The sequence below is a fragment of the Podarcis erhardii genome, assembly GCF_964252035.2.
Source record: "Podarcis erhardii genome assembly, chromosome: 1".
Lineage (NCBI taxonomy): Eukaryota > Metazoa > Chordata > Lepidosauria > Squamata > Lacertidae > Podarcis > Podarcis erhardii.
In genome coordinates, this window is record NC_138497.1 from 127,365,903 (window position 1) to 127,437,991 (window position 72,089).

Below are 72,089 nucleotides of genomic sequence, written 5' to 3' on the forward strand. Positions count from 1 at the left end.
GCGGTTAGGCATTGGTAGGGGTATTGTTATGCAGATGAGAGGGGGGAGGAAGCGCCATCACTTTCCCCCATATCGAAGGGTAGTCCAGTAAAGGATTCCGGGGGGCGTCGCCCTGTCCGAAGCCTATGGAGGTGTGGGCCTAAGGCACGCCCCCGAGCGGTGACCCCGGGGGGAGCTCCTAGTTGATGTGCATCAGCAGGACTCCCCCTACTGGTGGTTAACCCTTGCCGGTCTTCAAGCAATCAGGCTGAAGCCGGTTAGACGATAGGACCAATGCCTAAGCCAATACTGCTCAGTTCCTGTAATCAATAAAGTTGTGGCCTATTTTCGCCCATTAACTAAAATATTGGTGTCTTGTGTATTTCTAATGGGGAGGTGGGAACTCGCCACGCAATCTTTGCTTGTTCCAGTGAACTGGCATTAGTTCACCTGTCTTCCCATCAGTTTCTAGCTCACGAGACTGACTGGCAGTGACTATCTGAGATTTCAGGCTGTGTATTTCCCAGTCCTACCTGAAGATGCCAGGGGAATGAACCTAGGCCCTTCTGCCACTGAGCTACTGGCCTTCCATAGATAGACTTTGCATTAGAGATATATTTTTATTTGTCGGCAAGGAGTGGGGAGTTAGAATCTGTTCAACGTATATTTGAGCTCCACGGGTTTGAGAGTCTCACGGAAGTGGAAGAGCTATCGCAATGCACACGACTCTTTGAGCATTTGGGGATGTGTGTCATTTTAATATAGGGGTTTTTGTGCTTAATAGAAAAGGGGTTTGTGGTTAATTCTTTATTATCCCAGACAGCAGTTCTCGCTTCATCTCCTCTTTCTTTAAATGCCAAGCTAGCATTTATTTTTATTTTTTATTTTACTGTTTTATTGCTCAATTCTTGGTGGTTTGCTTTGGAGGATTGCCATTTATCGTTTTCCATTCGGGCAAATATTGCAACAGAACTCATACTGTTAGGTATTAGGGAACTGTAGGCTTGGGAACATTAAACTTTCATAGGAATATTGTCCAATGTTTAAATATTTCCTAACATTTGTCTTTCATTTCCTAAGGTTTTATGCACAAAGAAATGCATATGATAGATGGAGGAGACAGATAAAAAGATATTTACTAGGCAAGGGGAGGGGGGGAAGAACACTATTCTTGAATAAGATTTGAATGAACGAGCAGCAATAAAAGAAAGAACTATAACAGGGGGATATGTTTGTGAATAATATTTAGATTGATGATGAAACCAGAAAGCGAACTCAACGTTTCATTGAGTTTTAGGACATACTACACAGTGCATCTCAGGGAACCATGTAGGATTTTAAAGAGGTATACAGTAGCAGAATTTAGTAGATAAATGTGTTTTTAGATTGTTGGAAAGGGAGACAACATTTTCTAGATAAATATTCTCTACTTGAATAAATGCCTTATTTCATTTGTGCCCACTAGACGGCTTCAGTCTGTGGAAGTGGCACTTTTTCAAGCGACACACACAGAGCTTTTTGCAGCCGGAACTCACCGGAACAAGAGAGGTGTTCATGGTGAGTTATGGCACTTCTTTTTCCAGAAAAAATAACACTGCTTCTAACATTTGCGAAGTGTTTACGGGAGCCTCCGGAAGTCACCTATTCAGCACCTATATGTTAAATAAATAAATATTTCAGGAAAAAGAGGGGAGGCACCCTGTGGTATTGCAGAAAGGGAAACGGCAGAGACTGGTGACATCACTTGCTGCAGTGCCAGAATAAATACGCAAGCAGAAGAGTCATAATGGGCCCTTAATAAAAAGCCTAGTGGCCAACATCATAGTTTAAGGGGGAAATATGTTTTGAAAAAGCACCAAAAACCTTTATTACAAAAAACAATCATATTGACAAACAGTACGAGCACAATTCAAAGCGTTGGTGCTGACCTTTAAAGCCCTAAACAGCCTCGGCCCAGTATACCTGAAGGAGCGTCTCCACCCCCATAGTTCAGCCTGGACACTGAGGTCCAGTGCCAAGGGTCTTCTGGCAGTTCCCTCCCTGCGAGAAGTGAGGTTACAGGGAACCAGGCAGAGGGCCTTCTCGGTAGTGGCGCCCACCCTGTGGAATGCCCTCCCATGAGATTTCAAGGAAATAAACAACTATCTGACTTTTACAAGACATCTGAAAGCAGCCCTGTTTAGGGAAGCTTTTAATATATGATGCTTTAGAGTGGCTGGGGAAACCCAGCCAGATGGACGGGGTATAAATAATAAATTATTGTTGTTGTTGTTGTTATTATTATTATTATTATTTAATAAACACTCCAATAATAAATCTTCAACAGGCCGAATCCTACATGGTACATTTCAACATATGCCAAGTGTATGTTGACCGAAAGGCATTCATCAGTGTTCCGATATTACGCCAAAGAAACTAAGCCTGACAAATCTGCAAAAATAATAATATTTTTTTTAAAGGCATGCCATGAAGAGGTTGACTCTTTCACAATAAAAAGCAACCATATATAAAAGCAACAACTAGCTGAGGTTCTCACTGACTGGCTTTGGATGTTTGCATATGGAATTTCAGAATAGGAGAGCAAAACGAGTCACTTGAACCTCCGCCGTCAACCATCTTGGACAAACAGACACATTTCCAAGTATCACTAATTTAATATCATATAAATGCCAACTTCACAGATCCCAGATTTGAATGAATTAATATATAGTCCGTTCGACTTCCAAAACATTCAGAAACCAAGGCGTGGCTTCCGATTGGCTGCAGGAAGCTCCTGCAGCCAATCGGAAGCCACGGAAGCCCTATTGGACGTTTGGGTTCCAAAAGAATGTTCAGAAACTGGAACAATCACTTTCAAGGTTGCGGCGTTCGGGAGCCAAAACGCTCCGAGTTCCAGGGCATTCGGGATCCAAGGTACGACTGTGTAGCATAACTGGGACTTTGGACTCAGCTACATTAGTAAGGAAACACTGTTTTGAATGCTTTATAAACATGCAGTACCAGATGGCACCAGAGAGTAAATAAGAATTCTATGCGATTTTTCATAGTGTCCCTCCCTTTGTTATAACGATTTAATTTCTTACTTATTTATAGCGGGTTTTTTCCTGTGTGTAGATCCACCCAATGTCTTGCTTGGGACTAAGTCTTATATCGGAAGTAGGAAAGCAGCCAGGGAGACTATTTGGGCAATTAATTGCAGAGGAGAGAAAGGATTTGGGGAGGAAAAGAGGGAGTTTGCAAAGCATTCATTGCTTCCGTCTTCACTGTGGTGGAGGTGGGGCAGATACTTGTACCCTCAGTTACCGTTTCCCCCCAGGAACGGTGCCTGAAGAACCAAGTCAAATAGGGCCTTCGAGATGTTGCTGGGCTACAACTTCCATCATCCCTGAGGCAGGCAGGAATGGATGAGAGTTGGAATCCAACAACGTTTGGAGAGCACTCTGGCGATCACACAGGGTCCCCGGACGTTTCACCGTCTATTGATCCCTGTGCCACCACTTTATTTCTCGCTGCCACCACCCAGGCACTACCTGGTAAAATACTGAGTCCAGTCAGGGTTAAGTTGGAACATAAACTTCTGTTTATTTATTGCAGTTTAACAAGCGTGTGGTTTCATAAACTGTCTCAGTCAATCACAATCATGGGGTGCCTATCCAGAACTTTAACTTCCGCTACCTGCTCTCACTCACTAAACCACCTCTCAGATATTTACAGTGGTACCTCAGGTTACATACGCTTCAGATTACATACGCTTCAGGTTACAGACTCCGCTAACCCAGAAATAGTGCTTCAGGTTAAGAACTTTGCTTCAGGATGAGAACAGAAATCGTGCTCCGGCAGCGCGGCAGCAGCAGGAGGCCCCATTAGCTAAAGTGGTGTTTCAGGTTAAGAACAGTTTCAGGTTAAGTACAGACCTCCAGAATAAATTAAGTACTTAACCTGAGGTAACACTGTACTTGTCTTCCTAGCTCCTAACTGTTCCTGACTCAGCTTATTTCGCTACACTAACTCAACCTACCCACAGACTCTCTCCCAATTCACTCCCACTGCAACCAACCACCCAACTCCCAACGAACTCCTCCCTTTGCCCCTCCCAGAGTTGGTTTTATAGTCCCTCTGACTCCACCCCGGGTTCTGATTGGGTAACCCGTTTAACTATTTCACCTCCAGCACTCTCATATGTTAACGTCACAAGCATCATGTTGGCTGTTATGTATTCAGTGGTCTGTGTTTGCCTGGGCTTGAGTCTGGACTAAGGATTCTGAGCCCCTGTGTTCTGATTCGATACATGATATCCAATCACAGAACATTTCAGGATTTGGGCCTCTGCCATTAGCCCTTCAACTCTGAGTCATGATTCGCAGCTTGGGAGTTTAGACAGCCAATCACGTTAGGAGTGGGAGTGGCTCAGGCCTTTAGAAATGTATATAAGCAGTTGCTTTGCCCCTGTTGTCCAGTTCTGTTAGTTCAATACAGTGGTGCCTCGCAAGACGAAATTAATTCGTTGCGCGATTTGCTTCGCCTTGCGATTTTTTCGTCTTGCGGAGCACGGATTCCCTGGGTATTAATGGCTTTAAGAAAAAGGAAGCAAACCCGCAAGACGTTTTGTCTTGCGAAGCAAGCCAATTGGGAAATTCATCTTGCGAAGCAACTCAAGAAACGGAAAACCCTTTCGTCTTGCTTTTTTTCGTCTAGCGAGGCATTCGTCTTGCGGGGCACCACTGTAAAGGTTCTTGCTGTTATCACTGTGTCTTGCCTTGTGGGAACCTGCCAAGGTTTCATTGGCTACCTGATTTACACACACAGATAAATCTTTCTGAGTTTACCTTCAGAAGCAAGGATGAACAATTGGCTGCCATCTTCTCTGAAACAGATTTTTATTTTTTTAAATGCCTTTTATATATGCTTATCTCCTGTTGCTTCATTGCTGTTCTTTTGGAACTATAACAGGTCCTTAGACCTGAACAGATGCCTGGCACACAAGAGATCAAATGACTGTTTTGTTATTTCCCTTCCCTGATTGACAGTTTAAATCTTGAATGTAATGGGGCATGATCTCTGAGATTAATTAGTTCTGCCTGAGCTGTGCGAAGTCTCACATGTCGGAACGCATTGCCAAACTCCAGATTTTGGCTGATTTTCAAAAAGAAATGGAATATGTATTCCTGGTGGTGCCATGTTATCTTCGGTTCAGCATGGGCACCCTTCTTCTACTTAGATTCGGGTTCAATAAAGGTAGGAACCAGCAGAGTGACTATAAACAGTGTTTACTCCTTTTGCATAGGTATTGATTTACACCGTTTTTGGCCCCAGGGCCACATTGCCTTCTGGGGGCCATAGACAAGCATTGGGTGTGGCCAGAGGCAAATGTGGATGATATAAGGGATCATCCTTTGTACAGTAGGCTACATCCCAAGCACACAAAAGCCAGAGGTTTCTGCACACATAGACATGCTGCCATTCTTCATCTCGAATGCCAAGAGGCATAGCTTGAGGACACTTTCTTGTTGTGTGGAATTGGCAAAGTTAACAGCTAAAGTAAGAGAACTCGATGGTGGTCATTTTGTTGAAGAAAGAATGGAAGCCTTTTGCGAACTATTTAAAGAAATAATGTAGTATGAGGAATTCGCGATCAGGATTCGAACCATGAGCAACAGAAGGAGTTATAGATTATTGAATTGTTATTATGGTTTAAGACAGAGAAGATAGGGTGCCGCAAGGGGGAGAAATAAAAAAACAACACCATGGGAAGTCGGGAAAAAATGAAAGAAAAAAGTATTATGCATTGGAGTGTACGTGTGAATTCCCTTGAGAATTTAATACAATATCACTGGGGGTATGGTGGGGGGAGTTTGAAGACACTTTCCAGCCAGGTTAAGGCACCTGAGAAGATGGAGTAGGAATGGGTAAGTGTGTGGCTTGGAGAGGGGTCATTGTTAGAATTCCTTCTCCATGATTGCAGTCATGGGATTTTTGTCTATCACATGACGGTACAGTGGTACCTCAGGTTACATATGCTTCAGGTTACATACGCTTCAGGTTACAGACTCCGCTAACCCAGAAATAGTGCTTCAGGTTAAGGACTTTCCTTCAGGATGAGAACAGAAATTGTGCTCCGGCGGCGCGGCAGCAGCAGGAGGCCCCATTAGCTAAAGTGGTGCTTCAGGTTAAGAATAGTTTCAGGTTAAGAACGGACGAATTAAGTTCTTAACCTCCAGAACGAATTAAGTTCTTAACCTAAGGTACCACTGTACTATGTTGTGCATTTGGAAGTTCTTCTCTATCCCGTTGGTAATTTGCTTAATTGTGTGTGGCTGAGATGTTCAGAAACTTTATGGTCTTGAGGAGACTTCCTTCATGGGTTCCATTTTTTTATTTTTTATTTTTAAAAATGCATACCATGTTGATGTGGTCGCAATACCAGATGCTGCAGAAGTGGTCTCCAGATTTCAGAAAATCCACTCCTATGCAAATTCCTAGCCGCTGACGGCATCTCTCCAGCTTCACAGGAATCTGAGCATATGCGCTCTCGCGGCAGCTGCGTTTTCTTTTACCGAGGGAGGCTTCTTGCTCATGCAGAATGGGGCTATTCTTCTCCTTCGCCAAGAACAGAAGCCGCCATGTTGCCAAGCCTCCACACAAGCATGCTCAAAGTGGTTTGAGTGGTGGTATCTGCAATGGAAGGTTCTGGTCCACCTGGACCAATCGGATGACCCAGAAAGAAGCAGTTGTAAAAAAAAGAAATATAAAGGATGTAGATTCATCAATAAACAAAGTAGGCAACCTGGACAAACATTCCCCTGGGGGGAAGTTAGGTTCGGGGACAAAAAACAATTAAATATTGACTCAGACCTTTGACCAGAGTGGCTGTTTTGGACAAACAAACCATGTCACTCCCAGGGGACGAGCAGTATATTAAATAGCTCAAGAAAGTATTTGACAAGGTAACAGCATGTTGCTTTGGGTTTCACTAACAGACACAGATCCTTGACAGGTTCTTAAAAATATGTATATATGTCAAAGCAGTCAATTTATCTGCCTCAGAAGAAAAAAAAAATGTTATCAAAATCTCGTTCCTTTTTTTGCCAAATGAAAACATGTCATTTATGGCGAAGTTAACACTGACAGGGAGCAGTGCTTTCGTGAGAGAAAGCCCCTTAGCGAGCCTTTCACTTGACTGAGGAGATGGTGGCTCTTTTTCCCCCCCTCATGAAAATGTAGGTAGTCAAATGAACACGTTCAGTGACTTTGTCTGAGGTGAGTTTATGGGCAAGGGAGTCCTGTTGTCCCACCTCGCGGAAGTCCCCAAAAGGATAAATTGGAGAGTAATGTATAGTGACATGATTTGTTTTTCTTTTTTTAAAAAAAACAAAAATACAAAGAAGACAATATTCCTAAACATGCAAAATGCTCATGGTTGTGGCCCTGAAAAAAATGGAGAATCATGATGGATGTGCTAAAAATGTGAGTGAAAACTGTCTTAGCGTCTGGCAGCACTTTTGGAACACTGAACTTTTTAATCATTTTTTGCTTTGGGTGGCATTCTGCAACATCTTTGCACCCAACTTTATGTGCGAAATTTGTAATGCTTCATCTAAGCCACATGCGAGGAACCTGCAGATATTGCTGGACCAGAATTCCCACGATCCCTGACCACTGGCCATCCTGACTGGGACTCATGGGAGCTGAATTCCAGCAACTGAGAGAGGACTCCAAGTAGTGAAGTGTTAACCCTGCTCTGCTTCCATCAATCACCAGGAACGGCAATGGCCATTAATATAGCTGGTTGTTGTTTTTTTAAAAAAGAATTAAACAAATGGATAGATCTATTGGCCATGATATCTGAATGAAACCTCCATTTCACAAGCTGTATATATTTTAATATGTGTGCTTCTATCCCCCCCCCCCGCATGATCCACCATGGAAACAACAGGAAAAGCTTGTATGCCAGTAAAAGGTAAACATAAAGGGACCCCTGACCATTAGGTCCAGTCGTGCCTGACTCTGGGGTTGCGGCGCTCATCTCGCTTTACTGGCCGAGGGAGCCGACATACAGCTTCCAGGTCATGTGGCCAGCATGACTAAGCCGCTTCTGGAGAACCAGAGCAGCTCACAGAAATGCCGTTTACGTTCCCGCCAGAGCGGTATCTATTTATCTACTTGTACTTTGACGTGCTTTTGAACTGCTAGGTTGGCAGGAGCAGGGACCGAGCGACGGGAGCTCACCCCGTCGCGGGGATTTGAACTGCCGCCCTTCTGAACGGCAAGCCCTAGGCTCTGTGGTTTAACCCACAGCACCACCCGCGTCCCTGTGTGCCAGTATGTCACCCCAAATTTCATCACTTTACTCCTGAGATTTTGTGGATTAATAGGGTTGCAAGTGGGTTTTTCTTTTTCTGGAAGCAAGTAACACAGAAATGAGTGTGGAACTTCCACCAGATTCCACTAGGCTTCCTTAAGTGCCTTTCACATCACGTAAAAGCTGAAATATTTTGGGAAATAATGGGGAAATCAGAATATACTGCCGTGTGAATGCAGCCTACGTGGTTCATTAGTCTGGGCATTTTGATCAGTTATTCTCTGCCTCAGTAAATGCCTGCCTTCTTGCCCTCTGGAGCCCACCAGGCACTTAAGGTTGTGTGAATTAGCACAGGAAAAGACTAGTGTTTAAGGAGGTAAAGGTAAAGGTACCCCTGCCCGTACGGGCCAGTCGTGACCGACTCTGGGGTTGCGTGCTCATCTCACTCTATAGGCCGGGAGCCAGCGCTGTCTGAAGACACTTCCGGGTCATGTGGCCAGAGTGACGAAGCTGCATCTGGCGAGCCAGCACCAGCGCAGCACACGGAAACGCCATTTACCTTCCTGCTATAAAGCGGTCCCTATTTATCTACTTGCACTTAGGGGTGCTTTCAAACTGCTAGGTGGGCAGGAGCTGGGACCGACCGACGGGAGCTCACCTCGTCGTGGGGATTCGACCCGCCGACCTTACGATCAGCAAGTCCTAGGCACTGACGTTTTACCCACAGCTCCACCCGCGTCCCAGTGTTTAAGGAGATCTATCTTTAAATCTGAGGATTTTAGTTTAACTGTATTGTGAATTGGACTGTTCGATTCCTCCCCACCCCCACTCCCAGCCTCTGAACGGAAGTGTAATAGCATTTTATTAGCTGAGCAGCTGAGTTGAATTTTAGCTTCATTTTATACTCTGCCTTTACTGTATAGTAGCATTTATTTCTTCTACCAACTCTCTTGGACGTTTTATCTGTTTTATATCCCATTGAATTCTCCGTGAAACTGCACTAGTTTACAATAATTTTATTACTTTATTAATTAAACGTTTTCCAACAAGCTAGCTATGGCATTTCTTATCATCAAGGGTTCCATTAGTTTTTAATGGTGTGAGACAAAATTACCATTTACCCACATGCAATTTAAGAAGCATCATTAACACGGAAAAAGCACCAGGTGGGATTTCCTAATAGTTACTGTTTCTCATTTTTGTTTTTATTTAAAAAGGAATTACTGGTTTTGGGGATTGTCATTTTTTTTATATATAGAAAAAAAGAGAGATGAGTTTATTGTTTGCTGCCCAGTTGACAAAGGTTCACTTTGTTATATTTCTTTTTTAGAGGGGGGGAAATATCCCCCCTTTCAGGCGATATTGAACAATATTCATACTCCGCATGCATGTAACCTGGTTTAGACACAGTGACTTCAACAGCTGCTTTTTTTGTTTTTTGTTTTTTATAGATATTTATTCGAGTTTCCAAATTAATACAAAAAAAAACCAAAAAGCAAAAATACACAAAAAGTAACAAAAATACAAAAATACAAAATTAAAAAACAATTAAAACAAATATCATATTCCTTTACCTATTTCCATTACCTTGTTTCCCAGACCTCCTCTCACCTCCCCCTTTTGTATTCCAATTCGAATTCTTAACTCAACAAATCCTTATTATAACATATTTATAACTTATTATAACTTATTGCTCAACCTTTACATTACAGCTGGTAACCACTTAATTTCTGTCCAACATCATTCTAACATTCATTAATTTTGTAATATTTCTGCAGATAGTCTTTAAATTTCTTCCAGTCTTTTTCCGCCGACTCTTTCCCCTGGTCTCGGATTCTGCCAGTCATTTCTGCTAGTCCCATATAGTCTATCACCTTCATCTGCCATTCTTCCAGAGTGGGTAAATCTTTTCAACAGCCGTTTGAATGTGCTGCCTTAACTGGCAAGAACAAAAGAGTAATCTCCACGGCCAGTGAAACAGGGTGTGCATAGGTGGAAGTGAGGGTTTATTTGCTCGGTGGAAAAGCAGTGATTGACAAGGAAAAAGGGAGAAGCAGGAGAAGTTGTCGCAATGAAGCAAAGGCAGCAGGGTGTCCTTGTGTTCTACTTGACTTAGAACAGTCCTCTGTATGCAGGAATCCTCAACAGGAAGGGCTATCAGAGAGTAATCCTCTATTAAATGTCTGCTTTAATTTAAGGTAAAGAAACCAACGACAAACCTAGACAGCATCTTAAAAAGCAGAGACATCACCTTGCCGACAAAGGTCCATATAGTTAAAGCTATGGTTTTCCCAGTAGTGATGTATGGAAGTGAGAGCTGGACCATATAGAAGGCTGATCGCCGAAGAATTGATGCTTTTGAATTATGGTGCTGGAGGAGACGCTTGAGAGTCCCATGGACTGCAAGAAGATCAAACCTCTCCATTCTGAAGGAAATCAGCCCTGAGTGCTCACTGGAAGGACAGATCCTGAAGCTGAGGCTCCAATACTTTGGTCACCTCATGAGAAGAGAAGACTCCCTGGAAAACAGCCTGATGTTGGGAAAGATGGAGGGCACAAGGAGAAGGGGATGACAGGACAAGATGGTGGGACAGTGTTCTCGAAGCTACCAGCATGAGGTTGACCAACTGCGGGAGGCAGTGGAAGACAGGAGTGCCTGGCATGCTCTGGTCCATGGGGTCACGAAGAGTCGGACATGACTAAAAAAGAAATCAAAGATGGGAGAGCCTTGAATTTGTCCATTAGCAGTACTGGGCAGCAGAGTGAAATGCCTCACAGGCCATGGCCTTCTCAACCATGGGGATTGTATTTCAATTCAAATGACAGACACCATCTCTAAATCGTCGCCCACAGGGTTCCCAGATTGAAAGTTTGCATAAAACAAGTTGTTCTGGAGACTTAGTAGTGCTGTGGTCTAAACCACGGAGCCTCTTGGGCAGGCTTCCTCAACCTTGGCCCTCCAGATGTTTTTGGCCTACAACTCCCATGATCCCTAGCTAGCAGGACCACTGGTCAGGGATGATGGGAATTGTAGTCTCAAAACATCTGGAGGGCTGAGGTTGAGGAAGCCTGCTCTTGGGCTTGCCGATCAGAAGGTCGACGGTCAAATCCCCATGATGGGGTGAGCTCCCGTTGCTCTGTCCCAGCTCCTGCCAACCCAACAGTTTGAAAGCACACCAGTGCGAGTAGATAAATAGGTACCACTGCGGCGGGAAGGTGAATGGTGTTTCCGTGCGCTCTGCTTTCCGTCACAGTGTCCTGTTGCACCAGAAGCGGTTTCGTCATGCTAGCCACATGATCTGGAAAGCTGTCTGTGGACAAACGCCGGTTCCCTCGGCCTGAAAGCGAGATGAGTGCCACAACCCCATAGTCGCCTTTGACTGGACTTAACCGTCCAGAGGTCCTTTACCTACCTTTTTCTAGTACTAGGGCTACAATGCCTAAATGCAGCACCCTTGAGAAGTGGCATGCAATGGCATTTTTCATAGGGGAACAGTTATGTCCAGGGGTGCCAAACTTGCGAAGGTGACTGGGGGCCACATTGCATGCCTGAGCATCTCACCTCCTTCTGTAATGTGGGCATAAGCTTCCCATGCTTTGGGAAGGAGGCACCAGGATTTAATATATTAATACTCCAATTTACCAGGAGCATTTAGGAGACTAGCCTAGTCCCCCAAGTCCACTGACTGCACACCACTGCCCTTGGGCTATTCCACTTGCAGCAGGTAGATTAAACAAGGCCTCAGTTGTGGTTTCCTCTTTGGCCCATCTGGATTTCCCTTCCTTCCTTCACAAATGGAGCCGAAGGATTAAAAAAGCATTTGGTTCTCCCTTCTCCTGCTCATTCTTGTCTCCTAGTAATGGAGCGAAGGCCTGAGGTGTTTCTTCTTCAGCTTCCCACTTCCACCTGTTGTATATGGTTCCTCAATGGGCAAAATCTCATGAGAATCCCCTCAATGTCCCGGCCTTCTCCTAGGCAGGGTTGCATCCCTGCTACTGTGGCGACAGAGTGGTTCTGCCATTAGGCAGACTGAGGCAGCCGAAGCCTTCAAGATGGCAGCTGCGTGGGCCTCTTGTCACCTCTGCAGCCAGTGCAGAAGCGGCATTGCTATTGGTGTGGTTGATTAGTTTCTCAAGATGGCAGGTGGGCAGGAAGGGGAGGTGTGAAATGCCCATATTGGGCTCAACATGGGTGGTAAGGATACAATTTTGGACACTGAACTTTATTTCTAAAAAAAGTGTATTTGTGTGTTTGTGTGTGTGCACGTGATGTTTGGCCCTGAAAAGGACTCCCAAGGTAGTTTACACAACAATTAAAACAACATTATGATGGTGGAGGGGATGACGCACACCAAACCCAAGTACAGTGGTACCTCGGTTTTCGAACAAAGTTGGACATTTTGGTTTTTGAACGCCGTAAACCCGGAAGTAAATGCTTTGGTTTTTGAACACACCTCAGAAGTCGAACATGCCACCGGGCTTCTGCTGAGTGCACAATTCAGAGGCCTAGCTGTCAGCTGTTGAGTCCTCGGTTTTTGAACGTTTCAGAGCTCAAACGGACTTCCGGAACAGATTACGTTCCAAAACCGAGGTACCACTGTAACCATACTTAGGCGTGGGCTAGAAAGGCCTTTTTATAACAAATCAGAATGTATGACGGGCACAGAACCACATCTGTCCCTTTGTCTCTCCGCTACATATAATATGACATTTAAATGCAAAATATATAGAGAGATATCCCTCAATACAGTAGCTTGTATCTATAGAACCATGGCTATAATTCCATTTGGACAATGGGTGTCACTGTCCCTTCCCCTTTGCCAGTGGAGGGAGAACAGGGGCAGTTGCCCCGGGCGCAAAATTGTTAGGGGTGCAAAATTTCAACACCCAGTGTTGCCTCAGTATGGTTGTGCAATTTGGCCCCACCACAGAGCCTGCCAATGTGACATCAAACATGGCGGTTGAGAGGCTCTTCATGCCATGGTCAGCCTCCTCACGGATGTTCATTTTACCTCGTGAACAGGCCTCACGAGGCGTTCGATGAAATTTGTGGGTGTTGTTTTTTTTTTTAAAAAAGGGGTGGTGGTAGAGGAATGAAACTGAATCTTGAGTATGTGAAAGGACTTTTAATGAGCCTCCATTTGGAGTCAAACATGCCTTTCTGATTTGCATAGTTTCAAAAGATCTGTCAGCTTGAGATCCCTGCCTTGGCTGAGCTGCTTCTGCAGTTAAGACACACACTCTGGAATGACAGTTGGTTGGAACGCACATTCCCTAAAAGCTGCGAGGGAAGTTTGATCCCAAGCCCTGTATCAATATATTTCCGTTCCATGCAGAAGTCAAGAAGAAACCGTGGTTATAGTAAATATTTACCTTAAATTAAATGGGAACAATTAAATCGATGGCAGCTTAATTACTATAGTCTCTTCAATTATAATGAGTCTTGACTAATTGCTGACTCAGTCTATTTACATGTTAATAAATGCCTGTGTTTGGGCGCTCCTTTTGTTAATGTTCTGTGTTTTACCATTCTAAGTGGTTTTTCTCAAGTCCTTTGTTTCCCCTGATGCGGCGTGACGTGTTGTCATTGAAAGATGCTGAATTGTTATTATGGATTCCCGGTCTATGTTTTCCTTATTATACATTTTGGCTCATTTTCGTAATAAATGGATGTGGGTGAGTTCTTGAGAGTGGCCTTCCTTCCACTGTCACGAGAAAAACACTAGTGAAACAATGGGAAATCTACCCCTGCCCGCTTCAACCTTAGTAATTGACGTTCCATTATACTAATTTATAATATTCTTATTGTTACCCTGATACATTACTTGAAGGGCAGAGCATAAATTCGGATAATAAACATTGGAACAAATGATCAAGAGCATTCTTAGTGCATCAGACTTGCACACCATTAACAACAAGCACAGTTTGACTGAGAGGGAGATATAACAGGGATTTTACAAATATAGGGCAGTATCCAGTTCTCCTGTTCTGCTAGTGCAAGAGATGAGCCCCTGTGCGCCCTCAAATTCAGCTATGGGGGTGGGGTGCCCCCAATAAGATTTGGGGGGAGCATGGGGGAAAGAGACGCAATAGAAATGTTGCTTTGCCAGCACAAGTCCATTGTTGCTGCTTTTGATAGAAGTTGTAGCTGTCTTGAAATATGCGTAATTTTTTTTAAAAAAATAGTCATTATTAAGAAAAAGAGTTCTCTGCTCACTCTCTTTCCAAAAGGCACAACGGAACAAAAACGCATTAATCTGGTGATGAAAGGCTAACAACAGGAGAAACTATGACATTTCTAATGGAAGGGATGCCCCGTCCCAGTTTACTGCATAATGAACTGCAGACATGGGTAGGACTATGAATAGAGCCTCCTCTGAAGGTATTTTTTATTTTAAAATATTTTTTATTGGTTTTCAAAAATATAAACATGAACAGAACAATTGGTTTTCCCCATTCCCATCAAGTCCCAGAACAGAAGACTAAGGCATCAGATTTTTCCATAAGTCCATGTGCGTAGTCAGTGGGTGCCTGTCATCATTTGAACACCATATTTCAGCAAAAATGTCTATATCAGATGCATTGTTCAGGGCTTGTACACCAGTGTGGTGTAGTGGTTAAGAGCGGTAGACTCGTAATCTGGTGAACCAGGTTCGCTTCCCCGCTCCTCCACATGCAGCTGCTGGGTGACCTTGGGCTAGTCACACTTCTCTGAAGTCTCTCAGCCCCACTCACCTCACAGAGTGTTTGTTGTGGGGGAGGAGGGGAAAAGGAGATTGTTAGCCGCTTTGAGTCTCCTTAAAAGTAAAGGTAAAGAGACCCCTGACCATTAGGTCCAGTCACGGACGACTCTGGGGTTGCGGCGCTCATCTCGCTTTGCTGGCCGAGGGAGCCAGCGTACAGCTTCCAGGTCATGTGGCCAGCATGACTAAGCCACTTCTGGCGAACCAGAGCAGCACATGGAAACACCGTTTACCTTCCCACTGGAGCGGTACCTTTTTATCTACTTGCACTTTGACGTGCTTCTTAGGGTAGTGATAAAGCGGGCGTTTGTTTCTCAGATAAAGCATACTCCATGTGCTCTGTTTCCATTGTGTGATGTGATGTAATCATGACCTCTCCAGTTCTTTCCTATGAGTAATCGTGACACCACCAGAAGAAAAGCAATAAGTTCCTTGTGTAACAACAACAACAGTTTTAATATTTGTATGCCACCCTTTTGGCTGGGTTTCCCCATCCACACTGCGTGGCTCCCAATAGAATATTAAAAACACGATAAAACATCAAACATTAAAAACTTCCCTAAACGGTGCTGCCTTCAGGTGTCTTCTAAAAGTCAAATAGTCATTTATTTCCTTGACATCTGATGGGAGGGTGATCAACTTAATAAATTAAGTTGAATATTTTTGAATATTGTTAATAAACCAAGGCTTCAATTACATTGTTTCTTCTGATTCATGATTTTGCTTATTTCTGTAAATACTCTTTCCCAGAATGGTCTCCTCTGAACATCTTAAGGCTCTTTATGGGTTATGGGAGAAAGGAGGACCAAATAGAGTCTTTGGTGATGCCAAAATTCCTCCAGGTTTTGCCACAAAAGTCTGTTTATTGTGGAGGTTGGTGCATGCCAATTTGTGGTGGCAGCCTCACCATGAAGTGATTTCCCCTTTATTTATTTTTAACACTTTAAAAGTTAATATTTCTCAAAAAGCACATTAACTAAGCCTACAATAAAACAGTAGTTTCCCAATGACTTGTCATTGCTTATCATACTACAGACCGTAAAATAATAATTAATAGCATGAAATGAATGGCAAAGGTAAGAACGATAATAAAAATGATACAAAAGAGGTACGGCTGATTTAATATTTAGATCTCTTCTGATAATGAATAAGGATCTGCTGTGGCTTGTATTCCAATACGAAACAACAAACTTTCCTTTGATTCCCCCACCTTGCCACTGGATAAATTTTCCCATGTTAAAAATCTCTTGACCCAATCAACCTTGTGGCATTTTGTCTGAGGGGCATAGGCATGCTGAAGAGTCCTCCTTTCACTTCTTACAATCTATAGTAAAACCGTTCTAGTACAGTGGTACCTCGGGTTAAGAACTTAATTTGTTCTGGAGGTCCGTTCTTAACCTGAAACTTTTCTTAACCTGAGGTAGCACTTTAGCTAATGGGGCCTCCCGCTGCCACCGCACCATTTCTGTTCTCATCCTGAAGCAAACTTCTTAACCCGAGGTACTATTTCTGGGTTAGCGGAGTATGTAACCTGAAGCGTCTGTAACCCGAGGTACCACTGTAGTAGACTAGACAAGAGCTCTAAATGCCGTGTGGAATGCCCTTCCATCAGATGTTAAGGAGACGATTAATTCAGTAACATTTAGGAAACATCTGAAGGCAGCCCTGTATAGGGAAGCTTTCTAAGGTTTAATGTTTGGCTGTGTTTTTATATATGCTGGAAGCCGCCCAAAGTGGCTGGATGCGGTACAAATATTATTATTATTATTATTATTATTATTATTATTATTATTATTATTATTATTATTAATATTTTAGGAAAAGAGGTGTCAGATCTCACCATGAACGCCGCCCTTGTTCTCTTATAACGGCAATGGCGCCCACCTGAGAAGTGCTAGAACTCAATTCCAGTGAATTCCAGATGAAAAGAAACTTCTAAACATCAGATAGTTGTTTATTTCTTTGACATCTGATGGGAGGGCGTTCCACAGGGAGGGCGCCACTACCAAGAAGGCCCTCTGCCTGGTTTCCTGTAACTTTGTTTCTCGCAGTGAGGGAACCACCAGAAGGCCCTCGGCGCTGGACCTCAGTGTGTGGGCTGAACAATGGGGGTGGAGACGTTCCTTCAGGTATACTGGGCTGAGGCTGTTTAGGGCTACTGGGGGCCAAGGCACTATAGTCCCCTCCCCTGTTTTTTTAGGGGGCCGGGTCCCCTTAATATTCAGAGGGCCTTCAGTGCCAACCCCTTGCTCTTCAGAATGTCACATGTGTGACATCAGGATATCGCAGCGGACCCCCTCAGTTATTTTGAGAAGCTGGCATCTCAGTTCTAGGACAGATCTAGGTGGTGGAACATAGCTATTGCACAGGTATCACATAACTGCTTCTAAGTGCATGGTAAAGTCAACAGAAAGAGTGCAGGATCCAAATGTGCTTTCATGGGTTCAATCCCACGCTCAGCCAAGAGGCCTTGGGTAATGCCTTTAAGGGGAGGCTTTTGGGAAGAATGGAATATTTCAGCCTCAGTTCTCCATCTGTAAAATGGGGGTGCCGACGCCGTATAACACAGGACTGTGGAAAGCACAAACAAGACACAGACCCTGAGGCACATTGTGATGTCGCAAGTCATTACAGACATTAATGTTGACACAATGTTCCCTCACAACCTGCTCTCTCTCTCTCTCTCTCTCTCTCTCTCTCTCTCTCTCTCTCTCCTTGCTTTCCTCTCGTTGAAACAATAGGCACAACCATATTGTATATGGAAGCTTATTCAGAGGATAACTGATTTTTTTGATTTTTTTGACACTCTGGAGCGAAGAGCAACAGAGACATTTTTTTTTTTAAGTGGTGGGATCAGGCCCAAAATGAGCAATCCAAAATAATATTTCTACTGTGTATTGCTGTGAGACAAATTTGGCAGAAATATACCCTGCCAGATTTCCCTTTCAGTCACTTTGGTGGTAATTGCTTGGAAGGAACTCTGACAGAAGGTTAACAGAAGAAGAAAGCTGTGATGTTGGTTTCCTACAAGTTTCCCGTACAGGGTGGGGTGCTGGCTTCTTGTCATTTTGGATATGTCAAATTTTATTTGCATTCCGCTACGTTTTTTTTAAAAGCTCTTTGCCACATGCTAGAGGGTTTCAGGAGATAGGGGCTGCAACCCACTTACCTGTGAGTAAAGTGCCACTGAATAGGATTTACATTTGAGTAGACAGGGTGAGGACCGCAGCCTTAGATGCTGATACCCAAGGAAATCAAGACCGAATCCACCTTTCTTCATGAGAACTTCCCTGTTCAGTAAGTTCTTCATCAAATTGGAAAGTGATATTCAAATTCTTATTATTTGTCAACATGCCCAGTAGTTCATATCCGCAAATGGAAGCAATGCTCCACAATCCTATGTGAGCTTATGGTGGCACTGTGGTCTAAACCACTGAGCCTCTTGGGTTTGCTGATCAGAAGGTCGGCAGTTCGAATCCCCGCGATGGGGTGAGCTCCCGTTGCTCGGTCCCAGCTCCTGTCAAACCTAGCAGTTTGAAAGCAAGCCAAAAAGTGCAAGTAGATAAATAGGTACCACTCCAGCGGGAAGGTAAACGGCGTTTCCGTGCACTGCTCTGGTTTCGGTTTTCCATTGCACCAGAAGCGGCTTAGTTGTGCTGGCCACATGACCCAGAAAAACTGTCTGCGGACAAACACCGGCTCCCTTGACCTGTAAAGCAAGATGAGCGCTGCAACCCCAGAGTTGTCCACGACTGGACATAACTGTCAGGGCTCCTTTACCTTTAAGGCCTGTTGAATTCACACATGGCTTGATCCCTGATATATGTGAAGAGAATTGCAATCTTAGAACAACAAATGTGGCCCTTTTGTGAATTTTGCTACTCGTCCATCTCCTGCAAAACTTCTGCAAAACTTGGGGGGGGGGGGTGTTTCTTCAGCACTTAATAGACATTTTCTCTTGCCCTGAGCTGGACTTCCCTGGATTAGAGACAAACAGAGTTTGTATTATGAACTTCACACGAATGAACAAAGCCCACCAGTGCATAGTTTCATCTCAATTGCCCCCAAATCTTCATGGTATTATAAACATGGCTTTGTCCTAATTATTGTATGGCAGGCCACTCAAGAGAGTCGTGTGAATGCAATATTGCCAGTAGCATGTAAGCTTTGCTCAGGATAGCATTATTTACTTGTTTATTTTCTCGTAAAGTCAAAGCGAACGAAAGTTCGGTGCATCCGTTGGCTAGCAAGTGTGACTGACAGACCTAAGAGGGTTCGATTCAAATCTTTTCTTAGCAATACATTTCCTGGATGCTTTTGGGTGATCCTCTCAGCACCTCATCAGCACACAAGGAAAGAAGGGCACTCTAATTTACAAGTTGCCATGATGTTGGAATAAAATACAGAAGTGCCATTGCTCGCTCTGAACCACAGGGTTAGGGCAGACTAAATGGCTAGTTAAATAAAATCCAAGTGGCATATCTATATGGACAACTAGCTGTCTCATTTAAAGTGCACCTGGAGTCAAACATTTGCTTTCCACTGAGGGCCTTTTGAAGCTCTGCAGTTCAGATGAATATTTTTTATGGTTTGAAGCCTCTATTAAAAACAGAAACAAATTTTGCATTTTCTAAATGGGCAGATAATTATTCCATGATGAAGAGAGCAAATACAGAAGCAGTAATGGCCTCTGTCTTAAATGCAGGCGGAACTGAACTCCTGGCCATATAAATTTCTAATTAATTTGGATGTGCAAGCCATGGAACCGAAGCTCTGATTATGTATTAGAACCTGGGGTGTGAAAATACCTCTAGACAAGTATTTAGGCTTGCCAAGAAGTCCTGAATTGCCGCACGAAGGTATGTTACAGTTTCAGACCCTTCAAGTGCCCCTATTTTCCAGGGACGTGCCTGATTTAGAGAAAAGGTCCCGGTTTCCGATTTGATTCCAGAATGTCCCACTTTTCCTTAGGATGTCCCTATTTTCACTGGAGAAATGTTGGAGGGTATGGAGTTATCCAGTCCCCAAGCCGTCTGAAGGGAATCCTGCATAGGGAAGTGTTTTTTAAATAATATTTATTGTTTTATTATGCTTTTATATACGTTGGAAGCTGCTCAGAGTGCTGGGGCAACCCAATAAGATGTGTGGGGTATAAATAGTAAAATTATTGTTATGGGATGGGATGTCCCTATTTCCATCAGAGAAATGTCGGAGGCTGTGGAGGATCTAATTTTATTTTTGCGACCGGCTGTATTTAAGCTCAAAGGGGAGAGTAAAAATCATATAGTGGTACCTCGGGTTAAGTACTTAATTCGTTCCGGACACAAGATCTACCCACCCGGGAAGAATGGCAGATGAAGGTGATGGAGTACATGGAACTGGCTGAGATGACTGGCAGAATCCGGGACCAAGGAGAAGAGTCGGCGGAAGAAGATTGGAAAAAATTTAAAGTTTATCTTCAAAAATATTGCAAAATTAAGGATTGTTAGAAAGATGTTGGGAAAAGAAAATTATGTGGTTTTAGTAGAAATGATATAAAGGATTAAGTAAAAATGAGTTGGTGAAAGAGAGAATGTAAAATTATAGTATATTAAGACAAATTATTAAGATAAAAATAAGGTTGGAAGGATTTGCTGAAATAACAAATTGAATTAGAATACAAAAATGGGAGGTGTGAGGAGGTCAAGGAAATAAGTGAATGTAAGCAAGTGATGTACAGGTTTGACTTGTTTTTCTATCTTTTTTCTTCTGTTTTCTGGTTTTTGATGATTTTTTTAAATATGTATTGTTTTTTCTTGTTTTTTCTTTGATTGTTATTATTTTCTCTTTTTTCTGTCATCTTTAAAATCTTAATAATATTTTTTTTTAAGTACTTAATTCGTTCCGGAGGTCTGTTCTTAACCTGAAACTGTTCTTAACCTGAGGTACCACTTTAGCTAGTGGGGCCTCCTGCTGCTCCCGCACCGCCGGAACACGATTTCTGTTCTCATCCTGAAGCAAAGTACTTAACCCGAGGTACTATTTCTGGGTTAGCGGAGTCTGTAACCTGAAGCGTATGTAACCTGAGGTACCACTGTATATTCAAACATGGACTTTAAGGACGGCTCCACACATTACCTTTTTTGTGCATACATCTAAGTGTGCGCCTAAAAAGCCTGTGTGAATGGCATGTTCTAGGAAACGCAGTGCCAGAATTGACTGCAGGCCAATATCAAGTGCACACTGAGCAGGAAACCTAGAGGTCGTGTGCCTTTCTTTTCTCTTAGCTTTGCTGGCGCAGAAGAGAAAGCTGGCCCCAGGCCTTTGTAAAGCAAATTAACCTCCTAGACAGTGGCGTAGCGTGGGTTATCAGCACCCGGGGCAAGGCAAGTAATTTGCGCCCCCTAACCCGGGGCAAGGCAAGTACAGTAATTTATTCTCCCAAGCAGCAGTAGCGAGGCTTCTCTTTCCCCCGCACTCTCCCGGAGCTGCCTCTTTTCTTTCCTTTTTCCCCTTTCCCCAAGGCTTTTCGCTTTCTCTCCTTAATTGATTCCCCCTCCACACCGCGGCGTTTCCTGGCTGCTTCCCCCCCTTCCCCTCTCTCTCCTCCACGCTCTGCTTGCCTTGCCCTGCCCTGCCCTGCCTGAGGGCGCCCTGAGGAGACTCCGCTCTCCTTTTTGACCAGGCGAGGTGGAAAAAAAGGGGGAAAGTCTCTTCCCGCCCCCTCGCCAGACTCCCTGCTCGGCTCGGCTCACTACCCAGGCGGCCAGTGGAGAGAGAGCCGCAATTACCATAAAGCTCCTCTCCCTCCGCTTCGCCAAGCTGTCAAAGGCTGGCAGCAGCGGCAACGGCAGCAGCAGGCGCAGCCAGACCCCCGCCAGCCAGCCTGCCTGCCCGGCTTCCCCTCCTTTTTTGGCCCACGGCAGAAGGCTTCGCTCTCCCCCTTCCGCGACCTCCTCGCCAAGCCGAGCGAGCGCGGGCTCCCTAACCAGTGGATTTTAGTAGGGGCAGAGAGCTGCTAGTGCGAGCATGCCCCCCGCCCATGTTGCGCCCGGTGCTGCCGGCCCCCCTGGCACCCCCCACGCTACGCCACTGCTCCTAGATAATTCAGAGTTTTGCTTTGCTGGGTTTACCGAAGTGTCGAGGCTGCAGTTCCTCACAAATGTACTTATTTATTCCATCCATTTCTCACCCGTCTCCAATGAGCTCAAGGTGATGGACATAGATCTCTCCACACCTCCAGCCCATTTTATCCTAACAGAAAGTCCCTGTGGCTGAGAAGTACCAATATTAATGAACTTTTTGCCTGAGTGAGGATTCCAACCTGGGTATCCCCAGTCGTGGTCTAGCTGCTACGTCACAGGCCCTGTGAGCACATTTGCCAACTTGGGGGAACTGCTGTGAGCACAACATACACACTGCAACCAGGCATGCGCCACGAGGACATGTGTGTGCCCACCACATTGGTGACCCCTGTGGCACATCACTGAACTAAGTGAGTCTTCTCACTGACTGGGCTACATCCCTTATATGTGAAAATGTCCTCTACTGCCATTTCTCTAGCATGCCTGCAGCATTTGCTAGAATCCAATGACGATTGTATTGAAATATCCGTGTTACCCACCACCACCACGATAGACCTGGAGAGACAAACCAAAGCCCTCTCCATTCTTAGTGCAGTTGCCTGAAGGTTTCTCCTTTGGTAACAGGGACAGGGGTGGCGCTGTGGTCTAAACCACTGAGCCTCTTGGGCTTGCCGATCGGAAGGTCGGCAGTTCGAATCCCTGTGACGGAGTGAGCTCCAGTTGCTCTGTCCCAGCTCCTGCCAAGCTAGCAGTTGGAAAGCACGCCAGTGCAAGTAGATAAACAGGTACCACTGCAGCTGGAAGGTAAACGGCGTTTCCGTGCACTCTTGTTTCTGTCACGGTGTTCCATTGTGCCAGAAGTGGTTTAGTCCTGCTGGCCACATGACCTGGGAACCTGTCTGTGGACAGACGCCGGCTCCCTTGGCCTGAAAGCGAGATGAGCGCCACAACCCCATAGTCGCCTTTGACTGGACTGAATTGTCCAGGGGGCCTTTACCTTTTACCTTCTCCTTTGGTGACTCTGTCCCCAAAGAGCAGGGCGAGTGGATTCTCCTGTCAAGGGTGCCTTTTGAAAGTCTCCTTCCCAAACAAGCACTAAGTTCTACTCGAGACTCTGTACGTAGGCATTAAACAGTGCATCAATCACGGACGTGAGCCTCTTCCCACCACTCCTCAGTGTATATATATGTGCGCGTATGGGGCGTGTGTGTGTGTGTGCCTCAGCTTTGAGAGGAATTCATTCTACCTGCATAGTCAAGCCACATAGAAAGAAGATTGGGAAGGCTGGAAAAGCATCCTAACTCTCCACGGCAAAGGGTGGGAGGGAGGGCTGAGATGAAACACACAGATGGAAACAGAACACTCCACTGGTCACAGATAAGGAAGGCTGCCTATCCGGATGTGAAGAAGAACAAAGTGAATTTTGAGGGCCTAGCTGTGCAGCAGCTCAGCTCCCAAGCTCTGCCCTCGGCACTTGGATCCACTTTCCCATTGAGGATCTTCCATGCCAGTCAAAAGGGTGGAAAAGGTGGGGGCACAAAGGGGCAGGGCAGAGGCTCTTCTTCACAGTTCCACCAAGGAATGGCTGCTGAGAGAGAGAGAGAGAGAGAGAGAGAGAGAGAGAGAATGAGGTCTCCTGAGGTGGGGCAGGAAGTTGAGGGAATGTGGGTGTGACATCTCAGGCTCAGCCCCAGAACCTGTTTTCATTCTAAGGGCTCAGCCAGTGTGGCAAGGGAAGAACACGAGTCTGTGCGGTGTTCTCCTGTGTTCTTAACCCTCCACAACTTCCTCAGGTGGGGCACACAGAGAAGGGCCTCTGGCGAAGACTGCAGAGTCTGGGGTGGTTCATATGGGAAGGAGCAGCCCTTGAAGACTCGCACTCCTCAGCCATATAGGGCTTTAAAGATGCATGTTGGAGAAAAGTCACAGCTCTGTGGCAGAGGGATGCTTCCAGACTCCCCTATTTTGGCGTGAAATTCAGTCAGGTTGCACAATGCCCCAGGCCTCTCTTGTCACAGGATTTATTTTGAAGATCACTCCTCCTCCTCCACCCCCACCCCCATAGCTGTCAACGTTTTCCTTTTTTTAAGGGAAATTCCCTTATTCTGAATAGGATTCCTCACAAGAAAAGGGAAAAGTTGACAGCTGTGACACACACACACACACACACACACACACACACACACACAATGCCTGCCTGCCTGCCTGCCTTCAGAGATGCCTGAAGAATACACTGGCTTTGTGTTGCAATATTGTCGTGGAGTCTCTCGAATATCTTGGAAAGCACATGGGAAACCTCTGCTTCCGCTATGTTGCTTGCTTCTGATGCCCAGATAACCTTCATGCTCCTGAGCTATGTCCCATATCAGGGACTGGCTGGATAAGCAGGAGTGGTGGAAACTGCCTGGCCAAGAGCCACCCCCCAGGAAACCACAGAGGGAGAGGATTCGGATGCGGGCTCCTGGCTCCTGGCGGTGAGAAACCAGCCACACCCCAGAGGAGGGGAAAAGCTGGGAAGTGCTGGAGGCTGGGAGCTTGAAGGATGATGGAGAGGAGGAAACAGGTAGGTGCCCCAGCACAGGACAGGGACAGGAATCAGACTTGGTGGTTCCACCACAAAGCGACTCCGACAGTTTCTTTGCTGACAGCCTGCAAGCCCTGCCTCTCAGAACAAGGTGTTTGTTGTGTGTTGCCAAGCAGAGAGCGAGGCAGCCACAGAGATGGTTCCTTGGGATTCACCATAGATAGAAGGCTAGGAAGTGAAGGGGGAGTTACAAGCCAGTCTGGGCAACTGCTTCAAAAAGGAGAGTGCAGCATAATAATAATAATAATAATAATAATAATAATAATAATAATATAATTCATACCCTGCCCATCTGGCTGGGTTTCCCCAGCCACTTTGGGCGGCTCCCAACACAATATTAAAAACATGATCAAATATCAAACATTAAACACTTCCCCAAACAGGGCTGCCTTCAGATGTCTTCTAAAAGTCAGGTAGTTGTTCATTTCCTTGACATCTGATCGGAGGGTTGTTTGAGAGGGTGGGCACCACTACCCAGAAGGCCCTCTGCCAGGTTCCTTGTAACCTCACTTCTCGCAGTGAGGAAAGCGCCACAAGGCTCTTGGAGCTGGACCTCAGTGTCTGGGCAGAACGATGGGGATGGAGACGCTCCTTCAGGTACACTAGGCCAAGGCTGTTTAGGGCTTTAAAGACAACTAAACTTGTACTGGAGCAATAAGAAGAAGCTTTAAATCATTATGTTTTTCAGCTACAAAGACAGTAGCTTTGTCACAGAACTCTGGAATCTTGGGTAGGTAGGAGAGCAATTCTCCGAAAAAGCTTTCTGCCTACATACTTTGGCTCTCTAAGGGGGCAGGCTGACCCAAACTAAAGTGGCTTCCCCTTATTTGAATTCTCCCACTGTCCCAGGTAAGCATCTGAGGAATTATCATAGTTCAAGGGATTTCAAGGGAAGCTGCTTAATGAATTCATGCTCAGCTCCCTGAGAAGTGACATCGGCATCTGTTGGCAACACGAAAGGAAGCACACCTCAGCTGAGTGGTCTAGATCTGTAGGATTTGCCTAATCAGAATGACACAAGCTGGGTTTAAATCACCGTTCTAATTAGAATGATTCTGTGGACACAGTTAAGAAGCGTCTAAGCGAATCTCCTTTTCACAATAGCGGTCCAAGGATCTCTCATTTCTTGGAGAAGCTTCCCCCTGTGTCAGGAGAATCATACTATTCTCCCCAACCACCCCCAACCCAGAGCAAGGTTTGTTGTTGCTGTTTGGTCGTTTAGTCGTGTCCGACTCTTCGTGACCCCATGGACCAGAGAATGCCAGCACTCCTGTCTTCCACTGCCTCCCGCAGTTTGGTCAAACTCGTGCTGGTAGCTTCAAGAACACTGTCCAACCATCTCGTCCTCTGTCGTCCCTTTCTCCTTGTGCCCTCCATCTTTCAAAACATCAGGGTCTTTTCCAGGGAGTCTTCTTTTCTCATGAAGTGGCCAAAGTATTGGAGCTTCAGCTTCACGATCTGTCCTTCCAGTGAGCACTCAGGGCTGATTTCCTTAAGAATGGGACTCTCAAGAGTCTCCTCCAGCAAAGTTAGATGACGACAATAAATACAAAACATGCGTAATAACAGCTTTGGGGGGTGCTTAACTCCAGTGGGGGACATGTGTTCGTGGAGGGGGCAGAAATCCTTTGTTTCAGTTGTGGTCTTCAGCTTTTAGGATTTCCCCCTGGGTGCTCATAGCAGCTGTGGGTCACCCTGATTCAGATTCTAACTCTGAAAGGAAAAGAAATTAACTCCCCCAGTCCCTGCTTCAGTTTCAATGTGGACCAGATCCTTCTAAGAACCCTCCCTCCCAAATAACCATACCATTATCGATTGTGTCACTATTGCCCCATCTAGTTTTGCCAACAAAGGTCTGTATAGTTAAAGCTATGGTTTTCCCAGTAGTGATGTATGGAAGTGAAAGCTGGACCATAAAGAAAACTGATCACAGAAGAATTGATGCTTTTGAATTCTGGTGCTGGAGAAGACTCTTGAGAGTCCCATGGACTGCAAGAAGATCAAACCTCTCCATTCTTAAGGAAATCAGCCCAGGACAGATCCTGAAGCTGAGGCTCCAATACTTTGGCCACCTCATGAGAAGAGAAGACTCCCTGGAAAAGACCCTGATGTTGGGAAAGATGGAGGGCACAAGGAGAAGGGGAGGACAGAGGATGAGATGGTTGGACAGTGTTCTCGAAGCTACCAGCCTGAGTTTGACCAAACTGCGGGAGGCAGTGGAAGACAGGAGTGCCTGGCGTGCTCTGGTCCAGGGGGTCATGAAGAGTCGGACACGACTAAACGACTAAGCAACAACAACAACAAGCTGATGCAGTTAGGAGTGTGGCAAGATCCAGTTCTTCTTCAGTCCCCCAACGAGCCCCACAGTCTTCCCGTCTTCCCCCCACAACCCACAGTCTCTCCAAGGAGTGAGGACTAATTTGGGGATTGTAGGTTTTCCATTGTTACAGGTGAGGCCAAGAGAAACTACTACCATTTCCCTGGTCTGTACCATGTTGGCCGGTGTCTGCGAAGTGGATGCATTTCTTTGAATTTTGCAAACTTTTATGACAGCTTGAATCGCGTGTCTTGAAGATATGCAGTAGAGGCTGAAGCCTGGCAAGGCTGAAGCCCCCGACTTGCTTAGGATGCAATCAAGTGTGTCGCCCAGGCGCTGAACCTCGTACCGCCAAGATATGCATAGCAATTATTAATAGCTCTTTACATTTTAAACTTCATACATTTATTTAGCGTAAAAACAAGACCGTCCTTCTATACCCATTAAAACCATTGCACATTTTATTCTCAGAGATGCAGGTGAATTCTCCAAGGACATTTCAGTCGCCTTGCATGCCCCTGTTGGCCATCTTTAATTGTAAGAGAGCCTCATCTTCACTCCACTCAGATAGGATGTTTTATTGGCCACTGATGCCGAAGGTGTTTTTCTCTGTTGAAGTGGAATATCTCTCTCTCTCTCTCTCTCTCTCTCTCTCTCTCTCTCTCTCACACACACACACACATCCTTCCAAGCAGTAGTAAAGTGGAACCTTTGTGTTCATTCTTTTTTTATTATTATTATTATTATAAAAAAAGCAACAACTTCCTGTCATCAGTCCAAAAGTGTCGCTTTCGCATTCCACTCTGGTAGGCAATGAAATCACTCCACTCATGAATGAAAGAGGAGCGAGGTGGCACACATTAAAGGGAAGAGAAAAGTTCCCGTGTGTGTGATCCTGATATCTTGGTAGAACAGAAGGTGACAAAACTGTACTTGTGATTGAAAGTGTCTTTTTTTCTATTTTTGAAAGAAGTGTGTCTATGTATATGGGAGGGGGCAGGGAGAGAGAGAGAGAGAGAGAGAGAGAGAGAGAGAGAGAGAGAGAGAGAAAGAAAGAAAGAAAGAAAGAAAGAAAGAAAGAAAGAAAGAAAGAAGCACTTCAAACAGAGTCAAGGGGTGGGGAAAACTAGAGCTTGTGCTAAATTAGGGTCTCATCCACACTTCCTCTTGCCTAGAAAGCATGGGGGAAAACAGAGAAAATCTGGACCTGAGTTGTTTCCCACTTGCCGCACTCCTTTCCTAGAGAATACCCTAAACTGGGGCAAACGTCAATCCGGAGGAAACCCGAATCGCCATTTGCTCTGACTGAGCGCTGAAGAGTGCTTTCTCTTGTGGGAAAGCAACCCAGAACATGGTTGTAAGCATGTATTTCCACTTGAAGACCAAAAGTAACAAAGTTAATGTCTTTTATTTTTGCAAAATGTACCCGAGGTCATCATTCTCTCAACCTTTATGGGTACACGTCTGGTTGGATCAATGCAGTTTTTAGAAGCTGACCGTTTTGCACATACCCCAAAATTAGGGAGGACAGGCTGGTGAACCGGTGCACGAAGCGAAAGAGAAATCTCTACGCAACATGCAGCGGTATTTATATGTCCCTCGAATTGCTGCTTCCATGTTCTCTCATTGGCCAAATTACCCCCAACAACCCTAGAGACCAAGAGGGTAGTTGTGGCTATCCAAACGTACCCGCCCGCAACAACAAGGGTAGCTCTGGTGATCTCTGCGCAATGCGTGCTCTCTAAAATGATGAGATATTGAATGCCAATGTGAGATACTGAATGCCAATGTGGCCTATAATATGGGTAATAACATTTACTTATTTATTTAGAGCAATGACAAACCTAGACAGCATCTTAAAAAGCAGAATCATCACCTTGCCAACAAAGGTCCGTAGAGTTAAACCTATAGTTTTCCCAGTAGCGATGTATGAAAGTGAGAGCTGGACCATAAAGAAGGATGATCGCCGAAGAATTGATCCTTTTGAATTATGGTGCTGGAGGAGACTCTTGAGAGTCCCATGGACTCCAAGAAGATCAAACCTCTCCATTCTGAAGGAAATCAGCCCTGAGTGCTCACTGGAAGGACAGATCCTGAAGCTGAGGCTCCAATACTTTGGCCACCTCATGAGAAGAGAAGATTCCCTGGAAAAGACCCTGATGTTGGGGAAGATGGAGGGCACAAGGAGAAGGGGACGACAGAGGACGAGATGGTTGCTCGAAGCTACCAGCAGGAGTTTGACCAAACTGCGGGAGACAGGAGGGCCTGGCATGCTCTGGTCCATGGGGTCATGAAGAGTCGGACACGACTAAACAACAACAATTTATTTAGATATTTAATATCACCAGTGCTATTTTTCTAGAAAAAGAGGTGCCGGAACTCACCATGAACGCCTCCCTCTTTCTCTTAGAATGGCAATGGCAGGTGCCTGAGAGGTGCCAGAACTGAGTTCCAGTGAGTTCCCCCTGGAAAAAAGCCCTGAATATCACCATTTTCGAAGTAGAGTCTTGGGCAGAGCTGGTCCCTTATTAGACATCCCAGATGTGTGTCATTTGTTGTGTACATTTCTCCCATGAATACAGCTCTCCACTCACATCAAGGAGAGGCACAACGATGAGTCAATGCTTGGGTGTTCTGTGTTATCGTTTGTGTGTGTTTATATGTGTTTCTATATATATGCATGGGTGTCGATCTATCTAACTACATATACACACACACACACATATCTTTATATTTGTAAGGGCTACATTTGTAAACAATGAGCTCATGCAAATATTTTTCATGCCTCAGCCTTGATTCCCCACCCCATTCTCCTCCTTGAAAGCCCTGAAAAAAGTTTACTTGATGTCTAACCAAGCAGTGCTGCATCTTCAAATTTGAAGGAGAAACTCAGAAAGTTAGGGTTTTTTTATTATTCTTCATTTAAGTATTATTTTTTAATTGCAGCGTATTAAACATAAAATCTGGTACAATCTTTAAAAATAAATAGGACCTAACTATAAATGGGCCCTGTTGTGTTTTTATCTTTGACAAGCAAGTAATTGCTTCTCAAATTTATCAGTTTGTTTATGCAAAAACCATTTACCAAGCCTAGCTCAAAAGCATCAATTTCATCATTATCATCTTATTAATTTAGCCAAGCTATAACACAGCTGATTATTCCTGAGTAATATCCTCTGCAGCACATCATGTGTGGCAAAACCATCTGTACAGTACCTATTTAATAAATAAACCCTCGGCTAAATGTCTCTGTTTATTGAGAACTAATGTTTATAGAAAATATAATGGAACTCAATAAATAACTCAGCTTCATCAACCTGCATATGAATCAGTATGAAGAATGCTGACATCATCACCTTTCAAGTACCACAGAAAGCAAAATTACCCAAAAGAGCTATAGAGTCAATATTAAGGCATTAAAACTGCAATGAAGGCATATTAATGCTTAAAACTTCATTGTTGGCAGTGGAATTGCCACAACGGACATATTTTATAACTCCAAGACTACTTAGGCTTTATGGCTGCTTCTTTGTTGAGTGCCTTGCACTTAATGTAGTTTTCCACTTTAAATATATATAAAAAAAACACCCAACAACACGAGATCTTAAAAAAAAGAAAGGCAAAAAAGAAAAGGAAAATTGCTGATTCTCAGCATTCATTTTTAAAATAATGCAAACTGCTGATTCCAATTGTTTGAGGTTGGGGGGGGGAGCAAACTTATTTAACTCCATGCTTTCTGAATTCTTATAGGCACTGAATAGATTTTCTAAAGCAAGGGTTAAGATAAGGTTGAAAGCATTTTAGAGAAAACAGGAAAAAAGCCATAAACATGCTCACGGTTTTATTAAAATACAGTGCTCTCTTCTTCGTTTGCTTGCTTTTTTCAATGAAATCAATTTCTTGTCGCTTTTATTGATCTGTTTATCATGTCCTTCAACAATACATACATGCACATCACAGTGTTCAGTAAAAGTTCTCATTGGAATGCACAGAACCGCACCAGCATTTTTTGAAAAGGGGAACCCATAATCTACCATATACAGTGGTACCTCGGGTTACATACGCTTCAGGTTACATACGCTTCAGGTTACAGACTCCATTAACCAAGAAATATTACCTCGGGTTAAGAACTTTGCTTCAGGATGAGAACAGAAATTGTGCTCCGGTGGCGCGGCGGCAGCAGGAGGCCCCATTAGCTAAAGTGGTGTTTCAGGTTAAGAACAGTTTCAGGTTAAGAACGGACTTCCGGAATGAATTAAATACGTAACCAGAAGTACCACTGTATTTTGGGAAGTTCCTTGAGAAAAATGGACTTAAGGTACCACTTGGTGTATGACTGAAGTTGGATATAACCCAATGAGTCTACTCTGAGGATAATTTAATTGGATATCATCCCAGGGAATAATCAATATGGCATCCTTCAGATGTTGTGAACTACAAATTCAATCAGCCCCAAGCAGCATGGCCAATGATTAGGGAGATGTAGTCCACATCTGGAGGGCATATGTTCGTGACCATTGCCCTTGGTGAAAAATGTGCATGCCATGCTTACTTCATGTATCTGAAAGCTGCTGAAGGTCATGCAATAGCTCCATTGCAGAATTCAGCAGCCAGGTTGCAAGACGGTTTGAGCATATTACACCAATCCTGGTCCAGCTGCACTGGCTACCAATTAGTTTTGGGGCCCAATTCAAAGTGCTGGTTTCAACCTATAAAGCCTTAAACAGCTCAGGATCCCAAAATCTCAAGGGCTGCCTCTTCTCATTTGAACCTCCCTGGACCCTGAGATCATCTTCCGAGGCCCTTCTTCGTGTGCCTCCTCCTCGGGAGGTTCGGAGGGTGGCAACACGAGAACGGCCTTCTCTGCAGCAGTGGCGTAGCGTGGGTTGTCAGCACCCGGGGCAAGGCAAGTAATTTGCACTCCCTAACCTGTGGATTTGCGCCCCCTAACCCATGGATTTGCGCCCCCTAACCCTAACCCCCAGATGTTGCGCCCGGTGCGGCCGGCCCCCCCTGCATCCCCCACGCTACGCCACTGCTCTGCAGTGACTCCCCATCCGTGGAATGCTCTCCCCAGGGAAGTTTGCCTGGCGCCTTCATTATACACCGTTAGGCGCCAGGCAAAAGCGTTCATTTTTAACCAGGCCTTTTTTAACCTGATAGACATCCAATACCATGGATAGGCAAACTAAAGCCTGGGGGCTGGATCTAGTCCAATCGCCTTTAAATCCAGCCTGCAGATGGTCCGGGAATCAGCATGTTTTTACATGAGTAGAATGTGTCCTTTTATTTAAAATGCATCCCTGGGTTATTTGTGGGGCATAGAAATTTGTTCATTTTTTCTCTCCAAAATATAGTCCGGCCCCCTACAAGGTCTGAGGGACAGTGGACCGGCCCCTGACTGAAAAAGTCTGCAGACCCCTGCCCTATACCCTTTTAAAATGTGTCTCTTTTTTGGGGGGGGAGGGGTGTTGTTGGGTTATTGCTTTTATTTTGATTTTATATATTGTGATCTTTTCTGTGAACCACCCTGAGACCTCCAGGTATAGGGCGGTATACAAGTTCAATAAATAAAAATATATATTTGGTCAAATTTATCTTCAATCTGCTAGTACTTTTAAACCCTACTCTCCTTTTGAGAACGCTATGGCCCAGTTCACATGGAATGCTAGAGCGTCATCGGCACTTTATGCCAAGCCAAATCATAGATTATAGTGTCAACAAGAAAGTTCCCGGAGCGAAGACTGCAGTTGCGATGCTCCTTCGCTGGTTATGCTGCTGCTGTACGGCCCTGAGCGAAACCATGGTTTGGCTTACAGATTCGTCTAAAACTTGGGCCCATGGTTTGTCTCGCTCCGGCCAAACCATAAGATAAAATCAAGGTTTGTTCTGGGTTTGCCGTTTGTGGTTTGCCTGGGGAGACACTTGGGGGAGTGAGGCTGCAGGAGGAACAGGGAAGGAGAAGAGTGTTCTCAGTCTTTGGTCTGGGAACCCAAACATTTTGCTAACCCATGGTTTGGCTGGACATTATCTGCACACTGGGTCTATGAATAAAACAGGGCGTTAACAATGCCTTTGGTATCCCATATGAAATTACCTTTTTAAAAGGACATCTATGTGATACTTCTATGGGGGGGGGATATATTCCTGGTTAATGGAAAATATTTTAATGGTTCCTCTACTGATTGTGGATTTTGTTTATGTTCTAATAGTAAAAGGTAGTGTACATGTGTGCTTGAAACCCCCAACCTCCATTGCATTATTCCATTCTCCAACAGAAAAAAATATAATTTATTGTAATTTTTTTCTATAGTGGAAATCATCAACCTGAAAGCCAGCATTTAATTATTATTCTTCCTTGCAACATTAAAAATGAGATTGTAATTCTATTTGAAGTCTGGGGAAGTTTACCATTTAATTTGATGGGAGCAAAATCAATAGCAGCTAAATATACTTCATGCTCATAGAACCAGGTTCTATTGTCTTGCCTAAGTCAGGCTGCCTTATTAATGTCTACTCAGAAGTAGACCCCATTAAATTCAATGGAGCTTCTCCGGAAAGCCTTATGGGATGGCAGTCTTACAACGGGACATACTTCTCAGACGACACACATAGGATTGAACTGTAAGCCAGATGTGATTTGATCTTGACAATCTTTTGTAAGCTGTGTTAAATAATGTCTCAGGGCTATAACACAGTATATTTTGTTGTTGTTGTTTAGTCGTTTAGTCGTGTCTGACTCTTCGTGACCCCATGGATCAGAGCACGCCAGGCACTCCTGTCTTCCACTGCCTCCCGCAGTTTGGTCAAACTCATGCTGGTAGCTTCGAGAACACTGTCCAACCATCTCGTCCTCTGTCGTCCCCTTCTCCTTGTGCCCTCAATCTTTCCCAACATCAGGGTCTTTTCCAGGGAGTATATATTCCAAATAAATAAATAAAATTAAAAGTCATGTTATATTCCTTTATTTAAATTTTAGGCATAGATTTATGTTTAGTTTTCTTACACTGAGAAAAATGTTCCCACCCACTATCCCTTTTTTTAAAAGTGCATGGTTTAGCTACTCAGGTGTGACTATCACATGCCTGCATTTAGCTGCCAACAAAGGTCCATATAGTTAAAGCCATGGTTTTCCCAGTAGTGATGTATGGAAGTGAGAGCTGGACCATAAAGAAGGATGATCGCTGAAGAATTGATGCTTTTGAATTATGGTGCTGGAGGAGACTCTTGAGAGTCCCATGGACTGCAAGATCAAACCTCTCCATTCTGAAGGAAATCAGCCCTGAGTGCTCACTGGAAGGACAGATCCTGAAGCTGAGGCTCCAATACTTTGGCCACCTCATGAGAAGAGAAGGCACCCTAGAAAAGACCCTGATGTTGGGAAAGATGGAGCGCACAAGGAGAAGGGGACGACAGAGGACGAGATGGTTGGACAGTGTTCTCGAAGCTACCAGCATGAGTTTGACCAAACTGTGGGAGGCAGTGGAAGACAGGAGTGCCTGGCATGCTCTGGTCCATGGGGTCACGAAGAGTCGGACACGACTAAACAACAACAACATACCCAGTGCACACAAACTGGGAAGCCACAGTCCTCAGTGGGTGTACAATTAAATATATAGGTGTGCATATGCTCCTGTTGTTCCTCTTTACGAGGGCCAGTCTCTGTTTCCTATTTCCTAGAAACACACTGTCCCTATTTTATCCTTATGTTTGTCTTTATAAGGTTAGTTAGTTCTTCTATTGCTATTAAAATTGGCAATGAAGGTGCCTTGGAAAAAAAAAATCATTCCAAGTGACATTTCCTGAGCCTAATTTGTACATTTGAATCCCACTGTCAGAGTATCTCTGTTGCTTGGCCAGCCGCCAGACTTCCTGCGCTCTCTAGGAACAGACATCTTTTCCAGTGCAGTGTTACTACTCCTGGTGTCTTACTTCTCGAGAACTTTAGGGGGCACTCATGAGCTACTTGGTGCTCTTCTGCCTAGAGACAATTGCGATTGTTTTCTCATGCCCATCGCTGCAGAGTTGCTCTTCATGACAGACAAATAGAGGTGTGTGGGTGTGCGTGATCCAAGTCTGGACACAAAGTAATGTGCAGAGCAACGCAGGAGGCAGTCCCAAAGATGTGCTGTACTGAACCCTGTCCAAGTTCTTGAAAGTTTTCTCTCCCCCCCACCCAAAAAGAGGCACCTGTTGATGTGGTTTTACTTCATTCACAAGGCGCATTAGACTTTATCATTCCAGGGGGCGTGGGGTTAAGCTTACCTTTCTGTTGGGAATTGCGTATGTTCTTGAAATATACTTGGAGCTGAGAGTGTATCTCATGCTCTTTATTCAGCTCATAGTGGTGAGGAGGAATGGAAGTTCTCCCAGAATGTCTGCTTTATATACATGGGCCCCACGTGATTGGCTAATTCCGGGATTCTCCTGTAGACCAATCAGGTTGCGGATTCACTTCCACCTGGAGCTGGATTGGGTGGCTCCTGTGGACCAATCAGACTGCTGCATTCTGGATCCTATTGTTCTAGGACCAATCAGACTGCACATTCTGAATCCTATTGTTCTAGGAGCAATCAGACTGCTGCATTCTGAATCCTATTGTTCTAGGAGCAATCAGACTGCTGCATTTTGGATCCTATTCAACTCAGTACATAACAGTTCTCCTTTCCTGTAGGTTTTCCAGCAATGGGAAAGCTACAGCCCGAGAGGTCCTGTTTTGCCCCATGAGTGTAATTTCCCCCCCAACCACCAGCAACACAAGCAGGTAAAGTTGTGGCTGCAAAGGAACAACCTGGAGCTAAAAGCGTGTTCCAGACCATTCATTGGCAAGTAGGACTCCCTCATAGCACAGATCAGCTGACAGTCATGGAAAGCCATCACTCTGAAGTCCATTTGTAAGCTGTTTATATTCAACTGATGAGCATTGCAGGAAATCCCCTCTAAAGTCTGTTTGCTTGTATATCTGAAGGAGCGTCTCCACCCCCATCGTTCAGCCCGGACATGAGGTCCAGCTCTGAGGGCCTTCTGGTGGTTCCCTCCCTGCGAAAATTGAAGTTACCGGGAACTAGGCAGAGGGTCTTCTGGGTAGTGGCGTCCGCCCTGTGGAACGACCTCCCATCAGATGCCAAGAAAATAAACAGCTATTTGACTTTTAGAAGACATCTGAAGGCAGCCCTGTTTAGGGAAGTTTTTAATGTTTGATGTTTCATTGTGTTTTTAATATTGTGTTGGGAGCCACCCAGAGTGACTGGGGAAACCCAGCCAGATGGGTGGGGTATAAATAATAAATAATATATTATTATTAGTAGTAGTATATATTCAAAGTGCTTGCAAGTACCCTTCAATGGAGATAGCTCTCAGTGCCCATCTGCAGATTAGTGCTAAGAGTCACTCTCTTCTAAAGCAGGCTTCATAGCGATGTCTGGTGATTGACACCCTCCTTTCAAAATTGGGTGACGTGGGAGAAGAAATAATCTGACTCACTGCTTAGATCCAGTTTCCCATCCTTGCTTTAAGGGCTTATCCACACGTACGTTTTGCCACACTCTTTCCAGGTACATGTCCACACTTAAAAGCTCAGTGTCTGAGTGGAGTTTTTTTGTCTCAGAACTGTCCCTGAGAAAATAGTGCTCTATTGGCACCAAGAAAAGGCACTTGGACATGGTGTTTTAAAGTGCAGACCATGCCGGAATTAAGATTGCCGGAAGAAATATCAACAACCTCAGATATGCAGATGACACAACCTTGATGGCAGAAAGTGAGGAGAAATTAAAGAACCTTTTAATGAGGGTGAAAGAGGAGAGCGCAAAATATGGTCTGAAGCTCAACATCGAAAAAACGAAGATCATGGCCACTGGTCCCATCACCTCCTGGCAAATTGAAGGGGAAGAAATGGAGGCAGTGAGAGATTTTACTTTCTTGGGCTCCATGATCACTGCAGATGGTGACAGCAGTCACAAAATTAGAAGACGCCTGCTTCTTGGGAGAAAAGCAATGACAAACCCAGACAGCCAGCGGCGTAGCGTGGGTTGTCAGCACCCGGGGCAAGGCAAGTAATTTGCGCCCCCTAACCCGGGGCAAGGCAAGTAATTTGTGCCCCTAACCCCTAACCTGCTGCTGCCACCAGCTTCTTCTTGCTTGCTGCTGGGGTATTTACGGTAAGGTAGCCACGGTGGTGGCGGTGGGTCCGTGTCAGGTGATCTGAGGCGAGTTGCCGCTGGTGCTGCCGCCCAAACGACGCCGCTTGCCCGGAGGAGGAGGAGGGCAGAGAGGCGAGGAAAATGCAACATGGCCCAGCAGCTGCAGTAGTAGCGGCGGCGGCAGGGCTGTGAGGAGGGGCTGCCTGGCCCTGATGTGGCCCTGATGCGTGGGGACTGCGGCGAGCGCTGAGAGCCGCTGCCTGCCGGACGCCTTCAGCCCGGACGCGCGCACAGCTCGTCAGTTCCGCGAGACATGGGGCTCTGCTACAGCCTGCGCCCAAGGCTCTTCGGTGACTCCGGAGGCGGCGAGCGCGCCCCCCCAGATGTTGCGCCCGGTGCGGCAGGCCCCCCCTGCACCCCCACGCTATGCCACTGCAGACAGCATCTTAAAAAGTAGAGACATCACCTTGCCAACAAAGGTCCATATAGTTAAAGCTATGGTTTTCCCAGTAGTGATGTATGGAAGTAAAAGCTGGACCACAAAGAAGGCTGATCGCCGAAGAATTGATGCTTTTGAATTATGGTGCTGGAGAGTCCCATGGACTGCAAGAAGATCAAACCTATCTATTCTTAAGGAAATCAGCCCTGAGTGCTCACTGGAAGGACAGATTGTGAAGCTGAGGCTCCAATACTTTGGCCACCTCATGAGAAGAGAAGACTCCTTGGAAAATACCCTAATGTTGGGAAAGATGGAGGGCACAAGGAGAAGGGAGCGACAGAGGATGAGATGGTTGGACAGTGTTCTCGAAGCTACCAACATGAGTTTGGCCAAACTGCGGGAGGCAGTGGAAGACAGGAGTGCCTGCGTGCTCTGGTCCAAGGGGTCACGAAGAGTCGGACACGACTAAACGACTAAACAACAAATGCCTGGAAAAAGCAGGGGAAAGGTACATGTGGTTAATCCTAATTCTCATGGTTCAAGAGAAGAGCTGCACAAGGTTTTCAAGGCGGGAGTGAGGAGGAGGTCAGGAATAACTCACAAGGCACGTGTGAAGTTTAACTTTGTATTCAAGGAAACAAAACAGTTCTGGCCTAGTGAGCATAGCAACTCTTCCCAGTAGATCTTAATCCTATAATCCTATGAGGCAGTTGCGAGGAGTGAAGTTCCCCACAGTTTCCCAAAGTCTCCTTCCTCCCGGGTCCTTCCCAAGCAATCTGAGACTTCTTTGCCATGTCTGTCTCTGTTCCACCCTCTTCATGCCTCTTCTGGTCCTGAGAGACTGGTTGCAGAGGGACTGGTTGCAGCAGGAGAGGAAGACAGCCGGGCTTCCTCCCCAGCCCGCCTCATCTCTTCCTCTTGGCCCCCCTCCTCTCCAGCCTCCACTTCTGCCTCCGCTTCTGGACTGCTCTCTGTCACAGCCTCTTCCTGCTCACTAAACCCTGTTACCTGCTTCTCCCACCTTCTTCTCCATCTGACTGCTCATTGTCATCCCCCCCCCATCACTCCCCAGGCCTTCTTCCCTTGGGAAGTCCAACCAGTCCGTGACTCATGGCTATATAATGGCAATCTGAGTGTTTGCTCAGTTCTGTTGAAGAACTAATTCAAGCTTAGCACCTGTAGACTGGCCCATGGACAGCATAGTCCAAGCTTTCTTGAACTTCACAGGACACTGCAACCCTTTGTCTTATGATCAGTCCCGTGGGAGCAGTGTTTGCAGGACTTGACATCTTTCCGCAGGGCCTGCAAGACAGAGCTGTTCCACCAGGCCTTTGGTCAGGGCACAGCCTGACTCCCTCCTTTGGCAATCTTCACAGAACTCTAGCCCAATGGTTGCCATCAATTTGATTTGAATTAATTTTATAATGAAATGATTTTAGAATGTTGTATTATTTTATTGTTGTTAGCCGCCCTGAGCCCGGCTTCGGCTGGGGAGGGTGGGATATAAATAAAAATTTATTATTATTATTATTTATTATGGGCTTGGGAGCAGGGGAGAATAATTTCTGAGGTCACCGAAAACACATTTAAACCATAGAAGTCCCCCCCCCCAACCGTAACAAAACCAGGACCTCCTGGGTGGTTTCAGCTCAGCTGTGCTTTGAAGGCTGAATAGCAAACTTTCCCCCTTATTATTTTGCACTGGAAAAATAGAATCAGAGAGCTGAAGCAGGTTGTTTGGTGAACTTCTCTGACAAAGGCTCCATACTCTCCAGAAATGAAAAGGGCAGGAGAGAAGCTCGCCATCTGAGCTAATACAGTTACCGTCAAATACAATGGTCCTTATGAAGGAGAATGGGCTCTTCTCTCACATGTCATGGAATGCCACGGAAAACAAACTCTCTGCTTAAGAAATTATCTGAGATAATTGAACAGATAGTTGCTGATGAATTGCTAAGAGACCTTGTTACCGTCGCTATCATTATTAAGATAGGAATTGTGCTTTAAGGGCCGATAAGTTCTCAGTATAATTCCATAGATCTGAATTTTCTTTTGAAAAGGAAGACAATACAGTGAAAAGCACAGTAGTGCTAGATAAAACAAAACAAAAAAAGGAAAAAAGAAATATGGGTAGCATCCTAAGTTGCTTTCACTTTTACTGAAGGACATATACATATGTGTATATTTTTGTGGGTGGCACCATGAGTATCTGCTGCTATATATTCAAAGCTTGGGTTTCAAGGATTTGACATCTTGGTCATTGTTCTCTGAATAGTTAAGTGAACTCTTACTGAGAACTGTGCTTAATTCCTGAAGGAGAATGTCTTTTTTTGAAGTGTTTCTGAAACATTTTGTTACTCTAGTGGTGAGTGAATACGCTGAATAGTCCGTAGTGAAGGGGGTAAGGAATAATTAAAATACAAAACCAGGCAGAAATGCAGTAATAATTGAATTGTTGCCTCTAATGTTTTATGAAAAGAAAGGTTGCATTTTCAATCTACTGGTAGTTTGAAGAGGAGTGGAAACATTGACATATCCTTGACTTTAAACTTCTATGTACTGCAAGCGTTTTGTAGTTTTTAAAAGAAGTCTAACATTGCACACATAACACAATCACAGGGAAGGCTCCTTAAAATACTACCTTCTTTTTACTGATTTTCTCCCTTTATTCCAATTTTTGTTATGGTATGCCAACCACATAACAGACTTCTGCGTTCAGCTGTGCAGTTACTAATGCGCAGCGCGTAAGCAGTATATGACAAATACAGACAGGAGCAAGACTCAAACTGAAAAGAAACACCCACACAACACATGTTTAGCCAGAATGCAAGACCCTTTTGAAGAAATGCCCATCAAACATAGCTGATATGGAATCGGGGAGAAATTGATGGCTGTCCAAAATACACTGCCATCCAACCTAGATTTGTAATATTGCAATTCTTACAATATCACCCCTGGATGTGAGTCAGACAACCATCTCCACTTGGTGAGAAGGCTGTGCCCTTTTCTCGCACCCGCAGGCGACGTGATCATCATTCAGGCCTCGGCCATTTCAAGGTTAGACAACTGCAGTGAACTTTATATAGGACTAGGTGGGATTTGTGAGGCTCCAGCTCCCATGAGCCCCAGCCAGCAAGGCGAACTGTCAGAGATGAAGGTTACTAGTTTCACCTCCTTGCTCTAGATGGAGAATGATTGGAACAGAAAATGAAAGGAGAGGTGAGGATATGAAGCTGTACTTGCATCTGAGATGAAAGCTGGGCCTGAGCATAGCTGTCAAGCGTCCCTTATTTGGAGGGACAGTCCCTTATCCCAGCGCCGTGTCCCGCTGCTGTCCCTTATTGATGATGTCCCTTAAATTTCCCCGGTTTCAAAGGAAGCAGCTCCTCTCCCTCCCTGCCTGCCGGCCAAGGAGGAGGGAGGTTCCAACTGTGTTGCTTGGCTGCCCGGCCCACCCCCCTCCGGCCTCCTCTCACCAGCCTCAGCCCCTGGGAGCCCCTCCCCGCCAGGACTGGCGGGAGCCTCGGGCCCTTCTGCCACCATCCTCCTCGCGGCCACCGAACAGAGCGTCTCTGCCTGGGGCCTCCCCTCTGCCCGCCACCACCGCTCCCGCTAGGCCGTACTGCGGCTGTGCCGCCAAAGGACCCAGATGAGATGGGCAGCCTGGCATGGCCTATGAATTGCTGAGGAGCTTTGAGAGGAGAGCGAGGGCAACCATAGAGAAAGCAGTTCAGAGAGAGGAGGGAGAGGAGGAGGCGGAGGCACAGGCAGGTATTCCAAGGGCTACAAGGGAAGGACCACAAGCGCTTCTCCCATAGATTTGTAGTGGTGGACTAGCATAGATGGTCTGATCTGTGGGTTTACTTCGGGCGCTATTCCCCCCCCTTCCTCCCGCCCCACCTGATGGAACTCTGAGCTGCAGATGGAGCATGAGAGAAAAGATACAGAACTGCAGCAGCATCTTCGTAGCTTGGACTTCGTTTTGTGCGAAAAGTGGTTGCTGCCTGTAGTTAATTAATTGCAGTGTTTCATCAGCTGGTGTCTTGAGCAGCAACCTCTGGAAACGAAGGGCTAAAAACCGGCACTGCTCTCCAAAATTCTCTGGTACCTTTTAACTTTGTATTTCAGCTGGTTGACTAAAATCCCTTATTTTGGCTGCTGATCCCTTATTTTCGAGGCTGCTGGTCCCTTATTTTCAAATCTGTAAGTTGACAGCTATGGGCTCGCCATGCTTTTGTCTGAACTCCTGTCAAGGGGCTAGGGCCACGCAAGCGCCCCTGGGAGCATTTGGGGAGAGGTGAGGCATGGTACCCAGTCCCATCCCTCTCCCCAAAATGTTTTCCCTTTTTGACTTTGCAGGCGTGCGAATGTCAGTCTGTCCCCGTGCGGGGTCAGATAATCGCAACCAATGCCTAAGCAACAACTTACATTGCTTGTAATTTTAATAAAGTTGTGGCCAAAATTATGCCAAAAACCTTAAACTAAAAATCATGTCTCAATTGTGTTTTATTGGGGGGTGTCTTGGGGACGGCGATGCGCAAATGTATATTGGGAAAAGACTCTGTTAACATTCAGTTTAGAAGTTTGCTCCTTCGAAAGAGCTTGAGAGCCAGTGTGGTGTAGTGGTTAAGAGTGGTAGTCTCGTAATCTGGGGAACCGGGTTCGTGTCTCCGCTCCTTCACATGCAGCTGCTGGGTGACCTTGGGCCAGTCACACTTCTTTGAAGTCTCTCAGCCCCACTCACCTCACAGCGTGTTTGTTGTGGGGGAGGAAGGGAAAGGAGAATTTTAGCCGCTTTGAGACTCCTTAGGGTAGTGATAAAGCGGGATATCAAATCCAAACTCCTCCTCCTCTTCTTCTTCTTCTTCTTCTTCTTCTTCTTCTTCTTCTTCTTCTTCTTCTTCTTGACAGGGAAATAGTGGCACACCTCTTCTAGCCAAGCTATTTGCTTCATGCTGTCCTTTTCAGTTTTGATTTTTCAGCATGTGTGGGAGAACTCTCATGATTTTACTCTGATGAATGCTATGTGATGCTGATGGCTTTAGTTTGCTGACCTGGTCAAAAATCTTAAAAGGAGAACCTCTGGAGGATTGGCAAAGATAATCTGTCAGCAAGCTCAAGATGAGTCCAAGCAAAAGAAGAAGAAGACGAAGAAGAAAAAGAAGAAGTAGAAGTAGAAGTAGAAGTAGACGTAGAAGAAGAAGAAGAAGAAGAAGAAGAAGAAGAAGAAGAAGAAGAAGAAGAAGAGCAGCAACAACAACAACCTGAGAGAAGTAGGCTAAGCAGAGACCTTACTTATGGCACATCATTGACACGGACTAACTGCAGTTTGTGGGAAATGCAGCAAGGCTAGATGAATGGAGACATTCACTGAATAAAAAAGTTACAGAATCAGAAATGGTTGCAAAGATAGGTTTGAATTTAAATTAAATGCTCCCTGGTTGTATCCTGGTGGCAGCGTATAAATGATTTTTGGAGACAACTCTTCTGTTGTCTGTACCATGAGAGAAAGGAGGCAAGCACAGCGGCGGATTCCACTCCTTCATCTCCCAACAAGTGGATGGAAGGAAGATCCAAATTATTTATGAAACATGGGCAGAACCTACCAATCATGGTATTATACAGCACCACCTCTTGTGAAAATGAACCGGTGCGGATATCACTTCCTCTCAAATGAAACCAAATTTTATCCACTGAAGTTGAAGCATGGGCCTTGTTCATAATACAGGTTCTTGCTTTCATTTCCATTGGTGCTGTTTACAGTAGTGTTTTATAATCAAGGGAAGGAGGTCCTAAGTCGCTTTACATTTAAAACCACTAACATGCCCTCAGAAGCAGCAAATCGGTCTTTTCAAAGCAGCCAAAGCCACAACTGTCGCACCCTTGAGAGTCACTCATACATGGATTGTCATCCGTGAAGTGTGCTTAACTTCCATTAAGTGCAGGTCATGGGGCAGTGCTGAAGAAAAGGTTCATGTAGTGTCAGGTTCTCAGGAGTCAGTGAGGCACTAGAGAGCACAAATCCAGAGGCATCACATTAACTTTTCTTTTTAGAGGATGCTGAGAGAGAGTTTTATGCAGTTATCTGCTGTATATGTACAGAATGTAATTTAATATCCCAAGGTTATTAGCAAAACGAGCATTTTACGCCTCCCTGGGTTGCACACAATCTTGCTTCTAAATTGTAATTTACAAGGAGAACTTCATGAGTGGGTAGGGATCAAAACCCAGGTCTCTGTGGTGAAAAGGGAAATCTCCGTCCACTACCTACTTGCAGTCATGTGATTCTGACGGTGAGATGGGTTCTTGTGATATAATCCAGGCCCTGCTGCCTTCTCTAGGGAACGGGCCTCCTTCCACAATTTTCCTGGAATGAAGAAGATCCAATCCAAACATTTCTTCTCGCTATCCTTGGCAGTGTTAGAACTGTGAAGAATCCCAAGGACAGGTGGGAATCTCACGAAATGTGATGGCCTCGGATTCAGACTCGGAGAGATCCCAGCCTGCACAGGATTCCCCGCCTCCAGAACCAGCTGACCCGGGGCTGGGCCCTGAGCCTGAAGGGTCCTCACCTGTGCTGGATCCTCAGGTGCAGGCATCAGCTGAGTCTGCTCTGGCTCCTGAGGGGATGGAGGACCCATTGCCTGCAGGTGCTCCACTCTCAGCCCCGTCAGAGGAAGCTGAGGTTGCCTCTGGGTCCGGCACCCCTCCAGCCTCTCCTGAGCTGCAGAGGCTCAGGGAACTAAGTTCCTGCAGGAGGAGTGCTCACCTCCAGGCCAGGAGAGGCGAGTCACCTGAGGATTGGGGTCGCCTATGCCTCGGGGCAGATAAAAGCCGGCCAGCTGCAGTCCCAAGTTGCGGGAGCAACATTGTTGGTTGCTAGTTCCTGTCTGAACCCTGTCCTGCTTTCCTGCCTGAGCTCCTGACCCGCCCTGGCTCCCTGCTTGTAAGCCTGTTCCTGATTTCACCTGACTCCCTGCCCTGCATCCAGCTTCAGCTACGACGGACTGCCTCCATGTTGCACCTTTGACCACGGACCGGACTTGAACCTTGTCTCTTGGGTAACCCATGGGACCAGCACACGAAAGCAGTTTGGAGGAAAGGCCATGCTATCGAGTGTCTCTTCTAGTCAAGGACTGGGAGGTATTCAGCATCACACAAAAACTGCTGCATCTTTTGTGTTGAAGAAAAAAACACCTGTCAGGCTTTTTGCCACTTGCCATTCTGCCTCCATTGCCATTCTGTGCCTTGGGAGAAGTAGAAAAGGAGGCGATGGCAGCAGCATTGGAGATGGTTCATGGGATTTAGGTGAGCATATATTTCTTTGGTTTACTCTCAGCAGGCTGCGAGCAGCGCTGCCCTTACCTCAGTCCGCCATGAAAGCTTCTACAAAATGCTTCTGGTAGGGAAGCTTTTTCTGTTGCTATCTGCAATGAATACAAAGTTTAGTATGCAGTCATTTAATTTAATCATGACAAACACTGAAACACCTCCTTGACTAAATTGAAATACATTGCTGGGTGGTGGGGTCAGGGGTGCAGTCCATTGCATGCAGGGACACAGGTGGTGCTGTGGTCTAAATCACTGAGCCTCTTGGGCTTGCTGATCAGAAGGTCAGCAGTTCAAATCCCCGTGATGGAGTGAGCTCCTGTTGCTCTGTCCCAGCTCCTGCCAACCTAGCAGTTTGAAAGCACACCAGTGAAAGTAGATAAATAGGTATTGCTGCTGCGGTAAGGTAAATGGCGTTTCCATGCACTCTGGTTTCCACCACAGGGTCCTGTTGCGCCAGAAACGATTTAGTTATGCTGGCCACATGACCTGGAAAGCTGTCTGTGGACAAATGCCGGCTTCATTGGCCTGGAAGCAAGATAAGTGCTGCAACCCCATAGTCGCCTTTGACTGGACTGAACCGTCCAGGAGTCCTTTACCTTTACCTTTACCTTTACCTTTGCATGTAATCTGCATCATTCACTGTAGCATTATTTAATAGCATTATTTTATTTTTACCAAATGTACTATTCTAAGACAATCACTTCCTCCTCCTCCTCCTCCTCCTCCTCCTCCTCCTCTTCTTCAAAAGATCCCACACATCTGAGCACACAAACTTGCTGCAACAGTTGCAGCATTGAAGCAGAAGAGGTGAGAACGCTGTGGGTTTGTTTTTGTTCCTTTGCTAAAATATTTAAGTAAATTTAACACTATGCTAAACAAGCGCTGTGGTTATTAGAAGATGAATTGGTTCTGCTGTATAAACGTTTGTACGGACTTATATTGATACGGAAAGTTTAGGTGTAAATATGCAAAGGATGATAGGGCTCCTGTGGGGAAGAACCAAAACTCAGGGACGGAACATCTGCTTTGCATGCAGGTCTCAAGTCCAATCCCACAGCTGAGCTGGTGCCAAACGTACTGCTCTGCTTTCCTTTGGACCACATCAGCAAAGCTGAGAGGGGGATCTCGTCATCTGGGCAGGACCTCCAAGGCTACACTGTGTAGCCTTGCTCCCCACTTCAGTGCTCCTAATGCAGCAGTTTGGCGATATCCCTGGAGGTGTACTCCATTGTTTCTTGAGAAAGACGGATGCCAACCATATATCCTGTCCCTCAATATATATTCCAGAGCAGCTTACAAGATAATAATGCCTGCATGCAACAATTAAATAATAATCAAAACAATGAAATCAGCATAAAGACGGCAGCAGTAAAACAACAGAAATGGGGCAGAATTCAGCGTCTCACAATTATGAATGTTCTATCTATGCAAACATAGCAGCTTGCCAGAGAAAACAATCCCCCAAATACTTTTTGTTGCCTGAGATGGAGCAGGCACAAACCTAGTGCACAATAGCCAAGAGTGGCATAGTTACTGTATTTCTTGCTCTATAAGACACACTTTTCCTCCCCTAAAAAGTAAGGGGGAATGTATGTGCGTCTTATGGAGAGAATGCAGGCTGTGCAGCTATCCCAGAAGCCAGAACAGCGAGAGGGATCGCTGCTTTTGCTGCGCAGCGATCCCTCTTGCTGTTCTGGCTTCTGGGATTCAAAATATTTTTTTTCTTGTTTTCCTCCTCCAAAAACTAGGGTCATCTTATGGTCTGGTGCGTCTTATAGAGCGAAAAATACGGTATTTTGCCCCCCCCCCCCCGCCGAGGAAGGAAGTCCCACAAACCCAACAATAATAAATTAAATAATCAACGATTTGCTGTCCTTTCATGTCACCAAAAACCAGCTTCCTGAGGCAGCCACCTCACTTGGGCTGCCCAAGAGTGCAACTTCTGACCTCACATTGCCCTGACTGAATCAAACAGCTAGAGAGATCCCTACATGTAGAGAGTGGAAAATGTTAAATGCCTACCCAGTTGTTTAGTTCCATTGAAGTCAATGGGGTCAGGCTGGCTTAAATCCATTTTGTTCCAATTAACTGAGCTCCAGATCAGGTTGTCCTTGTTTCATTTTCACATAAAGAGAGCTGTTGCATCTAGCCCTATTATACATTTACCCAATAGCTATACTTTCAATACATGCGCGTTTCTTAGCTTTCATAAACCCTCTTCTGAGCCTTCTGCAGACAAGGGCTGGAGTCACAGAAGCGTTTTGTTTTGGAAGTCATTTTGTATGTTTTCTTTTTGTCAGTCGCAAGTAGCACGTTGCCTCAGTGCAAATGGAAAGCATTGTGTATGCTCTGGATGAGAATGAAGAAGACCCATGTGGTCTTGTGAATAACTTAAGGCACATCTACATGTGCAGAACAATGATATTTAAGGAGGAGTTCAAAGTTCATTCTGAAGGGTGAAATTAAAATTAAAATTCACCTCCCACCTGGAGGAAACTTTCAAGGTTTGTGAGAATAAAGAGAAGGCCTCAAGGACCTTCGCCACCTGCGATCTGCCGATGACGCCATCAGCCTTGCTTAAGTTGAAGACCTTGAATGAAGCCTGAGGTAACTTGACAGGATTAGTGAGGAATGTGGACACAGGATCCTTTTACAAAAGACCCCAATCCTATTCCTTACAAAGACAGAAGTGAAAGAGTTGGGAGTTTATTGGCAGTCAGCAAAGAGCGCTAAAGAAATACACCAATATTAGCCAAATAATAAATCATATTGCAATTCCCCTTCACGCCCGCCTCTAAAGACATGTGAAGTGGCAACTAGACAGCGTCTTTAAGAAAGGGATAGAACAACACCCACTTCTCATATCCAAAATGGTCTTCCACAGATATTCTGTACACAAAAGAAACCTCAAGGGTAAGTGTATTATAAAGCCACGAAGGGGAGCCTGTCCTAGCCTATAATGAGGCGTCTGAGAAAGAGAAATATGAAAGAAGCTGGATTTTGACAATGGAAACCAGGAGGCAGTTGATTTTCACCAATAGTTTTGAATAGCAGTAGCAACCTAACAGTAAAGAAAAAGAGTTTCATTTGAACAAAATGGTGTGGAAAAAGAGTAATCCAGTTTCCCTGTGGCTGTTTTAGAGCTGGAGGAAAAGGTCTCTGCCTCAGATGTTCATTTGGTATTGATTTTAAACCGACTTTCAGTTATCATTGTTTTAAACTATTGTATTTTTTTTAAAAAAAAACTATTTTAGCTGTTTCTATTATGTGTTTTTAAATTGACTTGACGCACATGTTGATTCACATTTGCTTTTCTGGGCTGCAATCCAAATACCCATTTTGTTGGAAGTAAGTCCCATTGCCTTCAATGGGACTCACTTCTGAGTAGGCAGCTGTACAATTGTGTTATCAGTTAAATAACAATACAGCACTGTATTTGGATATCTCAAACCAGTGTTATCAGTGACCCAATATGCGTCCTGATCATGGGTCACACGCCACACAAAACTAATTTATACAGTGGTACCTCGGTTGCCGAATGTAATCCGTTCTGGAAGACCGTTCGACTTCTAAAACGTTCGACAACCGAGGCGCAATGGACGATCGGCAAATTCCATTGAGGAAATGGAGAGATGCGCTTTGGAAGCCGTCCAACTTCCGAGGCGCGTTTGAAAACGGAAGCATTCACTTCTGGGTTTTTGGCGTTCAAAAACAGAAATGTTCGACTTCCGAGATGCTTGAAAGCTGAGGTTCCGCTGTACCAGCATCCCTCCATCTGGTGCTGTCTAGATGTTTTGGACTAAAAATCCCATAAACACCAAGACCAGCAAAAGAATAATGGGAACTGTAGTAAAAAAATAAAATAAAAAATCTGAAGGGTACTAGGTTGAGGAAGGCTGATCTAGACATGCTTATGACCAGCTGGTAGACAGATATGGCACGAGCCAGTAATTAAGAAAGCGATTTGCAAAAATATTTGATCAACAACACACTAAAAGTATTCAGACATATACTGGTGCCAGAACTCACTACGAATGTTTTCCTTGTTTTCTTATAATGGCAATGACGCGTACACCAGAGAGGTGCCGGAACTGAGTGCCGGTGAGTTCTGGCTGAAGAATACCCCTGCTGCCAACACACTGCTTAAAATAAATACAGCTTTCCAGGGAATGGTCCTTGGACGATTGTGTCTGACCCTTCTCCAACGACTTAAAAATTGATGGAGGAACTGCTATTTAGGGTGATGAAATGGACCCTCACTCACCCAATCACTTATCCCCCTGCTCGCATTGCAGTCATGCCTGGTGAACCATGCATGTCTCATATGTGTGGCTCATAAGAAAATCCCTTATTAGTGTAGTCAGAACATTATTAGTGCTATTTAGAAAGCACGTCTACGGTGCTTAATAAAAAAAGGCCATTGACGCTAATTGAAAGAGAGCCATTAACTTCAATTGCCCTTGGATCACACCCATATATACTTAGCTGGCAGAATAACATTTAATATACTGTATAATAGAACAAATCAAATCAAATATTTAATGGTGGAGGGCCTTGAGGTTTTTATTTTTATTTTTTAAAAGGGGACAATATCATTTAAGGCTCCAGAAACTGGGGCCAAAGATCACTGTCAAGAGTGAAATTAACAGACACTACTCCGCTAAACTAATTAAAGAAAGAAAGGATCTCAGCAGAGCAACAGCTGCCTCTTAGGATAATAGGAAACCTGTCTCTATAAATATGCTTGTTTTTCATTACAGAACACACAGCCCTATAATCAGGAGCAGCAGTGGGTCAGATGTAGGCTTGGCACAATATAAATCCTATTGCAGCAGGCGTCCAAGAATATTTTTCACCCATGTCTTTTTTAAAAAGCAAATAGCTTGGGTAGTGCTTAGCGAAGAGAAAATGGAGCAAAACCATGGAAAGATGAGAGATACACCAGTAAAGAGGATAGCCCAATATTCTCCGCATGGCCTCTGCTTACACACACAGAATTATGTCTGGTAGCCCAGAGACTTCCAGATTTTTCCAGGTTCTGCTCATCACTAGGGACCTATCACTGGACACCTAGGAGAGGACTTCCCAACTCATAGAAGAGAGGTCATGCACACTGCAGTGCTTGTATGGCTGCAGAAGTGGGAGAGCAGAGCTTCTGGGCCTACACGAAACCGTAATCCAGTTTATTTCTTTATTATATTTACAGTGGTGCCTCGCAAGACGAAATTAATCCGTTCCGCGAGTCTCTTCGTCTAGCGGTTTTTCGTCTTGCGAAGCAAGCCCATTGACGGCTTAGCGGATTAGCGCTATTAGCGGCTTAGCGGCTTTTAGCGGCTTAGCGGATCAGCTGATAAGCGGCTTAGCGGCTTAGAAAAAGGGGGGGGGGAGGAAAAAAACCCCGCAGGAACTGGCAAGACATTTTCGTCTTGCGAAGCAAGCCCATAGGGAAATTCGTTTTGCGAAGCGCCTCCAAAACGGAAAACCCTTTCGTCTAGCGGGTTTTCCGTCTTGCGAGGCGTTCGTCTTGCGGGGCACCACTGTATATCTATGGGTGGTGCTGGGCAGAGGGTTCACATTGCTGGACCCTTTTTATTAACACATGCTGCTATTTTTCTTCCAGAGTTCTTAACATGCGGGACACGACTGACCCACCTAGAAATATACTTTGGTCCTTCTGGGCTCCCTCACATGTTTTTTGTTTTGTTTTGTTTAGGGTATAGCCACTGTTTATACATCTTTCATCCAAGAAGCTCAAGGTGGTGGGTATGTTTCTCTCCTACTCTCCATCTTATGCTCACAAAACCAGTGCGCCAGTGTGGTGTAGTGGTTAAGAGTGGTGGACTCGTAATCTGGGGAACCGGGTTCGCGTCTCCGCTCCTCCACATGCAGCTGCTGGGTGACCTTGGGCCGGTCACACTTCTCTGAAGTTTCTCAGCCTCACTTACCTCACAGAGTGTTTGTTGTGGGGGAGGAAGGGAAAGGAGAATGTTAGCCGCTTTGAGACTCCTTAGGGTAGTGATAAAGCGGGATATCAAATCCAAACTCTTCTTCTTCACAAAAGCATCTGAGGTCAGGTTGGGCTGAGAAATAATGACTGGCCCAAGGTAGGCATCATGGCTGAGTGGGCATTTGAACCCATGATCTCCCATGGGGCTACCATATGTCCAAAGGTTGCTACGTTTATTGAAGGTCGAATGAGATTAAGGGCCACTATCTGAACGATAATCTTGGCCATTTGATTGCCCTTTTTACCCATTGCTGTCTTTTTTATTTGTATATATTTTATTTGTATATATCGCTTGTTTTATGTTGCTATGGCCATTGGCTAATGCGAATAAAGTTTATCCTTATCTCTCATCTATCTATCTGTCTATCTATCTATCTATCTATCTATCTATCTATCTATCATCTATCTATCTATCTATCTATCATCTATCTATCTATCTATCATCTATATCTATCTATCTATCTATCTATCTATCTATCTATCTATCTATCTATCTATCTATATCTATCTATCATCTATCTATCTATCATCTATATCTATCTATCTATCTATCTTCTGTCTTCTATCTTCTATCATCTATCATCTATCATCTATCATCTATATCTATATCTATATCTATATCTATATCTATATCTATATCTATATCTATATCTATATCTATATCTATATCTATATCTATATCTATATCTATATCCATCCATCTATCTATCTATCTATCTATCTATCTATCTATCTATCTATCTATCTATCTATCTATCTCTATCTGTCTATCTATCTACTTACCTACCTACCTATCTATCTGGGTTTTCCTGGAGATGTCCAGGAATTGCTCACTAAAACGGCGTGTGGGCAGATTTTTGCTGAATCGACAAAATGTCTGGGGAAACCTAGACGAATGGCAAGCTGGGCTATTTTTATACAGTGGTACCTTGGGTTACATACGCTTCAGGTTACATACGCTTCAGGTTACATACGCTTCAGGTTACAGACTCCGCTAACCCAGAAATAGTGCTTCAGGTTAAGAACTTTGCTTCAGGATGAGAACAGAAATTGTGCTCCGGCGGTGCGGCAGCAGCAGGGGGCCCCATTAGCTAAAGTGGTGCTTCAGGTTAAGAACAGTTTCAGGTTAAGTACGGACCTCCGGAATGAATTAAGTACTTAACCTGAGGTATGACTGTAAAAAGAAATCTTACAAAAATCAAAGCAAAGCTCAACAACTCTGTCTGGATTTTCACTTTCAGGAATATGGCAACCCTAATCTCTCATATCCTAGCCAGGCATTCTGAACACCATTGTTGCCATATGGGAAAGGCTAGGGTAGAACTGAGCGAAGAAATCCTTCTTCAAAGAGAACTGTCAGACACTTATGTGCTCCGTTGAGGCAATATTCTCCTTTCCATTCAATATCCCCTCTTTTGCAGTGCGGCAAGCCTTGTGTTTTGCAAACACACTCAGTTTGAAGTCAAGGATTTTGCTCCGAATGAATATTCCTCAATAATTTGCCGCAGCTTGAATGATTAGCAAACTACTTTTGACAATGGTACAAATCCCATTAACTAAAGCTCTCCATAATAAATGGCTTAATCCATTTAACAATGAAATCAATGTGAGATTTTGTATGCTTCAGGGGAAGCCAAGGAGCAGGTTTTCTGAGCTGCAAACCCTGAGTTGGATTATGACAAGGCGGCATCTTTTTTGCTACAGTGAGATCGTTTTCTTCCCTTTTAAAATCCCATTGAAAAAGGCATATTGCAGTGGATACTACCAGGGCTCGGCCATGCGTCTGGGGTGGGCCTGCAGCTGGGAACCAGAAGCCTTGGGACAAACCAATGAATAACTAAGGATGCACAAACCTCCCTGAACCAAGAAAGCTCTAGTTGCTCCAGCAACACGCAGTTGTCAAAGGAAACCCTTATTCTCCTTTGCAATAGCCTGGATGGGCAGAGTCTGGTTGGAAGTTTCTCCACCAGTGTGAGAGCCAGTGTGGTGTAGTGGTTAAGAGCAGTGGACTCGTAATCTGGGGAACCGGGTTCGCTTCCCTGCTCCTCCACATGCAGCTGCTGGGTGACCTTGGGCCAGTCACACTTCTCTGAAGTCTCTCAGCCTCACTCACCTCACAGAGTGTTTGTTGTGGGGGAGGAAGGGAAAAGGAGATTGTTAGCCACTTTGAGACTCCTTAGGGTAGTGATAAAGCGGGATATCAAATCCAAACTCTTCTTCACCAAGTATGGCTGCCACCTGCAGTTCAGTAATTCACCACACAGGGCAGACATGTACAGATTCCCACCAGCTCCAGACAGATACCCTTCCCTACAAACAAGAGCAACAGTGACTGCTGGTACTTCACTGAGAGTTAGAACAGGGGTCAGCAAACTTTTTCAGCAGGGGGCCAGTCCACTGTCCCTCAGACCTTGTGGGGGGCCGGACTATATTTTGAAAAAAACCAAATGAATGAATTTCTATGCCCCACAAATAACCCAGAGATGTATTTTAAATAAAAGGACACATTCTACTCATGTAAAAACACGCTGATTCCTGGACCATCCATGGGCCGGATTTAGAAGGTGATTGGGCCGGATCCACCCCCCGGGCCTTAGTTTGCCTACCCATGAGTTAGAAGCAACGTTCTGGACAGGGCTTTCAGTGAATGAAACCTTCATATTAGGCAGTGTACTTCTGAGCGTCTGGAGCAAGGAACATAATATGGCAGAAGACTATTGTCTATACACCTAGCTTGCAGTCTCCTGTAGGCATCTAGCTGGTCACTATTAGAAATAATAATAATAATAATAATAATAATAATAATAATAATAATAAGTATCTGAAGATACACAGATGTATCTGAAGAAGTGTGCATGCACACGAAAGCTCATACCAAGAACTGACTTAGTTGGTCTTTAAGGTGCTACTGGAAGGAATTTGTTTTGTTTAGAATCATGATAGCTCTTACATTGCTGTAAAGCTTTCCTGAGCCTAAGAAAAGGGTAACTAACCTGCAGACTGACAGATACGCCTGCACTACAACTTCCATCATCCATGCTGGCTGAGGCTGATGGGATTTGGAGTTGAACAACATCTGAAGGGCCACAGCTTAGGCACCCTGGGAAGTTGGTCTGATAGCCTGTGATGAGCCACACACAAACTTCATTGGCTGATGATACAATTTAGGTCCCATCAATAGGAGGCAGAGGGGAAGGGCAAATTCAGAAGGAATGCATTCCTTATTTCATAATAGTAATTCAATTTATAATTATATCTAGATGCAACATTGTATTCTCAGTCAATTGGAATACAGAATCAAGCAATTAATTTGGCTTTGCAGTACAGCAGACGTTCAATCTTCAAAGTGCCTTGCAAAATTTACATCCAAATTGCTCAGGCAGCCAGGAGTTTGGAGAAACAGGAATGCTGTTAAACTGAATGGGATGAGAGGGAATTCTGTTTTCCAGCTGAGAATATTGCACTTGTTGCAGAGATTGGGGGAATTCTCCCTGTTGATGAAGGATTTAGTTTTATCATTTCATATTTGAAATGAAAATATTTGTAACTCACCCTATATCACTATTTCCCCCATCAGGGTAGAAGAATCGATTTATTCACTTTATATTTTATATTTCTATATCACCACGCCATAAAATATCAGGGCACAATGATAAAACATAAAACCAAAACCTTGTGTTTGATACACACAATCAAACAAACAAAGACATTTTCAACAGCTTTTTTTAGCCTCTTGAGAAAGGGAAGCCACCACCAGGAAGACTCTGTAATTGCCCTTTTCACCCCGGGGGTGGGGATGGGAGTCCCGTGAATCTGATCTGAAAGTGCACATGAGGTACACTTAGGAGGAGGCAATGCTTGAAGTACAATAAGGTTGTCAGCTTTTTAAATCAGATTTTGTTGTGGTGCTGTTGAGAACTAGATCAGGGGTCAGCAAACTTTTCTGCTGGCGGGCCGGAGCGCCCGTGCATGTGGTCACGCACACCTGTGCGTATGTGCTTTCGGAGCCATGGCGGGGGAGGAGGCACCGCCTACGGCTTCCTATTGGCTGCAGGAGCTTCCTGCAGCCAATAGGAAGCTGTGGCTGCGTCCCGGAAATCAGTCCCCGTGTGGAGCTAAACCGGTGCATCGCGCTGGTTTGGCTCCGTGCAGGAACTGTCTGAGCGGGTGGCAAGGGCCGGGGACTGGTTTAACGAGCCCCTCGGGCCGTATCCAGCCCACGGGCCGTAGTTTGCTGACCTCTGAACTAGATACATGAGCAGATGTTAATTCTGATCTCCACAGCATGAAAAGTGTCAGCTATTTTTTCCTGATGAGACAGCTGCTGAAGACATGGGAACAGTCTAGGCCATTTCTTTCTGGTCAGTTGGCAACCCCTGGATAACTCCATTACAGTGGTACCTCTGGTTACGTACTTAATTTGTTCCGGAGGTCCGTTCTTAACCTGAAACTGTTCTTAACCTGAAGCACCACTTTAGCTAATGGGCCTCCCGCTGCTGCCGCGCAGTTGTCATGTGATTTCTGTTCTCATCCTGAAGCAAAGTTCTTAACCTGAAGCACTATTTCTGGGTTAGCAGAGTCTGTAACCTGAAGCGTATGTAACTGGAAGTGTATTTAACCCGAGGTACCACTGTATTCTATCAAAAGTTCCCTCAGACTATTCAAAATCTATGGCAGGGTTTGACTCTTAGCCTTCAGAAACCCTATATTCCTACTATCTACCTATTGTCTTTAAAAGACATAAAGAAGCTGACCAGGTTTGAAATTGGATCTACAATGTGTTCTGAGGACCAGGTACAGATGGTCCTGCACTGTTGTTAAAACCAAACACTGCCTTACCGGTGGCAGTATCAAGAACATATCAACCCATGCAGCCCTAGGTTCTCTACAGGTTAACATGAAATGTGAATTCTAAGAACCCAGGAATTATAATTAAAATGTATTCTTTCCAAGTTAAGAAAAACAAATCACTCCCAAATCCACTTCAAATGATGTCTCTGTACAAAATGCCACTCCATCAAATCAATAATATTTTTAGAGACAGCAACAGGGACCATAGATTGTATTCCTAGGTGGTCCTACCTGGGCAGTTGGGGCTGAAGGAGAATTTCAGTACATTTAAAGGCAAATCTACTCAATTCTCACTTTCTGAACCACGACACAAACATAGCCATCCTTCAAAATTCGCGCTTCTCTGAATTTTGCATGAGGTTGTCCAGGCTAGTAAAGTATGCAAAATAATAATAAAAAATAAAAAATAAAAATCGCATAGTAAGGTAAACATTGAAATGCATGCTTTATACTGAGAATAATGTGCAAACATGCATTATATTAGGGAAATTTGCTTTGCAAAAATGTGTGCATTCGGCAAAAACTGCATACAAATGTATATTAGGATAAATTTCGACTGACATGCTGACGAATTTTCGCAGGGACTTTAAAAATAAAATTAAAAAATCACAAACTGGTGTGAAAACATGGAACAGTGAACTTAAAATTGCAAAAAGAGAGAGAAACCAAAATGGATAAGTTGCTCATCAGTGGTTGCTGTGCAAACTTAACCATGTCTACTTGGAAGCCCCAGATAAGTGGGGTTAGCACTGCAGTCTTGGTTGTGAGGTTTGCTTGATATAGATCTGAAGCAGGAAACCTGTCCCAGTTCAGATGTTGTTAGCTTCAATGGCCAAAGGTGAGCAACTGCTGGCAGGCCACATCCGCCATAAACTGACCAATCTCGATCTACTTGTGACACACATCTGCCATTGCGACTTCCTGTGGTTAACTGCTTCATTTTCATTTCATAGGCACAGGAACACAGGAAACTTACTCTCAATTCCCCCAGCGATGGGTTTAGCTTTTATTGAAATCTTAATGTGTTACTAGGGAGAACAATGAAATTTTCATTGGACAGCTGTTCCACTCAAAACGGCTTGTCTTCAGACAGGCATTTTTGGGGGGGAGGATGAACCCAAAAAGAATTAGAATGCACAAATCAAGCTTTAAGAAATAAGGGGGGAAAATAAGCATAATGTTGTCACCTAAAGCTATAGAAGGAAAATTTCCAAGTGTCTGAACTTATAACAGTTGATGTGAACTGATGTTTCCCAAACATTATTTTATATCCTTATAGATATGCTTCATTATTAACTTTTCATGTGACAACTGTTCCCACATTAAGAGTGCTTTTCAAAATATAAACAATGGAATGGTCGGCTTCCAACAGCCCAGTCTAATCACAGGATATTTGGCTTACTATCTTAAATAAAACTGCTAGCCCAAAAGTTAAAATGGCACATCAGTGACTCCCCTTACCATTTAAAATTCTGCAGTTAAAAAATTGCTGCTGTTACCTTTCATTAAAAAACAAAAAATCTGTTTTACAAAAAAAAAAAAAACAAAAACTAGGCCAGAGTAAACTAAATATATATAATTTATAAACAATCTGGGGAAAAAATGTCTGAATTATTTATGTCACTTTTTGAAAAATGTGTTTGTTTCTTGTACAAAAATTAGCTGTTGCTCTTAATCACAGTGGTGCCATGAATATGCTGGAAAAAATCAGGACTCCCCAAGTTTCTTGTTTGGAAAGAAGAAAGTTCAGTAACTCAATCTGCAATTGGAAAACCAAAGCCAAACTGATTCTGAATGGTCTATTTAAACAAGTGCCAATTACTGAATAATTCTCTGGCCTAAACAGAAGCGCATTGTATATGGAACAATTTTTTTTGGTGCCTTAGAGTGCTTTCTACCAGATGCCCTCTTAAATTGTTTTTAATTCTCTATAGGCAGTAGATAGCTCAACCCACAGAACCTAGTAATGGCAAAAAGGAAGCAATCATGTTGCCTACTTTCTAACTAAGAGTCTTGCAAAAGGCATCTGTTCTATATGAATTACAGACGTAGCAGAACTTTGACAGTTCATAGACCAGACCTAATTTATTAAACGAAGTTTCTAATATAAACAGTAATTCATTTCAGGCACTGACACCGAAGGTCTGGATTATGTGAGCAAAATCTTGAGAACCATCACCTCTTGGAAATCAAGTCAAAAGAAAGAAAATAATCAACTGGGTCAGAAGATTGGACATGACACTAATGTGACTGGGTCTGAGGTAAAAATGAACAAATGAACCAACTATCTTTGTCCCAAGGCATAAGTTTCCCAATGCATGGGATATATTTTTCCCCCATTGGGAACCTTTGGATTCATTTTACTGCAGTGAGCTTTGAATCATGTTCTGGTGTTTCCATCTGGGTAGATATTTTCAACTGTGAAGCACAAAGCCTTCATTGATGTAAGAATTCAAGCCAATATTGTCCTTGGGATCTTTGAGATCAAGCATTGTGGTTGCTTTTACATTCCCCGTAAATCTACAAATTGTAATCAACAGCATAACAATGACCACCAGAAGAGACAATAGCAGACATGATTATGAACCATGAACAAATATGAGGGAAAAATGCCTTTGATGACGTCTTGAATGCCATGTCAGATGAAGACTTAAAACCAAACATTAGTATCTCTCCCCCCCCCCCCCGACCTATGATGTTTGAAATCTTTCTCAAAAGATAAATAGCAGTTCATCTTCATTTTCTTTTTACTATAGTTGTATAGCACAGAATATGCATGTGTTTCTGAGTATGGTGAAACATTATTTTCTGAACTGCAGTAATTTGAATCCCCTAGCTCAGGTATTTTCAATTAGCATAGCTGAGTGGAAAAGTCAGAGGAGCCCCAAATCAAAAAATATTCAGAGAATGGAGACTATTCAAAGAATATATAAGATTATATTGTAATAATGACGTTATCCTAGCAGAACTGAATGATACTTGTATACAATAAACAAATGGAATAAATATACTAGATGAATATACAGGAAAAGTTATAAAACAAACTGTGCGATAAAATTAAGACAATAGAAAAAGTACAGCAGGAACGATTGGAAGTCTCTTTCAGAAGACTTTATTAGAAAAGACAGGATGTTATAACCAATAGTCACTTCTTATTGTTAACTGTTTTTTGCTCTTTATTTTTATTTTCTTTATCTTTTTTTCTATTATATTTTTGTGTTTCATTTTAATGTAACAGTCTGTAATATATATTTAAGATGATATTTTAAATCAATAAAGATGAATTAAACAAAAACCAAAAACTGAATCCCCTAGCTCAGAGCTTTCCAAACTGTGTGTCGCGACATGTTAGTGTGTCGGCTGCAGTCTGTTGGTGTGTCACATTAATGCTCCCCATGCTCCTCACAGGGCCAGAAACGGGTGAGTTCAACCTCTGGTTTGTGAGTAAATTACTGTGTCACGAAATGATGCATGTCTAAAAAGTGTGTCACCAACATGAGGAGGGTATGGTGTAGGGCAAGTGAGGGGTGTCATCTCAGGGGCCGAACAGAGATGCCTACAGGACCAGATTGGGCCTCAGGGTCCCCACCCAAGCCATATTGTTCAGAATAGAGTGATTTAAAAAAAATAAAATCAAATCAAATATCTGTCATGCCTGCAGCCTCTGTGACGTAGCAAATGCCTATAGATTATGCCCCCCCCCCCAGCTTGGTGTCCTTGATATATTTGGGGCTATCATTAATTATTACAATTTTATATCCCTTAATATAATTTTTGACTCAGTAAAAACACACCAATAACTGTCAATGCAATTTCCTAAAAACAACATAAAGTGAGATCACAATGCAGCAAAACGATGAGAAAACTGAAAAGTGCATGAAACGTTAAAAAAAAAAAGCCCATAAAAACTTGGGTAAACAGATAAGTGTAATAGGTATTGTTGCCTCTACCTCATGTGTACAGGGACACAGGTGGCGCTGTGGGTAAACCACAGAGCCTAGGTTCAAATCCCCACGACAGGGTGAGCTCCCGTTGCTCAGTCCCTGCTCCTGCCAACCTAGTAGTTCGAAAGCACCTCAAAGTGCAAGTAGATAAATAGGTACCGCTCCGGTGGGAAGCTAAATGGCGTTTCCGTGTGCTGCTCTGGTTCATCAGAAGCAGCTTAGTCATACTGGCCACATGACCCGGAAGCTGTACGCCGGCTCCCTCAGCCAATAAAGCGAGATGAGCGCCGCAACCCCAGAGTCAGCCACGACTGGACCTAATGGTCAGGGGTCCCTTTACCTTTACCTCATGTGTACAACTCACATTGGCTCCAATCAATGGTCAGGGATGATGGGAATTCTAGTCCAAATCATCTGGAGGGCACAAGGTTGAGGTAAAAGTAAAGGACCCCCAGATGGTTAAGTCCTGTCAAAGGTGACTATGGGGTTACGGTGCTCATCTCGCTTTCAGGCCAAGGGAGATGGCGTTTGTCCACAGACAGCTTTCCGGGTCATGTGGCCAGCATGACTAAACCGCTTCTGGCGCAACAGAACACTGTGACGGAAACCAGAGTGCACAGAAACACCATTTACCTTCCCATCGCAGCGGTACCTATTTATTTACTTGCCTTGTTGTGTTTTCCAACTGCTAGGTTGGCAGGAGCTGGGACAGAGCAACGGGAGCTCACCCCATTGTGGGGATTCGAACCGCCGACCTTCTGATCAGCAAGCCCAAGAGGCTCAGTGGTTGCCTAAAACATAACACCCCAACAACTTGGTTTCCATGGTGCTTAAGCTCTGGTTATGTCACAATCAGAGCTTGCACAGTTCATTTAAAAAAGGAACTAGTTCTAGTTCAAGATGTTTTCACAGAGAGAGCATGTAGATTTCTTTTTTGTCTGCGTAGTTAGAAATAAAACTCTTAGCAATGTGGCTCATATTTCTCGTCCTCTTCTGCTGCTTGGACACTCTGAATAATGAGGGAATGTGCCTGGAGCCTCATCAAAGGCTCAGGTCGTTAATCACCATCGGAGGACTCAACTGGAGGAGTAGCCCAGCTCATAGTCAACACATGGCCAACTGGCCTATATGGCAACCCTACACCTACACTCCTCCCCAGCATCTCCCAGGTCCCACAAAGTGTTCAGATGCTCCTGTCCTTCATATCACTTCCCATGCATATCCTGAGAAAATCTCATTAATGGTCGCAGATCTAAGTGGAAAGCTCTCCTGCAACCCTGTGGCTGTTCGTACATTGAGCACCCCAGGGACTTTGCATCGACGCATGGGCAAGGCATCATCTTTTGCCATCGCCTTGACAGAAACTGTGCAGTCATATTTTCTTAGTGAATTGAGAAAGAGGTGCCTTTAATCTTCTTTCAGAGTGGCAGATGGCAATTTGCTTAGATATTCTACTTTGGGCACAGATTTGGGTACTGGAATCCAGAGCCCAAATGGGTTTATTTTTCAAGAGTTCTTTGCAAGAGAAAGTTAAAAAAACAAAAAACACCAACCACCCAAGGGAATTGTTTTATATCTCCCAAGAGTAACAATACTGGTATACGTGCAAAAGTCCACTGTAGCTGGAACAGCATCATGAAAATGCCTCAAGGTCACGGCAAGAAACAGCCTGATATTATTTCAAGGAATTCAGTGTGGAAAACAGAAGTTCCAAACCTCAAAAGCAATTTGCTCTGTCTGGCACACAGCGAAAGGTAAATTTTTGCAATGCACTTTGTGGAGATTGAGACTGCTGCATTGGCAAACCAAGTTAATTGCTTTGATTCTATATTCCATTTGACTGATAGGGTCTATAAAATCATTAATTGAATTACTATTGTGGAATAAGTAGTGCATCAATTTGAATTCACCAGACCCCTTCACCCCCCTCCCTTCACTCCCCCTGTTTTGAGAATCCAATCCCAGTGTTGATATGTGCATATTCTTGAAAGAAGGCTCAATAAATAGATCTGCTATTCAAGCTAAACAAATTTATTTTTCCAGATGTTCTGCTACTGCATTAGAAAATTGTAAAGCTGACTTCATGCTATTTGCAACATAAAACATGCACTGGTCTGTATATTACATAGACACCCTTTTATACAATTCCAGCACTGAGGACCTGACACAAAGGCCATAAAAAAGTATTTCTATTGTTTCCAATGATGTTTTAAGCACCTCTTTCATCTGACAATTGACACCCAAACCCACCAGTCCTCTTTTTCCATTTGTCTTTGTTTATCTTGAAGCCATCTTTGGCTGTGCTTGTCTATCAATGATTTGGGAATGAACAGCTTTGGGAATGAAACATCAGTAATTTGTTTATAGGAAAAAGAATGCTTGAATAATACCTGAATTTATTTGACATAGCCTAGATGTATTGTAATATCATGAGTGGGGCTGTGATGGGAAATGGAGACTGAATCTAAATCAAAGCTCCAGTTCACAGAAAGTTAACTTTCCTCATTCATTTCAGTGGAATTCAAACGTAACTAGTATCACCTGAAACAGCCGAGGGAGCTGGTGTCAGGCGCCAGAGGATCCAACCCCCTATGGTAGGTTGCCAGGAATGGGTAAGACAAGGAAAGTTCTTACCAATGTTTTTTATTCAATATTCACAGAGAGAGGCTTAGAAATGCAGCCTCTTGGAGTAACGGTGTTGCTCCGAGCAAAACACCACCCCCTCCGTCTCTCCCACTTCCTCATGAGTCATCGCTACGGGTGCTGGGAAGGGCTTTTGCCTTTGAGCTCTTTGCTCTTCTGCTTTCAAGGCCCCCTGGGTTGCGTGGTGAGTTCCCGCCTCCCACCAGCAGAAATAAAGACACAAGACACCATTCTTTAGGTTAATGGGCTAAAATCGGCCACAACTTTATTGGTTACAGGTGATGAGCGGTATTGGCTTAGGCATTGGTCCTAATTGACTATCCAGCTTCAGTCTGTCTGCCTGAAGGCTGGGAAGGGTTAAAACCAGCAGGGGGAGCCCTGCCGATGCACATCAACTTGGCACTCCCCCGGGGTCACCTCTTGGGGGCGTGCCTTGGGCCCTGGCCTCCATAGGCTTCGGACGGGGCCACGCCCCCCGGAATCCTTTACCGGACTACCCTTCAATATCCCGGGGAGGTGAGGGCGCTCCCCCCTTCATCTATATAACAATACCCCTACCAATGCCTAACCGCCAAACCGAGGAAGTTGTGATGATTTGCTACGAGGTAGGCGAAAAAACCAAATGGCTGGTGCCAATTTGCCAAGTGGAAAAATTCCTACCAGGCCCCTTAACGGCGACCAACCAAAGTCCATAGCAAGGTCAACGGAGAAACCTTGAAGGGTGGGAAATTCCCCAGCTGATTGGCGGCAAAAGAGGACGCTCCTCTGCCGCGCTTGCCTTAAATGTGGCAAGTTATACCCCCTGAGCCAGCCGATTGGCTGGCCAGGGGTATGACGTTGCAGAGGATTCCCCTGATCGCGCGGGGCTGGGAGCCAGCCTCCGTGCGAGTGTTGGGGGCATGAAGCCCGCAACACCACCTCCTCCCAAGGTTGGAAGTGGTAAAGGGGGTGGGTCTGGAATGCTTTCTAAAGACACTGAGTCCGTCAGTTATCTCTCCCCTGGTGCATCGTCTTTTTCTTCCTCCTCCTCCTCCTCTTCCATTATTTCCCATCTTTCCCCCTCATCTGCCTCTGAGCTATGACCTCCCTCAAACCCCTGTTGTAATTCTGAACTGTCTCCTTCTCTGGAAGGGTCAGGCTGGGAAGGTGACCTCCACCATTCCTCCTCTGCCCAGACCCTGACAGCTGGGCATGTTTAACTTGGAGAAGAGATGGCATGATAGCAACTTTCAAGTATCTAAAGGGCTGCCGCATGGATGATGACACAAGTTTGTTTTGCAGAAGGCAGAACCGAAACCAGTGGATTCAACTTACAAGAAAAGAGACTCTGGCAAAACGTTGGGAAGGCAGCCCTATTTAGGGAAGCTTTTAATGTTTGATGCATTACTGTATTTTAATGTTTTGGTGGAAGCCCAACACAGGGTCCCTGGACGTTTGACGGTCTATTGATCCCTGTGCCACCACTGTGCTCGCTTCCCCGCTGTCACCAACCCGTTACTCTCGGGTACAGACTGAGTCCAGACAGTTGTTAAAATTAAACCAAGTAAACAAATTTATTTTATAAGCATTAACAAGTTTATGGTTTCTCAGATAATTTTCTTGTCAGTTTATTAACCTTAGTTTCTTTACTGGCCTATACCTTCCTAATACCTTCTGACTGATTATCTCAACTGTTTGACTGACTCTTCTTAACAGATTCTCTCACTCTCTCACATCGGACTAGCCCAACCCACAGACTTATCCTCCCTCTCTCTTCTCTAACTACAGACTGACTTCTCAACCACCCTAACTCTAACTCTAACTCCTCCCCTTGGGTTCCTATAGCTTAGTCCTATTACACTTAGTTAACCCTTTCCTTATGAACCCAGTATGATGTCACACGCCGAGGAGGGCAAATGCCACACCACCCAGAGTGGCTGGGGAAGCCCAGCCAAATGGGCGGAGTATAAATAATAAATTATTATTATATTACTATTTCTAATGGTAATAGCTGTTTGACAATTTTTTCAGGGTCCTCTGAGCCTTTCACAACACATACTTTAGGAGCTCCCTTTTTTTAGCTAATGCAAATCCCCACATCATTTTTATCCCAAAGTGAAAATTACCATTCCCACAAGGTTTTCCATTTGGGGGCAATTGAAGTTCTGGCAGCCACCAACAACCGTGTCAAGAGTTCCTGTGAACTGAACTTCTTCAGCTGATTGTCTCATGGATTTAGTAAACAAATTGGCTGTGAGGTTGGAATGGGATGTTTGAGTAATTTAGTTATTTCTTGACAAACCACTGTCCAGAATTTCAATACCTGTGGGCAGCCCTACCACAGATGGAGAATGGTACCTCTTTCCCTGCATCCCATCCAGCAATCCTGAGAGAATTGTGATGTGCGTATTCTGTGCTGCTAGGAATGCTGCCAGTTTTTGGAGTCTAGGTTGGGAGTGTGGCCTAGTGTGTGCAGAATTTTTAACGTCATCCATGTAAATGAACCGAAAAACGTTTTTAAAGGTGCATTTTTTAAATATAATATTTAGAATTAGAAGTAAAACAGAAACAGCACATACCACTAAATTCAAGGGAAGAAATTCATGGGCCAAAGGACCAGGAAAGGGAATATAAGCAATAGAATGGAAAGGGGGCGACAGATGTTGTTGAAGGCCCCTCAAATGGTTAGACACAAACAGAAAATAAAGAAAGCAAACCCATGAAAGGAACATCCCCAGATAGCCTTGTTTGCTCTAGCATAACTGTGTGTGTGTGTGTGTAGCGAGGGCAGGGTATGAAGTACACACACAAACACAAATAACTTGTTTTTAATGCTATGGTGCAAAAGGGATTTAAGGCCATTTCTACATCCATTAGGAAGGGATTTTGTATGTTCCACTGCAAAGAGTGAGCATTTTCAACAGCTTTTACTTAAATGAAAATGACAGGTTACTGCAGCATAATGTTGTTAATCTTTTCCTAAAAGCTTGATGTTACTACTTAGTAGTTTACTAATAAATCATAGAAAATATGTAATGTCATTTTCATTTAGACATAGATGAATGGCTCTTCAGTTTGTACAAAGTTGTAAAGCAGGTACTGTCATGGCATTTGGGAAGAGTAAAAAAAAGAGAAAATTATATCATATTGGCCCTCCTTTCTACCCTCAGGCTACACTGTATTACATAGTTAGATATTTTACCAGCAATTCAGTAATATGCTAATAGCAGGCTATCAATTATTTCAGGCAAAATACATTAAGGATAGGGTTTTAATTCTGCAATGATTTTTTTAACCTTCCTTTTTCGTGATTTTATGGTTCCCTTTTGCTTTAAGTGCTGAAAAATGTTTGGCTGTAGGATGCAAGTTCCCGAATCCTTATTTGGGAACCAGTTACATGGATTCTTGCTTCTGCAGCCACTGCATTTGATCTATAAAAGTTGCAGCCATGTTTTGTGGTGGTCTACCCACCATGCATGCCCTGGACATGAGGTTTTTCAGATCTAAGCAGGTCTGGCACATGTTGTCGTTGTTGTTTAGTCGTTTAGTCGTGTCCGGCTCTTCGTGACCCCATGGACCAGGCACTCCTGTCTTCCACTGCCTCCCACAGTTGTTGTTTTTTTAATAAATATTTATTGAGATTTTACAAAACAGAAACATAAGTAAAACAGACATACAACAAAAACAGATATATCAAAAAAGAAAAAGAACAAGAACAATAAAAACATTAAAAGGAAAGAAAAATCCAATTTTTAACTTCATAATTCTATAGCCCTCTTTCTTGACTTCCTCACATCTCCCTTTTTTGTGTTCCCCTTTACACAATCGAGTTCACCAAATCCTTACCCTCTTTCAAACCTCATTTATAATTATATGTTTCAACCTATTATGTCTCCAATTTTTCTTCTCTTTCGCATCAATTTTATATACCTTTGACATAATATTACTCTGGTCTTTCCCCCCTTTTCTTTTTGATCATTTTTGCATACTCATTTTAACCATGTCACTAATGCCATATTATCTTTATATCCAACATCATTTTAACATTCAAACATTTTACAATGCTTCTGTAAATAGTCTTTAAACTTCTTCCAGTCCTCTTCCACCGACTCTTCTCCCAGGTCTCGGAACACCGCCTCCCACAGTTTGGTCAGACTCATGCTGGTAGCTTTGAGAACACTGTCCAACCATCTCGTCCTCTGTCGTCCCCTTCTCCTTGTGCCCTCCATCTTTCCCAACATCAGGGGCTTTTCCAGGGAGTCTTCTCTTCTCATGAGGTGGCCAAAGTGTTGGAGCCTCAGCTTCACGATCTGTCCTTCCAGTGAGCACTCAGGGCTGATTTCCTTCAGAATGGAGAGGTTGGATCTTTTTGCAGCAATTCTTTGGCCAGTCACATCGGTTTATTTTTACCTCACACTTCTAATGCGTGCACATCACTCAGGATGGCTTGCAGTAGTTGCAATCACAGATTCATAGCAACAATATCAAACAAACGAATTGCAGTAGAGACAGGAATAAGCTGCGACGGGGAGAGAGTTATGGAAACTAAAAGAGCATGGAAAGGAAGCACATGAGGGAGGAACAGGAAGCACCAACACTGCACCTGGGTCACTTGTCCCCTTCCTCAAGGATCATGGGAAGAAGAAGAAGAAGAAGAAGAGGAGGAGGAGGAAGAAGAATTTATTATTTAAATCCCATCCATCGGCTCCCAACAGAATATTAAAAACATGATAAAGCATCAAACATTTAAAAACTTCCCTAAACAGGGCTGCCTTCAGATGTCTTCTAAAAGTCAGATAGTTGTTTATTTATTTGACATCTGATGGGAAGGTGTTCCACAGGGAGGGCGCCACCACCAAGAAGGCCCTCTGCCTGGTTCCCTGTAACCTCACAGTGAGGGAACCACCAGAAGGCCCTTGGAGCTGGACCTGAGTGTCCAGACTGAATGATGGGGGCAGAGACGCTCCTTCAGGTATACTGGGCCGAGGCTGTTTAGGGCTTTAAAGGTCAGCACCAACATTTTGTGTTGTGTTCAGAAACATACTGGGGGGCCAATGTAGGTCTTTCAAGACCGGTGTATAATCATCATCATCATCATCATCATCATCATTGGGGAAATGGGCCTGGTGTCCAGGGGGAAAGACTTCGGCCATTTCACCACCCATTGCACTTAATGTTTTTTGAGAATACGCTCTTTTGGCTCTGCCTCATTCTGGATTAATTGTAGTTTCTAGGTCACCTTCAAAGTTAGCCTCCCGTAGAGCACATTGCAATATTCCAAGCGGGAGATAACTGGAGCACCACTTTCCTTCTGCCTGCCTCCTGGACCAGGGCTTACATGAAAGTTAGACACATGTTCCAGTCTATCCCACTCTGAGCAGGACTAGCATGTGTGAAACCTGTATTTGATCCTGGGTCAGAGAGTGCATGTCACTGCTGAACACTGAAAAACATGGAGCATCATAATAATGCTACCTAGTTTATTGGAGAATCTGTCATCCGAACTTAACGTTTCAACGTTGCAGAGAAAGGGAGGCTTTGTACGATATTCCCTGGAACAGCAGCTCACTTTATTTATTTATTCCATTTCCCCTCAAGAGCCACTCCATCGGATGTCCAAAGGATCCAAAACATTTTTCTCAGAAACAGTTCCTAAAGCTTTTTTTAACCTCTTGCTACACTTCTCCTTAAAGGCACCTGAGATGCTTTTTGACTCATCACCATATTCCCCCTCCCCCAATGCTCTGCAATATACCATTTTTTTGCTCTATAAGACTCACTTTTTCCCTCCTAAAAAGTAAGGGGAAATGTGTGTGCATCTTATGGAGCGAATGCAGGTTGCGCAGCTATCCAGGAAGCCAGAACAGCAAGAGGGATTGCTACTTTCACTGCACAGCGATCCCTCTTGCTGTTCTGGCTTCTGGGATTCAGAATACAGTGGTACCTCAGGTTACATATGCTTCAGGTAACATACGCTTCAGGTTACAGACTCCACTAACCAAGAAATATTGTTACAGATAGGTAGCCGTGTTGGTCTGCCATAGTCAAAACAAAATAAAAAAATTCCTTCCAGTAGCACCTTAAAGACCAACTATGTTAGTTCTTGGTATGAGCTTTCGTGTGCATGCACACTTCTTCAGATAGTATCTGAAGAAGTGTGCATGCACACGAAAGCTCATACCAAGAACTAACTTAGTTGGTCTTTAAGGTGCTACTGGAAGGAATTTTTTTATTTTGTTTCAAGAAATATTGCTTCGGGTTAAGAACTTTGCTTCAGGATGAGAACAGAAATTGTGCTCTGGCGGCACGGCAGCAGCGGGAGACCCCATTAGCTAAAGTGGTGCTTCAGGTTAAGAACAGTTTCAGGTTAAGAACGGACCTCCGGAACGAATTAAGTACTTAACCCGAGTTACCACTGTATTTTTTTTCTTTTTTCTTTTTAAAGAATATTTATTAAGGTTTTACAAAGTCATAAATACAAAAATACGTAGTAAAACAAAAAAAAAAGAAAAAACTCTCCAACAACAATACAAGATACAAAAAAACCCCAAGAAAAAGAAAAAAAGAAAAAAGAAAGTTAAAACAAATCCATTTAATATAACTTTAAACTCATTAGCTTATTTCTTTGACTTCCTCACACCTCCCCTTTTTCTATTCCCATTAATATAATCAAATCAGCAAATCCTTGCCCTCTTTCATTAATCTTAGCTCTATATCTTAACATATTATAACTCTATATTTTCACCCATTATCAATTCATTTTTGCATACTCTTTTTAACTTTGTTGCTAATGCCACTTATTTTCAATCCAACATCATTTTAACATTCATTAATTTTACAGTGTTTCTGCAGGTAATCTTTAAATTTCTTCCAATCTTCTCCCACCAACTCTTCTCCCAGGTCTCGGATTCTGCCAGTCATTTCCGCTAATTCCATGTAGTCCATCACCTTCATCTGCCACTCTTCCAGGGTGGGTAGATCTTGTGTCTTCCAATACTTTGCAATAAGTATTCTTGCTGCCGTTGTTGCATACATAAAAAAGGTTCTATCCTTTTTTGGCACCAATTGGCCGACCATGCCCAAGAGAAAGGCCTCTGGTTTCTTCAAGAAGGTATACTTAAATACCTTTTTCATTTCATTATAAATCATCTCCCAAAAAGCCTTTGGGCACGTCCACCAAAGGTGAAAGAATGTACCTTCATTCTCTTTACATTTCCAACATTTGTTCTCGGGCGAATGATATATTTTTGCAAGCTTGACTGGTGTCATGTACCACCTATAGATCATTTTCATAATATTCTCTCTTAAGGCATTGCATGCCGTAAATTTCATACCGGTGGTCCACAACTGTTCCCAGTCAGCAAACATAATATTATGACCATATTGAGTCTTTTCAAGGCCTTTGCTTCCATTGGTGACAGCCACCTTGGGGTTTTATTTTCCAGTAAGTCTTTATAACTTATCCCACTGTATTTTTTTTCTTGTTTTCCTCCTCCAAAATCTAGGTGCGTCTTGTGGTCTGGTGCGTCTTATAGAGCGAAAAATGCGGTAGTTCCTTTGTCTACATTATCATGGCACTTACCAAGAACTGGGTCAATTCCAAGATCTTCTGTAGTCACCTTAGCTATGCCTCATGCTACCACACCCTCCATTTCCTCTTCCTGGATGTTTACTGCTTGGTTGAAGTGTCTTCTTCATTGTTCCATATATTCTCATTGTACTCATTCTTCATTCAGACCTCTTCTAAAACTTTATATATGAATGGGTATGGAAATTACATGAGAATAACAACCGTATGGAATGCATAAATGCAGTTAAAAACAAACAAACACAAAAGTAACATTTTCAATGGGTCTTTCAGCCGTAGAGCATGTTATGATCATATCTTTTCAGTGAGGCTTTAACAGTTCAGAGAAATCCCTTCTCTTGTGTATCACACATTGTGGTTTCCTTTTGCCCACTGTTCATAGCTGTCAACTTACAGATTTGAAAATAAGTGACCAGCAGCCTCGAAAATAAGGGATCAGCAGCCAAAATAAGGGATTTTCCAAGGGGCACAGGTATGTTCAACTTCTGAGCCCCTCCGAGCCAAAGGCAGAAAGCCCAGCTAGCAGCCAAGCAAAGCCTCAAGCGGTGGTTCCCACAGCGCAGCAACCCAGCAAAGGGGATGCATCAAGGAAAACCACCGTCACCTCTCCACTGGGAAGCGCTGAGCAAAGGCGAGTCCCCGGGCAACATGGCCGATTTGATCGGCACAAGGCATGCAAGCTCCACCCCCCAGTCGTTCTTAGACTCCTTATTGAGTGAGCAACGCAGCCAAGCAACCCAGTTGGAGCCTCCCTCCTCCCTGGCCGGCAGGGAGGGAGGGAGAGGAGCTGCTTCCTTTGAAACCTGGGAAATTTAAGGGACATCATCAATAAGAGACAGCAGCGGGACACGGCGCTGAGATAAGGGACTTTCCCGCCAAATAAGGGACGGTTGACAGCTATGCCACGGTTCCATTCCACAGACTTTTGTGTTTGGATGAGGGCTGGATTAACCTGGTGATAGTCATAGTTGGAATGGCTTTGCTCAGTTTAGACAGTGGTTGCATCTGTTCCTGGAGAAGGCAGATCTGACCAGAGTCATGCATGCCTAAGCTACATCATGACTGGATTATTGCAAGGTGCTCTATGTGAGTTACCTTTAAAAAGTGCCTGGGAACTTTGAATTAATCACTATGTGATATCCAGGATGTCACAATGTGTTGCTCCATTGCTAAAAACAGCTTCTCGCATGTTCCCAGGACCACTTTTGGTCATATGAGCCTGCCGACCCTCCAAGTGTCCCTATTTTCCAGAGACAGTCCTGGATTTACAAAAGCCATGCTGGTTTTTTATTAGATCCCGGAATGTCCCTCTTTTCCTGAGGACATCCCTATTTTCATCAGAGAAATGTTGGAGGGTATGGAGTTATGCAACCACTGAGCCAAGGACGTACAAGCTTTAGAAGGCATCTGAAGGCAGCCGTATATAGGGAAGTGTTTTATAATGTTTAATGTTTTATTATGTTTTTATATATGTTGGAAGCCACCCAGAGTGGCTGGGGCAACCCAGTCAGATGGGTGGGATAATAATAATAATAATAATAATAATAATAATAATAATAATAATAATACCAGAGACTCCAAGTGTCCCTATTTTCCAGGGACAGTCCTGGATTTACATAAGCTGTCCTGGCTTCTGATTTGATCCCAGAATGTCCCACTTTTCCTTAGGACGTCCCTATTTTCATCAGAGAAATGTTGGAGGGTATGGAGTTATGCGACCCCCAAGCCAAGGAGATAAGTAACTATAAAACCTTTAGAAACCATCTGAAGGCAGCCCTATATAGGGAAGTTTTTTTAACGTTTAATGTTTTGTTATGTTTTTGTATATCCGTATTTTTTGCTCTATAAGACCCACTTTTCCCCTCCTAAAAAGTAAGGGGAAATGTGTGTGCGTCTTATGGAGCGAGTGCAGGCTGCGCAGCTATCCCAGAAGCCAGAACAGCAAGAGGGATTGCTGCTTTCACTGCACAGTGATCCCTCTTGCTGTTCTGGATTCTGAGATTCAGAATATTTTTTTTTCTTGTTTTCCTCCTCCAAAAACTAGGTGCGTCTTGTGGTCTGGTGCGTCTTATAGAGCAAAAAATACGGTATGTTGAAAGCTGCCCAGAGTGGCTGGGGCAATCAATTATCATTATTATTATTCCTCCGATGAAAATAGGGACGTTCTAAGGAAAAGCGGGA